At 38.3% G+C, this 72089-nt stretch overlaps 3 non-coding genes across 3 annotated transcripts; 1 reads left to right on the top strand and 2 right to left on the bottom strand.

Moving 5' to 3' along the window:
* Positions 1-28738: 28738 nt before the first annotated feature.
* On the bottom strand, positions 28739-28846 carry LOC148564874 (small nucleolar RNA R71). Its single transcript, XR_015884449.1, has one exon. It is a non-coding gene; the product is annotated as a small nucleolar RNA R71 (small nucleolar RNA).
* Positions 28847-39490: 10644 nt separating this feature from the next.
* LOC148564873 (small nucleolar RNA R71) lies at positions 39491-39597 on the bottom strand. The gene has a single exon (XR_015885140.1). It is a non-coding gene; the product is annotated as a small nucleolar RNA R71 (small nucleolar RNA).
* Positions 39598-55838: 16241 nt separating this feature from the next.
* Positions 55839-55942, top strand: LOC148564872 (small nucleolar RNA R71). Its single transcript, XR_015884629.1, has one exon. It is a non-coding gene; the product is annotated as a small nucleolar RNA R71 (small nucleolar RNA).
* The last annotated feature ends 16147 nt before the right edge of the window (positions 55943-72089 follow it).

Here is a 72089-nt window from a genome sequence, read left to right as displayed (position 1 = left end):
ATGGTGATAAAAAGGATCCAAGGCTTTGAGCATCAGTGGATAGGAGGGCCCACAGGAATAAAATCCTGGCCTAAGCGGCTAAACCAAGCTGTCCCTAACCATGTGCTTGTGGCGTGAAGGTGTCAAGTGAAAACTTGAGACTGAGTGGTTAAAGTCGAGGTCCAAAGAAAAATGAAGAGTGTGCTTAAGAACCCTAGACACCTCTAATTGGGGACTCTAGCAAAGCCGAGTCACAATCTGAAAAGGTTCACCCAGTTATGTGTCTGTAGCATTTATGTATCCGGTGGTAATACTGTTAAACAAACTGCTTAGGGCCACGACCAAGACTCATAAAGTAGTTGTGTTCAAAAATCAACATACTTAACTAGGAGAGTCAATAACACTATCTGGATTCTGAGTTCCTATAGATGCCAATCATTCTGAACTTCAAGGGATAAAGTGAGATGCCAAAACTGTTCAGAAGCAAAAAGCTAAAAGCCCCGCTCATCTAATTAATACTGATCTTCATAGATGTTTTTGGAATTCATTGTATATTCTCTTCTTTTTATCCTATTTAATTTTTAGTTGCTTGGGGACAAGCAACAATTTAAGTTTGGTGTTGTGATGAGCGGATAATTTATACGCTTTTTGGCATTGTTTTTAGTATGTTTTTAGTATATTTTAGTTAGTTTTTATTATATTTTTATTAGTTTTTAAATAAAAATCACTCTTCTGGACTTTACTATGAATTTGTGTGTTTTTCTATGATTTCAGGTATTTTCTGGCTGAAATTGAGGGATCTAAGCAAAAATCTGATTCAGAGGCTGAAAAAGGACTGCAGATGCTGTTGGATTCTGACCTCCCTGCACTCAAAGTAGATTTTCTGGAGCTACAGAAGCCCAATTGGTGCGCTCTCAATTGCGTTGGAAAGTAGACATCCTGGGCTTTCCAGCAATATATAATAGTCCATACTTTTCCCGAGATTTGATGGCCCAAACAGGCGTTCCAAATCAGCTCAAGAATTCTGGCGTTTAACTCCAAAACTGGCACAAAAGCTTGAGTTAAACGCCCAAACTAGCACAAAAGCTGCCGTTTAACTCTAAGAAAAGTCTCTACACATGGAAGCTTCAATGCTCAGCCCAAGCACACACCAAGTGGGCCCGGAAGAAGATTTCTGCATTAATTACTGATTTCTGTAAACCCTAGGCTACTAGTTTTCTATAAATAGGACCTTTTGCCATTGTATTTTCAGACCATCTATCTTTTACTCATACTTTGATAGACCTTTTCACGTTTGGGGGCTGGCCATTCGGCCATGACTAGACCTTGTTCTTATGTATTTTCAACGGTGAAGTTTCTACACACCATAGATTAAGGTGTGGAGCTCTGCTGTTCTTCATGAATTAATACAATTACTATTATTTTTCTATTCAACTCAAGTCTATTTCTTCTCCAAGATATTCATTCATTCTTCAACTTGATGAATGTGATGATCCGTGACACTCATCATCATTCTCACCTATGAACGCGTGACTGACAACCACTTCCGTTCTACATGCAAACAAGCTTGAATGCGTATCTCTTGGGTTTCTAATCTAAGATTGGAACCTTCGTGGTATAGGCTAGAATTATTGGCAGCCATTCTTGAGATCCGGAAAGTCTAAACCTTGTCTGTGGTATTCCGAGTAGGATCTGGGAAGGGATGACTGTGACGAGCTTCAAACTCGCGATTGTGGGGCGTGTGACAGATGTAAAAGGATCAATGGATTCTATTCCGACATGATTGAGAACCGACAGCTGATTAGCCGATGTTGTGACAGAGCATCAGGACCATTTTCACTGAGAGGACAGGATGTAGCCATTGACAACGGTGATGCCCAACATAAAGCTTGCCATGGAAAGAAGTATGAATGATTGGAAGAAGGCAATAGGAAAGCAGAGGTTCAATGGGAACAAAGCATCTTCATACGCTTATCTGAAATCCACCAATGAATTACATAAGTATCTATATCTTTATTTTATGTTTATTTTCATCACCTTAAACTTCATAACCATTGAATCCACCTGACTGAGATTTACAAGATGACCATAGCTTGCTTCAAGCTGACAATCTCCGTGGGATCGACCGTTACTCACGTAAGGTATTACTTGGACGACCCAGTGCACTTGTTGGTTAGTTGTGCAGAATTGTGACAAAGTGTGATTCATGTTTGAGAGCTCCAAGTCTTTGGCGCCATTGTTGATGATCACAATTTTGTGCACCACCCTCCTTACCACCTTCCATTTCACACAACATAACCACTTAAAACCCCCTTGGCCGAATTTACTACTCCCCTCTATCTCCTCTATTTCTTCTTCTTCTACTCCTTTCTTTCTTCTTTTGCTCGAGGACGAGCAAACCTTTTAAGTTTGGTGTGGGAAAAAGCTCTGCTTTTTTGTTTTCCCATAAACATTAATGGCACCTAAGGCCAGAGAAACCTCTAGAAAGAGGAAAGGGAATGCAATTGCTTCCACCTCCGAGTCATGGGAGATGGAGAGATTCATCTCAAAGGTCCATCAAGACCACTTCTATGAAGTTATAGCCAAGAAAAGGGTGATTCCCGAAGTCCCCTTTATGCTAAAAATGGGTGAATATCCGGAGATCCGACGTTAGGTTCGGAGAAGAGGTTGGGAAGCTCTCACCAACCCCATCCAACAAGTCAAAATCTTAATGGTTCAAGAGTTCTATGCTAATGCATGGATCACTGAGAACCATTATCAAAGTGTGAACCCGAACCCAAAGAATTGGCTCACAATGGTTCGGGGGAATTACTTGGATTTCAGTCCAGAAAATGTGAGGTTGGCATTCAACTTGCCAATAATGCAAGGAGATCCTCACCCTTTCACTAGAAGGATCAACTTTGATCAAAGGTTGGACCAAGTCCTCATGGACATCTGTGTGGAAGGAGCTCAATGGAAGAGAGACTCCAAAGGCAAGCTGGTTCAACTGAGAAGGCTTGACCTCAAGCCCGTGGCTAGGGGATGGTTGGAGTTTATCCAACGCACTATCATTCCTACTAGTAACCGGTCTAAAGTTACAATAGACCGGGCTATCATGATCCATAGTATCATGAATAGAGAGGAAGTAGAAGTTCATGAGATCATACCTCCACTTTGGCAAGGTTAGCCTTTCCTCATCTCATCTATCACCTATGCAATTCAGCTGGAGTTGTCATAGAGGAAGACATCCTCATTGAAGAGGACAAACCCATCACTAAGAAGAAGATGGATCAAACAAGAAAGCCCACTCATGGACCTCAACAAGAGCATGAGGAAATTCCTCATCAAGAAATCCCCGAGATGCCTCAAGGGATGCATTTCCATCCACACAACTATTGGGAGCAACTCAACACTTCTTTAGGAGATTTGAGTTCTAACATGGAACAACTAAGGATGGAGCACCAAGAGCACTCCATTATCCTCCATAAAATCATAGAGGACCAAAAGGCCATGAGAGAGTAGCAACAAAGGCAAGGAAGAGACATAGAGGAGCTCAAGCACTCCATAGGATCTTCAAGAGGAAGAACTAGCCACCGTCACTAAGGTGGACCCGTTCTTTAATTTCCTTGTTCTTATTTATCTGTTTTTCGGTTTATATGCTTTATGTTTTGTCTATGTTTTTTGTCTTTATTACATGATCATTAGTGTTTAGTGTCAATGCCTTAAAGCTATTAATGTCCTATGAATCCTTCACCGTTCTTAAATGAAAAATGTTTTTTGAAAAAGAAAAAGACGTACATGAATTTCGAATTCTATCTTGAAAATAGTATAATTATTTTGATGTGGTGGCAATACTTTTTGTTTTCTGAATGAATGCTTGAACAGTGCATATTTTTTATAGTGAAGTTTATGAATGTTAAAATTGTTGGCTCTTGAAAGAATAATGAAAAAAGAGAAATGTTGTTGATAATCTAAAAAATCATAAAATTGATTCTTGAAACAAGAAAAAGCAGTGAAAAGCAAAAGCTTGCGGAAAAAAATGGCAAAAAATAAAGAAAAAAAGAAAGAAAAAGAAAAAGCAAGCAGAAAAAGCCAATAACCCTTTAAACCAAAAGGCAAGGGTAAAAAGGATCCAAGGCTTTGAGCATTAATGGATAGGAGGGCCCAAAGGAATAAAATCCTGGCCTAAGTGGCTAAATCAAGCTGTCCCTAACCATGTGCTTGTGGCGTGAAGGTGTCAAGTGAAAAGCTTGAGACTGAGCGGTTAAAGTCATAGTCCAAAGCAAAAAGAGTGTGCTTAAGAGCTCTGGGTACCTCTAACTGGGGACTCTAGTAAAGCTGAGTCAATCTGAAAAGGTTCACCCAGTTATGTGTCTGTGGCATTTATGTATCCAGTGCTAATACTGGAAAACAAAATGCTTAGGGTCACGGCCAAGACTCATAAAGTAGCTGTGTTCAAGAATCAACATACTAAACTAAGAGAATCAATAACATTATCTGAATTCTGAGTTCCTATGGATGCTAATCATTCTGAACTTCAAAGGATAAAGTGAGATGCCAAAACTGTTCAGAAGCAAAAAGCTACTAGCCCCACTCATCTGATTGAAACTAATCTTTATTGATATTTTTGGAATTTATTGTATTTACTCTTCTTTTTATCCTATTTTATTTTTAGTTGCTTGGGGACAAGCAACAATTTAAATTTGGTGTTGTGATGAGCGGATAATTTATACCCTTTTTGGCATTGTTTTTACATAGTTTTTAGTATGTTTTAGTTACTTTTTATTATATTTTTATTAGTTTTTATGAAAAAATCACATTTTTGGACTTTACTATGAGTTTGTGTATTTTTCTGTAATTTCAGGTATTTTTTGGCTGAAATTGAGGGACCTGAGCAAAAATCTGATTCAGAGGCTGAAAAAGGACTGCAGATGCTGTTGGATTCTGAGCCTCCTGCACTCGAAGTGGCTTTTCTGGAGCTACATAAGCCCAATTGGCGGTCTCTCAATTGCTTTGAAAAGTAGACATCTTGGGCTTTCTAGCAATGTATAATAGCCCATAGTTTGCCCGAGATTTGAAGGCCCAAACTCACGTTCAAACGCCCACCAAAGACCCTTTTCTGGAGTAAAACGCCAGAACTGGAACCAGAACTGGAGCTCTGCTGTTCTTCATGAATTAATGCAAGTACTATTATTTCTCTTTCAATTCATGCCTACTTCTTCTCCAAGATATACTCTCGTACTTAATTCAGTTAAGTCAGAATGAAGGGGTGAACCGTGACAATCACCCAATATCTTCGTTACTCGCTTAGCCAAGATCCGCGTGCCTGACAACCACAAGCGGTCTACATGATGATCAATGTAGTCATTGGATGACATCCAGAGTATATTCTCTTAGGTCTCTGATCCACGATTTGCATCGTCTCTCCTGACAACAGAGCATCCAAATCTGAGATTAGAACCTTCGTGGTATAGGCTAGAACCAATTGGTAGCATTCTTGAGATACCAAAAGTCTAAACCTTTTCTGTGGTATTCCGAGTAGGATATGGGAAGGGATGACTGTGATGAGCTTCAAACTTGCGAATGTTGGGCGCAGTGACAGTGTGCAAAAGGATAGAGAGATCCTATTCCGACGCTAGTGAGAACCGACAGATGATTAGCCGTGCGGTAGCTGTGCCTGGTATTTTTGATCCGAGACGAGAAATCCGACAGTTGATTAGCCATGCAGAGATCGTACCTGGTATTTTTCATCCGAGAGGATCATACAGCTTGCCATGGAAGGTAGCACGCATGATTGGAAGAAGACAATAGGAAAGCAGAGGTTCAGAAGCAACAAAGCATCTCCAAACGCTTATCTGAAATTCCCACCAATGAATTACATAAGTATCTTGATTTTATTTTATGTTTTATTTATCTTCTAATTATCAAAACTCATAACCAATTAAATCTGCCTGACTGAGATTTACAACATGACCATAGCTTGCTTCAAGCCGACAACCTCCGTGTCATGTAAGGTATTACTTGGACGACCCAGTGCACTTGCTGGTTAGTTGTGCGGAGTTGTGAAAAGTGTGAATCAGAATTTTGTGCACCATCTATATATGCACATAGAAATAAATAATAAATTCACTGGATCCGTAAAATTAAATTCGATCTAGAGAGCAACAACGCAAACATATTTTGATCCATTAAAATAAAAACTTCATATTTTCAATGACTCAATTATGGATGGCTCTTATATCACTCGTTAGAATAAATTATTTTATTAATTTAAGTCATCCATATTGAATCTCCAAAAATGTATATATCATAGTGCGAAAACATACTTTTACTAATAGAAAATAGAAATTAGAAATTAATGAAAGAGTTGTCTTAGTCTTCCTCAACCAAAACCTGCTGTATTCTTAATAGGATGACTGAATTGCAACTTCTCTAATAAGGAAAGAGTTGTTGAGGCGGCTTTGGTATGTTAGAGACTAAAACTCTGAAGTCACTATTTATATTTGAGTATGGCACCCATTAAATCCTAAATCTAAAATCCAAAAGATAATATCTGATTTTATTCTCGTTTAATTCCAAGTTAAAAGTAATTATGACTTATTCAATTTAATATTTATAACAATAAATGATATCACTGTTATATAGGTCATTTAATTTAAAATAGCATAATTTGTGATTATAATCAATATATATATTTTTCCCAAACAAATTACGAAATTAAACCATTTTATGCTGGCCGTTTGAGTATACATTTACCACTAAAGTGACCTAAATTCACTAAGATCAAAGACTTTAATTGAGTAACACTATTTTGTGGATACAAACTCATCCACATTAGTCTCTCACATGTAAATGTTACTATATCAAGAGTATTGTCATTAATTTGGCATTTTGATATATGGTGGTGCACGATTGGAATTAGCTACTCATTTTCCCATACATTTTGTAATTAATCATTGCGAATTTTATATCACACAAAACTTGCTCCCAACTATTTCGCTATGCCTCAATGCAAAATCAACCAAGAAAAGGAATGGTGGAAATCTCATCCCCTGTAAGGAATTTTGCAAAAATAAATAAATAAATTGAAATCGCTATCCTCTATCCTCTATCGCCAAATATGACTAGAAAATAAATTCCATGCATTTTGCCAAAATCTCTTGCAAAATGTTTCAATTTACCTAACGCAATATATTGTTGCATAATATACTAAGAAACTCATGCGTATTTACATAAAAAATATAATTTTGCAAATATTTCAGAATTAATTATGTATTTTTTATTTATATAAAAAATCTAAAAATTATTTTAATTTAAACACGTCATTGATAAGAAAATCTTGTATGCTAGTTTGACCCACGTATTAATTATTGACAGGGAATGAATGATTGAATTAGTTTTGTAAAACAACCTTACATTTCTAAATGCTAACCACACATAATTTTTATTGTAAATATTATATTTGGGGACTCATCCATAAGAGACAATCACTTTGGGTGCAAATTATGAGGGCAAAGTATGGTTGCAGAGAGCATATTATCCCGAAGGTTCATATCAAAGCAAATAATTCAAATGCTTGGAGTGGAATTATTAAAATCTGGAAGAATTTCAGTAAGAATATCATCTAGAGGATCGATAATGATCATAGGGTCTTGTTTTGGAAAGATCATTGGGTATCAGAAATAAGTAAGTTGGAAGACCTAACTATACCACACCCAGATGGGAAAGACTTAATGAGAATGTTGCTGCCTATCTCACGGAGCACGGAACCTGGGATTGAGACACTATTCAACAATATCTTCCTGAAAAAATTATTGACCATTTGCGTATTCTTAAAACGCCGAATGCCTGCATTGGGAAAGACAAAGTTGGGTGGCTGCCTACCCCAAGTGGGGAGTTTACTATTAAGTCAGCCTATGAGACATACTTTAACAGAGGTGGAGAAACTAACTATATTCACAAACAGGTATGGAAGATTAAAATTTCTTAGAGACTAAAAGCTTTCACCTGGCTTTTAAGTCATGAAGCTCTCCTAACAAATTCTAATAGAAGGAGAAGAGGGCTTACAGATGACGATAGATGTCCGAGGTACAATGAGGGGGAGGAAACCATGCTCCATGTTTTGCGGGATTGCCCTTACGCTTGCAATACCTAGACCAGCATGGTAACTAAAACCAATTAGACTAGATTTTCTAATCAGCTTTACCAAGAATGGTTAAAGAATAACTTGTACAATAGCTCTCACCACGAAAATGGTCAGTCTTGGACCATTATTTCATAACAGCTTGTAACACCCTTTGGAGGTGTAGAAATAATTTGATTTTCAACAACCTAAATCTGCAGTACAACCAGGTTCCATTCTTAGTTAATAGACTTGCAGAAAACTACAGTTCAACTTTTTCAATTATTGAAAGGAGTAGCAGGGTTTTGAGACATACCAGAGATGAGCAAGTGGGTTGGGAAATGCCAGAGGAGAATTGGGTGAAGCTCAGTGTCGATGGCTCGGTTATTCAACCGGGTAGTCAAGGTTCTTGTGGCAGCATCTTGAGGAACATTGAAGGAGACCACATTGCAGGGTTTAGCATGAACATTGGATGGTGTAGCATAACAATGGCAGAATTTTGGGGCATATATGTGGGGGTTAAGCTTGCTGTGGATTTGGAGACCACCAATCTGATGGTAGAATCAGACTCTACGTGTGCATGAACCTCATAGGAAAGCCCTCAATTGATTACCATGATAGCTCTTCACTTATTAGATCAATTAAGGAGATTCTCACAAGGTTGGACAAATTTAAAATTAAGCATATCTTCAAAAAAAGAAATTTTTGTGCAGATACTCTTGCAAAGATGGGTCATGAGAAACAACCAGGAATCACGGGTTATGTTCATCCCCCTTCCTGGTTGGAACAACATCTTTTGGCTGACATTAGAAGAATGAATTTCACGAGGATAGTGACTGTTTAGTGTTTTTTTTATTTCTTTATTTTAAAAAAGAAATATCAACTTGGCTATTAATTACCAAGTTAATTTTACCTTTTTGTCATGTGGCAGACTATTATACTATACATATTGAAAAAATAATTTACATTTTGATTTTATGAACTACATGTATCAAATGTATTATCACCATTACCATTTGAATTTTTCCATTATGTGGTTATCAAAATAATATGTGCTCTTATACAATTCGATGCTACACCTATATTGGGCTTTGCTTATTATATGTATTACGTGTGAAATGACTATTACGATTTGAATGTATTTTAATTTACTAAATTCTCTCTATTTTAAAAGCTAAATTATCTTTGTTATATGTCATAGTATTATTGATTAAAATTGTAACACCTCGTTATCCTAGGCTTTACCTCTAGCCGTAAAGCAAAGAATAACAAAGTGTTACAACAGTTATAAAGCTTATAACATAATAAATATCCAAGAATTTATATAACCAGAAGCCTGATGAAGGAATAAAACTCAAACTCGCATAAAGCGGAATTACAATACGCGAAAAATTCACACACGATACTAAACACGTAGGCACGGATAGAACAAGACATAATATATATAAAACCTTGTAGATAGCTCCAGGATACACAAGGTAATAATTAAAGTAAATAAGATATATATATATATATATATATATATATATATATATATAAGTATGATATACAAAAGAGGACTAGTCACAGCCTGCGGAGTTTAGGCTGGCTAGTCAAGCTGAATACACCAGAGTTTCGAAGTTTAAAATAGCAACAACCTATCTCTCAAAGTTTTCAGAAATAAATCCTCTAAGGCAACAACGTTAAATACACAAAAGGTGAGAGAATACTACAACAAAAGTATAGTGAAATAAAACATGAGAAAGATCATCATCTGCTTTGTCACCATATCTGCAAACTCACCGTGGTGGGTTACGACCTGCATCTGAAAAACAACATCAATATATGGTATGAGAACCGGGGGTTCTCAGTATGGTAACAATGCCCAATATGTAAGCTATAAGGTTTCGGAATGCCAAAGGCAATCCTAGAACTTCACATCGATACAGATATTCAAGCTTAACATAATTAAATAACTTAAACCATAACCATAAACAGGGTTATCTAACTTAGGAGATTTCTAACTAATACCAAATTACACCGCTGTCCCACAACCTTCACCAACCTACCCTCCATACGATCCCATCGCCACCGTCTACCTAACCTCCTCAACACCAGAAAATCACAGATAATGCAAGCAAGTAATACACAGGTAATATTCATATATAGCAAGTAATTCAAGAAGGAAGTAGGCATATTATACATTTAGGCAAACTGCAAGTAATAAAAGCAAACAAGCACATAAGTGATGCATGTGATGAATGCATGTCCTATTGGCTCCTGATATCACTTGTCGGTCCATGAATGCCAACCCGACATATCCTTTTGATGTCGCCTTTCTGCCACGTCCGAGGATATAGCGCTTGGCACGCTTTTGTATCGTTTCGAGGATATAGTGTCTGGCACAATTGCATGCTCCAAGGATATAATGTCTGGCACACTCTTGTGGTAGAGAAGGAAAACAACAATAACATATGGTTCATCATAAATCGTTCCAGGTATATAGTGCCCGACACACTATCATTCCAAGGATATAGTGCCTGGCACATTTTTAACATCCACCAAGTCCATCAATCTCAAATCATCGCCACTCACCACCATTTTCTCCTCTCAATCCATTATCAACTCACAAGTCTCAATATTCAGGGATATAGTGTCCAGCACACTATTGTTCCAAGGATATAGTGCCTGGCACACTACCTTGCAATATCCATCAAGCTCATCATAACCATCATCAGTTTTTAACTTTATAAGTTACCATCCACTCACAAATTCTCAAGCCATTGCCAATAAAACTCTTCGCTAGTTCAGCCACAACTTCAGAAACCTAAGTCTCCGTCTTCTAAACTCATATAGAAAATTACCAATTTTGGCTCACTAACCCATCTCTATTAGTATCAAGGTTTAATTAATAGTTAGCAATCTTAAACAATAGATAAATAAGCTTGGAAAGTTAGAGAACCCTTGCAAAGTGAAAAAAACTATTTTTCAACAAAATAGGGAGTGTGCGTACGCACACCCCTACCATGCGTACGCATAGGATTAAAAAAGTACGTCCGCATACGCTTACAAGAAAATTGGACCATTTCGCGTATGCATACCATAAGTTTGCATACGTATGTGTGCTGGACAGAGGGCACCATCCACGTATGGGGGTGCCCGCGTACGCATACACCTCAGGTTGCAGAAAAATGTCAAGTTGCAGAATTTTCAATTATAAATACCAAAGTTTAAATGTTCATAAATTCCTCTACAAAAATCCAATTTCATCAAACTTCATATCAATTTAAATATCTTTAAATCATCTTTAATTTAAAACAATTTTCAACCAATTTCAAGAAAACCGAAGATCAGGTTATGATCCGCCAAAGTTCACCAAAAACAGATATTTACCAAAAGTGACAATTCTCTAGTTTTCCAAAACTTCCAAAACTAAAACAACTCAAAACATACCCAAACATCATAAAACACTACCTCCTACATCCATTCACCATTTAATAGCATTTCCATTAATTTCAACACGTATTCCACTCATTCTCTTCCAACTCATCCCACCACAAATCTAACACAATTCACAACTTCCAAATCAAAATATCAATATTAACTAATTTGCACAATTCAACTATCCATAAACCTCATCCCTTCTGTGACATCTTTAATCCTCATAAGTTATATCATTCGACACCAATATCATTCTTTAACATCATTCATTAACAATAACATCATAATATCATCAAAATCATCACATTTATCAAAATCATCATACATCATCAATCCACAATTTTCAACAACCAATTCAATCCTATCCTAAGGTCCACTAGCCTAAGAGTCCAAAAACATTACATATTACATAAAGAAAACTGAAACCATACCTTGGCCGATTCTCACGCAACTCAAAACACCAATCTCAAACTCAAAGCTCCAAAACCATCAAGCCCACTCCAACAAACACCAAACCTCAATCTAACATCATATAACATACAAAACATCACTAGGGCTAACCCAAAACATCAAACCACAAAATATAAAAGAGACTTACCTTACCCAATGAGATTAGGGACAAAACCCAACAATATTTCAATGCTAGATCACCCCTAAACAACAAAAACACAAAGAAACTCAAAAATCCAAAGCCATTTTCGAGTTTTGGACTAGGGCGGAAAACTGGAGTTAGAGAAAGAGTTTGTTACCAACAAAACTTAGAGAGAAACAAAGAACTCGACAAGAGCTTCACGTGGCTGCAAATGGCTCATCAATTGAAACACTGTAGCTCAAGTTATGGCTAGAACAAAGAGAAGGTGAATATTGTCATCCCTCTTCTCTTCTCTTTACCATTAGCACCCCCTCCCACCCTCCCTCCACTCTCTCTTTAGGTCAAAATGAGCTCAATTCTCATTAAATGGCCTTATATATGTTGGGCCTTGGGCCCGGTCTAACCCGTTAGCGTTTTTGGACCGTTTGGCCCACTTTGGGCCAAAGCCTTTAAGATTAGCGCCTGGTTTTACATTCTAAATTATTTTTGTCCTTTCAAAATAATAAATCAAATTTCAAAATCTTATTTTTCTCAAAACACGGTACTCGATAGACTAGAGTCGGTACTGTTGGCTTAAGCACCGGTACATGATGAGCGGATATTTTATACGCTTTTTGACATCATTTTTATATAGTTTTTAGTATGTTTTGTTTATGTTTTATTATGTTTTCGTAGGTTTTAGTGTAAAATTCACATTTTTAGATTCTACTATGAGTTTTTGTGTTTTATGGTGATTTCAGGTATTTTCTGGCTGAAATCTGAGAGTTTTGACAAAGTCTGATTCAGAAGCAAGGAAAGCATAGCAAATGCTGTCAGGATCTGACCTCCGTACATTCAAATAAGCATTTCTGGAGCTACGGATATCCAAATGGAGCATTCTTAACGGATATGGAAAGCTAACATCTAGGGCTTCCCAGCAATATATTATAGTCCATACTTATTTTTGGAGATGAAGGCCCAAAACTGGTGTTCAACACCAGCCATCTACCCCCTTTCTGGCGTTAGATGCCCAAAAGGGAGCAGCAGGCGTTCAACTCCCATGGAGCCTACTAGCACATGGGGACACCCTTAGCTCAACCCAAACACTCAACAAGTGGGCCCAGAAGTGGATTTTTGCACTACAAGCCTAAGCCTATTGATGAGCGGATATTTTCTACGCTTTTTGACATCATTTTCATATAGTTTTTAGTAGTTTTTGTTTAGTTTTTATTGAGTTTTTATAGGTTTTAGTTTTAAAATCACATTTTTGGATTCTACTATGAGTTTTTTGTATTTTTAGGCAATTTCAGGTATTTTCTGGCTGAAATTAATGAGCTGGAGCAGAAGTCTGATTCAAAGACAGAAAGTATTGCAGATGCTGACCTACTTGCATTCGAAAGAGCTTTTCTAGAGCTACAGAAGTCCAAACGGAGCGCCCTTTACGGCTATGGAAAGCTGACTTCTAGAGATTTCCAGCAATATATAATAGTTCATACTTTGCTTCGGATTAGTAGGACAAAAACTGGCATCCAACGCCAGCTTCCTGTCCCCTTCGAGGCGTCCAAAGAGTAGAGCCCAACATCCAAGGAGCCCCTAGCTAGCATTCCATGCCCAAGGAGCCTCATAGCACGTAGACCTCATTAAAGATCAGCCCAAACACTCACCAAGTGGGCCTCAGAAGTGGATTTTAGCACTAAATAGACTATTTTACCCTTACTAGTCATCTGTTTAGTATTTAAGGGATTTTATTTATGTAATTCGGGCACACTTGGAGACTTTAGAACCTTTTACACCGCCCGCTGAGGGAAGTCTGCCATATTCATGTTTCTCCATTGTTTTTACCTTTAGTATGAGTTTCTAAACCTCCTAGGTTGAGGGGAGGAGCCCTGTTGGGTCCTATGAATTAATAAAAGTACTATTGTTTCTTCTTCGATCCGTGTTTGATCTATCTCTAAGATGTATATTCCGATCATCATCGTGGTGAGCAGGATGATCTGACAAATTAGCTCTATTCATCACATTAAAACAAATGTGCCTGAAAAACACCCATGTCTACTTGGGTTCGTGTGAGTATCTGAAAGAAAAGCACGAGCCAACAGCTATGTTTATACATCTCTCAGACGGTTAATCCACGACTTCGTTGGGGACTTCTCGAGACACTAGTTCATCCAATTTCCGGGGAGATTATGGTCTTCGTAGTATAGGCTAGAATCCTAAGAAGCAGCGTTCTCTGATCTGGAAGATTCGACCTTGTCTGTGGCATTTTGAGTAAGATCATCAAGAGAATGCATTGTTATGCGGTTCTCCCTTCGTCAGATTGAGTAACCACGGCCAATGGCCATGGCTGTGTTCAACTTGTAGCAGAGGAGATCAATGACCACGGGCAATGGCTTTGATCACTTACAGCCTGCCATAGAAGAAGATCACTCACAAGAAAGGAAGACCGTAGTACTAGAGTTACTTCAGAAAGACAAAGCAACTCCGATTCTCAACTCTATTCCTATCCCTAAAAACACTTGTTTATCAAATACAAATTTTGAATAGTTTGCTCTAATCCAAAGACCTTCTAATTCTGCCTGACTAAGACCTGCAAGACAACCACAGCTTGCTTCAAGCCACAATCCTCGTAGGATTGACCCTGACTCGCTCAGGTCTTACTTGGATGACCCAATGCACTTGCTGGTACTGCTGTTGTACGAAATAGTGTGGGTTTTGCGTACACGCGCACCAAGTTTTTGGTGTCATTGCCGGGGATTTTTGAGGTTGGACAAACTGCCAGATTGTCTTGTATAACGACCCAATTTTCAATATGTCTAGATCATACCAGAAACTGAGCACTACCAATTTGTCTTCCTAATTATTATCTATTATTTATCATGTGAGCCTGATTCGTTGTTAAAAACGTAGTTAATTTGCGGGGTATTTTTTTTTTGAAAACGTTTGGATTAATAGACGGAATCATTCATAATCAATTCAAAACTGATAACAGATAAAACAGTTATAAACAACCACACATAAATACATCACAAGCAGTTAATAACATTCCGTGATCCAGCTTTTATTTAAGTATAAGCTTTTAGTAAGAACACCCCTAGATATAACTAGATAATAACTATATACATATATATACATACAACATCCCAGGCCCTGACCTGTTCAAGAAGTCCCTAAGCTGGTGCCCAGCTGATGGGATATTTTCGTAGAGAAACGAATTTCTCCAAAACACCCAAATCTAACCGGCAAGTGCACCGGGTCGCATCAAGTAATAATAACTCACGGGGGTGAGGTCGATCCCACAGGGATTGAAGGATTGAGCAATTTTAGTTTAGTGGTTGATTTAGTCAAGCGAATCAAGATTTGGTTGAGAGATTTGTGATTTGCAGAATTTAAATTGCAAAGAAAGTAAAGGGAATGGGTAATTGGCATGAAATTAAAGAGAACAGGAATTAAAGTGCTGAATCTTAAAGAACAAGAAATTAAATGGCAGAAACTTAGAACGCAAGAAATATAAATTGCAAAATCTTAAAGTGCAAGAAATGTAAATGGCTTGAATTGTAAAGGGAATTGGGAGTTGGATTTGCAGAAATTAAACAAGGAAAAGTAAATTGCAACGAACAGAGAAGTAAAAGATGTCTTGAATCAAACCGGATCTTAAAACAGAAATGTAAATAAGCATGAAAACAGTAAACAGGGAATGGGAAATGGGAAATCAGGATCTCAGGACCCAAGAGACTAGAAAACCAAGTCTAGATCTCAATGCCTTCCTAGATCCAACAAGAACAATTGCAAAGGAAATTGTAGATTGCAAAGAAAGTAGATGAAGAAGCAAGTAATCGAAACTTAAATTCAATTAAGCAGAAAATTAAACAAGATCCCAAGGTGAGATTGAAACAGAATTTCTTCAACTCTCCACCCAAAATCCAAGACAAGAAAAATAAAGAGTGCTGGGCAAGAACAAGGAAGAAGAGAGATCAATTCTCCTCCCAAATTCTCTTGAATTAAAACAACAATGCTAAGAAAAATAAAAGTGAGCTCCAAGCAAAACCGAAAAGAAAGCTATTCTGCCAAACTAAAAAGGAAGCTCCCTTTAAAACTTAAATTCTAATCTATTTATACACTTTCTTCAAATGGTCTTCAAGCCTTCAATTGGGCTTTTGCTCTTGGTGGAATTGGGTTGAGAGAGGCCTTGGTTGATTGCTCTTGGAGTTTGGAGAAGAACCGAATTGAACCGGGTTGGAATCATGAAAGCTTGAGTAAAAGTTGGAGTAAAAGTTAGGGGTCTAACTTTTGCTCCAACTTTTCACATCAGCACCCTTGTTTTGCTGATACCAACGTTGGGGCAAAAGTTAAGGGTCTAACTTTTGCTCCAACGTTGGCCTCCCCTTGGTTATTCATGGCGCCAACGTTAGCCAAAAAGTTAGGGGCTAACGTTGGCGCAAACTTTTGCTAGTCCAGGGAGTATTTTTCATGCGCAAAAGTTAGCCAAAAAGTTAGGGGTCTAACTTTTGCTCCAGCTTTTGCCCAAAAGTTAGCCAAAAAGTTAGGGGCTAACTTTTGCTCCAGCTTTTGCCCAAAAGTTAGCCAAAAAGTTAGGGGCTAACTTTTGCTCCAGCTTTTGCCCAAAAGTTAGCCAAAAAGTTAGGGGCTAACTTTTGGTCTAGCTTTTGCTTCCTGGTTCATTTTCAATTAATCCAAAAGTTTGAGCTAAAGTTTGAGGCAAACTTTTGCTCAAACTTTTTGTTCTCTCTTCCTCCTAGCCATTCCTTCTTGCATCAACCTTTCTCCAAGCTTTCTTCACCTATCATTAATCAACTAAACACATCAAAGCTATGCTCTAAATCATGAGATATTCATTCTTTCATAATATGTGACAATTATAGCATAAAACCTCATGAAATAGCATGAATTCATACATGGTTGATTAAATCAAAGGAAACATGAAAATCTACCCAATTGGCTTGCTTATGGCTCAAGAAAGTGCATAATTCAATTGAAAACAAAAGAAAAAGGCTAGTGAAACTAGGCTAAGATGACTTGTCATCACAACACCAAACTTAAATCTTGCTTGTCCCCAAGCAAGCAGTAAAACATAAGAAAAATTACTAGAAGCAGAGAAGTGTATAAGCCTTTTATTGGAAGACATTGAATACTGGTAAATGGAGTTTTTATGCATGGTATCTTAGGGATTTTTATTCTGGGGCTGAGACATCAACATTCCTTTGGATCCTTACTTGAATTACAAAAAAAAATGAGACTTGTTATTAGCTTGGTCCTTAGCTTTTCTTGTTCTTTTCTTGGCTGAGGCTTAATGCTATATGGTAAGGCAACTTTTTAGAGTAAGCTTTCAGCCAGCATTCCCGCCCCAGTTGGTTCAAGATGCTAGGTGTTGAAACACCCCTATGGACTTACTTGCTCAAGCCTCTCCTTAGCACACACACATCACAGGCATTTAGCTTGTTTTGTTCATCTCTGTTAGTTCTTTGGAAATTGATACCCAGCACCTCTTTGGGTTACTAAATGCTTTGTCTCAAAGTAGCTCTTGATGGTGGACTTTCGGTTGGCAATCCCGGGTTAGTTAACCCAAGTTGCCGGGTGATGAAGCACCCCTTAGAACCTAGTTATCCAAGCTTATCTTTGTACAAAAAGCATCACAGGCATATATCCAAATCTCAAGCTATTGATGCCCAGCCTTGTTTATTTCTTTTTGCTTCTTTTTCTTGCATTTTCTTTCTTTTATTTTGGACCTTTTTCTTTTGTCAAGTCTCATGAAATGTAACTCAAGTTCATATCACAAAGTCATGCTAACATTCAGCCTTATTTCATAAATCAACCAATGAACCAGCACATACCACCACATAACCTCATTTTGTCTCATATCATGCTAGACTTTTACTCTTTCTCTATTTCACAGTTATTTTTCTTTTATTCAAGCATGAGGAACAAAGCATATAATTCAAGTAAGATGAAAGTGAATCAAGCACTTAGACTAGTAAGCCATAATAGCATGAAACCAAACAAACTCGCAGACAGTAAATGAATCTAAGAAGACACTAATCAACAGGGGACATTTACACTTTCAATTAACATACTTGAACTAGAATCAGTCAGAGAACAATACAACCTCTTGGAGTCTATTTGTTTCCTCTGTGTCATTATCATTGTTGGGTTCTATATCCTTCCTCTGTCCATGATGATGTACTTTTTCCTCCAAGAGATTGAATGACTTCCTACAAAAGATATTGAAAGTTGCTTGTTCCCCAAGCACTTGAGAGGCAGTTAGCATGCATGTATGCTTGTGATTCTGTGAACCTAAGTTGGTGTGGGAACACCAAACTTAGTTCCTTGCCTACTTCTATATGTAGCAAAATAAATACATCCATGAAACATCAAGTACTTTTATTAAGGAAATAAACTATGAACTAAGAAACAAACTATGAACCAGAAAACAACCAAAAACTAAAAACATGACAATTGTTAAGCAGTTTCTCTGATGGTTTGGAGCCGATACTAATCATGCTGAGGGTGCAATGTGTTCTTAATGAAATTTTTGGTGGAACACCAAACTTAGCGTCCAACATTCACCCCTTAACTATTTTGGTGTGCAACACCAAACTTAGCTCTTTGCAATACAGAGAAATCTACTCAACTCTTTTATTAAATTAGCTATGAAGAGAAAATTACCTCAAGTTGGGTTGCCTCCCAACAAGCGCTTCTTTATTGTCACTAGCTTGACATGTTGTTCTTCACTTTCTTCCTCTTCTTCCAGTTGGTTAAGAGGAATGACCTCAAGGGGAGGAAAGTTTCAGCTGTTGTCCCCTTTCTTAGTCTCTTCTCAGCAAGCCTCCTTCTGTATACAGCTTGATTGAGCTTACTTGCTAGTTCAGGGGAAGGATTGTTTGCAGTTGACCTTCTCTTGAATGTTGTCCTTTGTAACCTGGTCACAATCCTCTTCTCGGTGTTTTTGTTAATTGCCTTCACTTTCTTGAATCCAAGTCTTGGTGGTTGTGTGATTGTTAGAGTCTTCTTTTCATCAAGAGCCTCTTGCAATGGTGGTTCTGTGAGCTCTTCCTCTGTGTACTTCTCTGCTTCACTTGAGTTTGGAATTCTTTGGTTGTCTTTCTCACTTTCTTGCTCTTCCACTTCCTCTTTTACACTCAACATTTGTTTTAATAGCTCTTTCATGGAGGAGGTTTGTTGATCCTCCCAACATTTCTTCATCTCCTCTTCATATCTTTCAATCATGGATCCAATTGTTGAGCCATTTTGTTTTTCATGTTCCCTTGTCATCTCAAGTGGCTTCTGTGAATATGCAAGGTCAGGTTCAAGTGTTTCCTCTACCTCATTTTTCATTGAAATTTCTCTTGACACAGAGGCTTCCTCATCTTTCTTTTCCATTCCTCACCCACAGATTTGTCTTCATCCTTACTGTTTGATGGTTCTAAGTTCCTCTTTGTTTGCTCTAAGGGCCCATTCATCTTCTTGAGGATGGTTTCTTTCCAAGATGGGGATTTTGTGTATCTTTCCACTAGTTTTCTCTGTATTTCAATGGCTTCAAGGTATTCCTCATCTATTAATTCAAGAGATGAAGGTTGAGTTTTTTTGGTAACGTGAATGTGTTGTGGTGAAGTTGTGTTGAGGGGTGTGGAATGAGTTGTGTGATTGATGGGATGACTGGTATGGATTTTGGAGGAAACTTTGTGTTGAGGCATAATCAAGTGATGAAGAACTTTTAAGTGAGAAACTGGGACGTGAGGGTGGATGCTCTTTCATTCTTTGGTGATACTCCCATCTACCATGAGGATAATAATTTGAATTATTTTGTAGTGGTGGTTGGTATCCCATATGATTCTCCTGCTCATCTTGTGTCTCTGAAGCAAATCTCCATGGATTGGAGTGCTTAGAATTCGTATTTTCTTGGTGATATTTCCAGCCACCATTAGAGATTGGTGATGGTGGGTAATATCCCATAAAATTTGTTTGATCATAAGATGAGTTGAACTCTATTTGAATTTTGCAAAGCACAACACCATTGAAAATTGAAATTACTCATATCAAAGATGAGAATTTCTTAGTGAGGCATAAACTCAAACACCTTGGTTTCAATCTAAAACAAAGAACAAAAATAAAGAAAATGCTTGATCTAGACCACCACCTCACTTAATCATTGTCAATCTAATCAATCCCCAGCAACGGCGCCAAAAACTTGATGGGATATTTTCGTAGAGAAACGAATTTCTCCAAAACACCCAAATCTAACCGGCAAGTGCACCGGGTCGCATCAAGTAATAATAACTCACGGGGGTGAGGTCGATCCCACAGGGATTGAAGGATTGAGCAATTTTAGTTTAGTGGTTGATTTAGTCAAGCGAATCAAGATTTGGTTGAGAGATTTGTGATTTGCAGAATTTAAATTGCATAGAAAGTAAAGGGAATGGGTAATTGGCATGAAATTAAAGAGAACAGGAATTAAAGTGCTGAATCTTAAAGAACAAGAAATTAAATGGCAGAAACTTAGAACGCAAGAAATGTAAATTGCAAAATCTTAAAGTGCAAGAAATGTAAATGGCTTGAATTGTAAAGGGAATTGGGAGTTGAATTTGCAGAAATTAAACAAGGAAAAGTAAATTGCAACGAACAGAGAAGTAAAGGATGTCTTAAATCAAACCGGATCTTAAAACAGAAATGTAAATAAGCATGAAAACAGTAAACAGGGAATGGGAAATGGGAAATCCGGATCTCAGGACCCAAGAGACTAGAAAACCAAGTCTAGATCTCAATGCCTTCCTAGATCCAACAAGAACAATTGCAAAGGAAATTGTAGATTGCAAAGAAAGTAGATGAAGAAGCAAGTAACCGAAACTGAAATTCAATTAAGCAGAAAATTAAACAAGATCCCAAGGTGAGATTGAAACAGAATTTCTTTAACTCTCCACCCAAAATCCAAGACAAGAAAAATAAAGAGTGCTGGGCAAGAACAAGGAAGAAGAGAGATCAATTCTCCTCCCAAATTCTCTTGAATTAAAACAACAATGCTAAGAAAAATAAAAGTGAGCTCCAAGCAAAACCGAAAAGAAAGCTATTCTGCCAAACTAAAAAGGAAGCTCCCTTTAAAACTTAAATTCTAATCTATTTATACACTTTCTTCAAATGGTCTTCAAGCCTTCAATTGGGCTTTTGCTCTTGGTGGAATTGGGTTGAGAGAGGCCTTGGTTGATTGCTCTTGGAGTTTGGAGAAGAACCGAATTGAACCGGGTTAGAATCATGAAAGCTTGAGTAAAAGTTGGAGTAAAAGTTAGGGGTCTAACTTTTGCTCCAACTTTTCACATCAGCACCCTTGTTTTGCTGATACCAACGTTGGGGCAAAAGTTAGGGGTCTAACTTTTGCTCCAACGTTGGCCTCCCCTTGGTTATTCATGGCGCCAACGTTAGCCAAAAAGTTAGGGGCTAACGTTGGCGCAAACTTTTGCTAGTCCAGGGAGTATTTTTCATGCGCAAAAGTTAGCCAAAAAGTTAGGGGTCTAACTTTTCCTCCAGATTTTGCCCAAAAGTTAGCCAAAAAGTTAGGGGCTAACTTTTGCTCCAGCTTTTGCCCAAAAGTTAGCCAAAAAGTTAGGGGCTAACTTTTGGTCCAGCTTTTGCTTCCTGGTTCATTTTCAATTAATCCAAAAGTTTGAGCTAAAGTTTGAGGCAAACTTTTGCTCAAACTTTTTGTTCTCTCTTCCTCCTAGCCATTCCTTCTTGCATCAACCTTTCTCCAAGCTTTCTTCACCTATCATTAATCAACCAAACACATTAAAGCTATGCTCAAAATCATGAGATATTCATTCTTTCATAATATGTGACAATTATAGCATAAAACCTCATGAAATAGCATGAATTCATACATGGTTGATTAAATCAAAGGAAACATGAAAATCTACCCAATTATTAAAGGGAGAGAGAAGGGGTAAGAACTGGGGAGTTCTTAGTAGGGCCGGGGTTATTAGTTACGTTCATTTATTTGGGGTCGATTAGTAATAACATAATATAGCGAAGCAGTAAACAGAAGATAAGGATAGAAAGAGAAAGTAGAGTGAACAGAAAGCATAACACAAACAAAAGAATACAAGAAAATAAAGCACAGAAATAGCATACGAGCAGACAAACATAAAGAAGTAGATCACACACAGAAAGGAATGCAATAGAGAATGATGCGCAGACAAGAATGATGCATGTCTAGCCCTAGCGCAGGCCATGAGCTCATGTGTCAGTTGGCTGCCCGCAATCCCGACATTTATCCGGTCACGAGTAATCCCGATTTCCCGAATACGATTTTCCATTCCTAAATAAATGCGCATATAATAATAGCCGCTCATTTGAGACAGCCTCTGCTTACTGCAGGAAAATATATATATATACTCTGCTCTGCTCTGGGGAAGCGGAAAATAGCTGTAGGTAACTTAGTTTCCCTACAGAAGCTCTGGGTTGCATTAAGCAACTAATATATATTAAATATAGCTCTGGGTTGCATCAAGCAACTAATATATATATAAATATAGCTCTGGGTTGCATCAAACAACTAATATATATATATATAAGTATAGCTCTGGGTTGCATCAAGCAACTAATATATATAAATATAGCTCTGGGTTGCATCAAGCAACTAATATATATATATATAAGTATAGCTCTGGGTTGCATCAAGAAACTAATATATATAAATATCTCTTTATTATATTACTCTTCTCTTTATATCTCTTTACTCTGTTCTGGTTTCTCTTTTCTCTGTATCTCTTTACTCTGTTTTAATTACTCTGTTCTCTGTATCTCTTTTCTCTTCTCTGATTACTCTTTTTATCTGTATCTATATTACTCTTTTTCTCTTTATCTCTTTACTTTGCTCTGGTTACTCAGTTTTCTGTGTTTCTCTACTCTGCTCTGATTTCTCTGCTTAACGTATGTATTTAAAGTTTATGTAAATTTCGGTATGAATAGTTCGCCTGTCCCAAGTATAGGTTCATTAAGTCTATACTGAAACAGTTTAACTTTCCATATAATACCTAACCCTGGTCGCAACTCAAGGACAAACTATGTTGCCCTAGTTCGTTCACTAATTTCTGTCTATTTTTCTGTTATTAAAACCTTACAGACTTTTCTTTAGTTTTTATCTTTTCTTCAACTTTTTATCTTTCTTTTATCTTTGCCTCACTAATATGTTAACCACTCCCTAAGTGTTTTATGAAGGTAATTATGAGATTCTGCGCTTAAAGTTGTCTTTCTAAAGCTTTTACAAAAAACTGCCTTTTCCGCATTATTTTATTATTTTTATTAAAATATTATTTTTAATTAAATATTATTATTTAATATTTTATTATTATTTATTATTTTATTATTAAATTTTCGAAAATTAACTTTACTTTAACCTTTAACCTTTAAAATTCACTTTTTACCACCCGTAACTTTTAATATTTCTACTTTTACCATCCTAACTTTTGGAAATTACAAATAACCCCCCAAACACCAAAATATTTACTTCCTTGCCCTTTTATGGATCAAAAAGGTGTTCTTCATTGTTCTTCACCACACTCAAAGTGTTCTTCGTGTTCTTCGTAAATTCTTCAGATTCTTTCTTTGTTTTTACCCGTTTTTCAGTCTTTGCAGCACCCGATTTTTACCATAATTCAAAATAAATTTCCAGCCACTAAAACCCCATCCTTTCTACATGATTTTAACACAAATTGAACCTCAATTTAAACTTATGGTTTCGTTTTCCAGCAGCCACAAGAACACACATTCATAGCTTGAATTTCATCAAATTTCATCAAATTTTCACCAAAATTTCAACAAGAATTACTCATACAAACAATCAATTTCAAGCACAGCCAAACCATATCATAATCACACAACTCAAACACAATCAATCAAGATTAAATTCATCAATCCCTACCTTGATTTGCTGCTCCAAATCCGGTTAAACTTTCAGGTGGTCCTTAAGCACTTTTTCCTCCTAAATCACATCAAGAACAACTTTAAATCCAAAAACTCTCAACTGACCAAATCTCACTCAGTATGTTAGGAAGAGATATCTCACCTTAGACTTGCTGGAAGTTCACGTTTCTTGGCCCTCAAGTCAAGTTAAGCATGATTCCTAAGGAAGAACATCAAGAAAACACATGTTTTGCATGGTTTTCCTTGAAAACCGAATTGAAATGGGAGGGAGACAGCCATATCACCTTATTTCCATCCTTGATAAGTTACATGGTTATGTAGAGGAAGAAGAGAGGATCATTTTGGTGAAATCGGAGTTTTGATTTGAGTTTTGGTTCAGAAGAAATCAAGTTTTGAAGATTAAGTGTTCATGAAGTTTTCTCTCTTTTCTCTCCTTTCAATTTCGGCCAAAGGGAGTAAATGACCAGCCTTGGAGTTTCTTGGGGGTGTAAGGTGAGTTGTGATTGGTTGGCTTGGAGGTGGGTTAAAATAATATTAAAATATCTCTGGTGTACAACTACTAAAACTAGGTGTATCGGAACACTCGTAAAAACATCTCTAAAAATTATTTTCTGAGCTACTAGGTGCTAAGCTAGGTAACCTTATAATATCATTCAAGAAGCTTCTAATACTAATATAATGATAATATTATACTATTATCTCTCTCCTCTCATGAATCGAGTCCGGTTCGTCAAACAGAGACTATTTACGAAAATCAGAATCAAAACTGCCAACCGATACGGTTCAAAAACTAGGTTCTTCGTGACCGCATTATCGAGCTTGCCTCAAAAAGTTCTAGCTTAAAGAAGACGTAACGACAATGAGGATCGAGATACTTGATGATATAGAAGTGGTTCTCCCCTTACTGATCTTCTGGAGAAATCAGTACTTTCAGAAAAGATCTCACGTACTCGAAAATCAGGGTTGTTACATATTGCTCCCTGATGAGCGGATAATTTATACACTTTTTGGCATTGTTTTTAGTATATTTTTAGTATATTTTAGTTAGTTTTTATTATGTTTTTATTAGTTTTTAAATAAAAATCACAATTCTGGAATTTACTATGAGTTTGTGTGTTTTTCTGTGTTTTCAGGTATTTTCTGGCCGAAATTGAGGGACCTGAGCAAAAATCTTATTCAGAGGCTGAAAAAGGACTGCAGATGCTGTTGGATTCTGACCTCTCTACACTCAAAGTAGATTTCCGGGAGCTGTAGAAGCCCAATTGGCACGCTCTCAATTGCATTGGAAATTAGACATCCTGGGCTTTCCAGCAATATATAATAGTCCATACTTTGCTCGAGATTTGGTGGCCCAACCAAGCGTTTTAAATCAGCTCAAGAATTCTGGCGTTTAACTCCAAAACTGGCACAAAAGCTGGAGTTAAACGCCCAAACTGGCACAAAAACTGGCGTTTAACTCCAAGAAAAGTCTCTACACATGGAAGCTTCAATGCTCAGCCCAAGCACACACCAAGTGGGCCCGAAAAAAGATTTCTGCATTAATTACTGATTTCTGTAAACCCTAGGCTACTAGTTCTCTATAAATAAGACCTTTTACTATTGTATTTTCATCTTTGGACGTTTAGTCCCTAGACCTTGGAGGCTAGCCATTCGGCCATGCTTACACCATTATCACTTTTGTATTTTCCACGGTGGAGTTTCTACACACCATAGATTAAGGTGTGGAGCTCTGCTGTTCTTCATGAATTAATACAAAGTACTATTGTTTTCCTATTCAACTCAAGTCTATTTCTTCTCCAAGATATTCATTCGTTCTTCAACTTGATGAATGTGATGATCCGTGACACTCATCATCATTCTCACCTATGAACATGTGCCTGACAACCACCTCTGTTCTACTAGCAATGGCTTGAATGCGTATCTCTTGGGTTTCTAATCTAAGATTGGAATCTTCGTGGTATAGGCTAGAATTATTGGCAGCCATTCCTGAGATCCGGAACGTCTAAACCTTGTCTGTGGTATTCTGAGTAGGATCTGGGAAGGGATGACTGTGACGAGCTTCAAACTCGCGATTGTGGGGTGTGTGACAGATGCAAAAGGATCAATGGATCCTATTCCGACATGATCGAGAACCGACAGCTGATTAGCCGTGCGGTGACAGCTGCATTTGGAACGTTTTCACTGAGAGAACAGAAAGTAGCCATTGACAACGGTGATGCCCAACATAAAGCTTGCCATGGAAAGGAGTATGGATGATTGGAAGAAGGTAATAGAAAAGCAGAGGTTCAGGGGGAACAAAGCATCTTCATACGCTTATCTGAAATTCCAACCAAAGAATTACATAAGTATCTCTATCTTTATTTTATGTTTTATTTATTTTTTAATTATCAATTCTCCATCACCATTTGAATTCGCCTGACTGAGATTTACAAGGTGACCATAGCTTGCTTCAAGCCGACAATCTCCGTGGGATCGACCCTTACTCACGTAAGGTATTACTTGGACGACCCAGTGCACTTGTTGGTTAGTTTTACGGAATTGTTGACAAAGTGTGATTCACGTTTGAGAGCTCCAAGTCTTTGGTGCCATTGTTGATGATCACAATTTCGTGCACCAAGTTTTTGGCGCCGTTGCCGGGGATTGTTCGAGTTTGGACAACTGACGGTTCATATTGTTTCTTAGATTAGGTACTTTTCAGAATTTTTAAGAATGGATTCTAGAGTTTCAAGGTGATGTTCTTATCATCACAAAAGCTGATTGATTCTCATCAATTTAGCTGCTGAATGTAACGTCCTGCTGAAGCTTGGCCAAACATGTCTAATCTTTTAAGACTGAAGCTTTAGACTAACATTGCATGATTCCTGGAATTCTTATTAAAAGTTTTGATTCTCTTTATTTTCTTTTCCATATAAGTTTTGAAAATCAAAAAAAAATTTATAAAACCATAAAAATCAAAAATATTTTATGTTTCTTGTTTGAGTCTAGTATCAATTTTTAAGTTTGGTGTTAATTGCATGTTTTTATTCTTCTTGCATTTTTCGAATATATGCATTATGTTCTTCATTGATCTTCAAGTTGTTCTTGATGATTTCAGTGCTCTGATCTTTAAATTCTCTTGTTTTGTGTATTTTGTTGTTTTTCTTATGCATTCTCAATTTGTTAAAGCCTCTAATACAAAATTTCTAAGTTTGGTGTCTTGCATGCATTGTTCATTTGATCTTAGTTGCATTTTTTGTTATTTCTCATCATTGAAAAATTCAAAAAATTTTCAAAATTGTGTCTTTTCAAGTCAATAATACAGAGAATTGAAGATTCAGAACATTCAGCAGAGGAATCAAACAGAAAAAGCTGGGTGTTCAAAACGCCCAGTGAAGAAGGAAAACTGGCGTTTAAACGCCAACCAGGGTACCTGGCTGGGCGTTTAACACCCAAAAAGGTAGCATTTTGGGCGTTAAACGCCAGAATGGATGCCATTCTGGGCGTTTAACGCCAGGATGACACTAGAGGGAAGATTTTGTTTTTAACTCAAATTTTTTTCAAATCTTCATAATTTTTCAAAATCAAATCTTTTTCAAATCATATCTTTTCAATCATATCTCTTCAAAATCAATTTCTTTCCATTTTTTTTACTATTTTCGAAAATCCTTGCTAAAATTAATGATTTACTTCAAAATTTTCAAATTGTTACTTGCCTATTAAGAAAGGATCAAATTTTAAATTTTAAGAATCATATCTTTTAATTTCTTGTTAGTCAAGTAATCAACTTTAATTTTAAAACTTTCTCTTTTTAATTTGATCTTCAATCATATCTTTTCAATCATATCTTTTCAATTACATCTTTTTCAAAATTAACTCTCAATCATATCTTTTTAATTTCTAATTTCAAAATCTTTTCAAAAAATCACTTAATTTCTTTCCTAATCTTAATTTTCGAAAATCTCAATCAAATTTTCAAATTTCTTTTTAATTATTTCAAAATCTTTTTAATTTATTTTCGAAAATTCTTCCCCTCTTCTCACATCCTTCTATTTAAAGGACTAACACTCTTCCTCAAGGTGCAATTCGAACTTCCTCCTTCTTTATATGTTCGAATTCTCTTCTATCTACCTCCTCCTTTTATTCTTCTTTTCCTCTGACACCTCAAGAAATCTTTATACTGTGACATAGAGGATTACCTACTTTCTTGTTCTCTTCTCTTTCATATGGCAGGAACAAAGATAAAGGCATACTTGTTCAAGCTGATCTTGAACCTGAAAGGACCTTGAAGAGAAAACTAAGAAGCTAAAGCACAATTCTCTTTAGAGGGCCTAACAGAGCTCTTCAAGGAAGAATAAACCATGGCAGCCGAAAACAACAATGCCAACAATGCAAGGAAGGTGCTTGGTGACTTTACTGCATCTACTCCCGACTTCTATGGGAGAAGCATCTCAATCCCTGCCATTGGAGAAAACAACTTTGAGCTTAAGCCTCAATTAGTTTCTCTAATACAACAGAATTGCAAGTTTCATGGACTTCCATTGGAAGATCCTCATCAGTTCTTAGCTGAATTCTTGCAAATCTGTGACACTGTCAAGACCAATGAGGTTGACCCTGAAGTTTACAGATTTATGCTTTTTCCTTTTGCTATAAGAGACAGAGTTAGAACATGGTTGGATTCACAACCTAAAGAAAGCCTGAACTCTTGGGAAAAGCTAGTTAATGCCTTCTTGGCAAAGTTCTTTCCACCTCAAAAATTGAGCAAGCTTAGAGTGGAAGTCCAAACCTTCAGACAAAAGGAAGGTGAATCCCTCTATGAAGCTTGGGAAAGATACAAGCAATTGATCAGAAGATGTCCTTCTGACATGCTTTCTAAATGGAGCATCATAGGTATTTTCTATGATGGTCTGCCTGAACTATCCAAGATGTCATTGGATAGCTCTGCTGGAGGATCTCTTCATCTGAAGAAGATGCCTGCAGAAGCTCAGGAACTCATTGAAATGGTTGCAAATAACCAATTCATGTACACTTCTGAAAGGAATCTTGTGAATAATGGGATAGCTCAGAATAAAGGAGTTATTGAGATTGATACTCTGAATGCCATATTGGCTCAGAATAAAATATTGAACCAACAAGTCAATATGATTTCTCAGAGTCTATCTGGAATGAAAGCAGTAAAAGGCAGTACTAAGGAAGCTTCCTCTGAAGAAGAAGCTTATGATCCTGAGAACCCAGCAATGGAAGAGGTGAATTACATGGGAGAACCCTATGGAAACACCTATAATCCTTCATGGAGAAATCATCCAAATCTCTCATGGAAGGATCAACAGAGACCTCAACAAGGTTTCAACAACAATAATGGTGGAAGAAACAGGTTTAGCAATAGCAAGCCTTTTCCATCATCTTCTCAGCAACAGACAGAGAATTCTAAGCAAAGCCACTCTAACTTAGCAACAATAGTCTCTGATCTAATCAAAACCACTCAAAGTTTCATGACTGAAACAAGGTCTTCCATTAGAAATTTGGAGGCACAAGTGGGTCAGCTAAGTAAGGAAATTACTGAACTCCCTCCTAGTACTCTCCCAAGCAATACAGAAGAGAATCCAAAGAGAGAGTGCAAGGCCATAAACACGTCTCACATGGCCGAACCTGGAGAGGAGGAAGAGGCAGTGATCCCCACTGAGGAAGACCTCAATGGACATCCACTGACCTCCATGGAGTTCCCTAATGAGGAACCATGGGAATCTGAGGCTCAGACTGAGACCATAGAGATTCCATTAAATTTACTTTTGCCATTCATGAGCTCTGATGAGTATTCTTCCTCTGAAGACGATGAAGATGTTACTGAAGAGCTAGTTGCTAAGTACCTTGGAGCAATCATGAAGCTAAATGCCAGGTTATTTGGTAATGAGACTTGGGAGGATGAACCTCCATTGCTCATCAAAGAACTGGATGACTTGACTAGGCAGAAATTACCTCTGAAGAGACAAGACCCTGGAAAATTCTCAATCCCTTGTACCATAGGCACCATGACCTTTGAGAAGGCTCTGTGTGACCTAGGGTCAAGCATAAACCTCATGCCTCTCTCTATAATGGAGAAGCTAGGGATCATTGAGGTACAAGCTACAAGAATCTCACTGAAGATGGCAGACAATTCAAAGATATAGGCTTATGGACATGTAGAGGATGTCTTGGTAAAAGTTAAAGGCCATTACATCCCTGCTGATTTCATAATCCTAGAGACTGGGAAGTGTATGGATGAATCCATCATCCTTGGCAGACCCTTCCTAGCCACAGCAAAAGCTATGATTGATGTTGATAGAGGAGAATTGATCATTCAAGTGAATGATGAATGAAGACTCCCTTATGTTTAAAGCTCAAGGATATCCCTCTGTCACCATGGAGAGGAAGCATGAAGAGCTTCTCTCAATACAGAGTCAAACAGAGCCCCCACAGTCAAACTATAAGTATGGTGTTGGGAGGCCACAACCAAACCTTAAGTTAGGTGTTGAACCCCCACATTCAAACTCTAAGTTTGGTGTTGGGAGGTTCCAACATTGCTCTAAATATCTGTAAAGCTCCATGAGAGCCACTGTCAAGCTATTGACATTAAAGAAGCGCTTGTTGGGAGGCAACCCAATTTTTACTTATCTATATTAAATTTCTATTTTCTTTTGTTATTTTATGTTTTCTATAGGTTGATGATCATGTGAAGTCACAAAAACAATTGAAAAAGTATAAACAGAAGGAAAAACAGAATGAAAAACAGAACACCCTGGTGGAAAAACTTACTGGCGTAGCAGAATGGGCGTTAAACGCCCAGTCTGGCATCATTTTGGGTGTTTAACGCCAGAAATGGGCACCAGACTGGCGTTTAATGCCAGTAATGGGCAAGAAGCTGGCGTTAAACGCCAGAAATAGGCAGCAACCTGGTGTTTAACGCCAGGATTGGCAACAATAGGTGTTTTACACGCCACATGGTGCAGGGATGAGAAATCCTTGACACCTCAGGATTGTGGACCCCACAGGATCCCCACCTACCCCACCTCTCTCTCTCTTCTTCACCCATTCACCAATCACCTCAATACCTCTTCCTCAAAAACCCTCACCTATCAAATCCCACCATTCTCTTCACCACTCACATCCATCCTTCATAAAACCCCACCTACCTCACCATTCAAATTCAAACCACTTTCCCACCCAAACCCACCCATAATGGCCGAACCATACCCCCCTCTCCATTCCTATATAAACCCATCTTCACTCCTTCATTTTCACACAACATACACACTACCTATCCTCCTTGGCCGAAACACAAAGCCCACTCCATCTCCTCTATTTCTTCTTCTTCTACTCTCTTTTTTCTTCTTTTGCTCGAAGACGAGCAAACCTTCTAAGTTTGGTGTGGTAAAAGCTAAAGCTTTTTGGTTTTCCATAACCATTTATGGCACCAAAGGCCGGAGAAACCTCTAGAAAGAGGAAAGGGAAGGCAAAAGCTTCCACTTTCGAGTCATGGGAGATGGAGAGATTCCTCTCAAGGGTGCATTAAGACCACTTCTATGAAGTTGTGGCCAAGAAGAAGGTGATCCCCGAGGTCCCTTTTAAGCTCAAAAAGGGCGAATATCCGGAGATCCGACATGAGATTCGAAGAAGAGGTTGGGAAGTTCTCACCAACCCCACTCAACAAGTCGAAATCTTAATGGTTCAAGAGTTCTATGCCAATGCATGGATCACCAAGAACCATGATCAAAGTCTGAACCCGAACCCTAAGAATTGGCTTACAATGGTCCGGGGGAAATACTTAGATTTTAGTCTGAAAAATGTAAGGTTGGCATTCAATTTGCCTATGATAAGGAGATGCACACCGATACACTAGAAGGGTCAACTTTGATCAAAGGTTGGACTAAGTTCTCATGGACATCTGTGAGGAGGGTGCTCAATGGAAGAGTGATTCAAGAGGAAAGCCGGTTCAACTAAGAAGGCATGACCTCAAGCCCGTGGCTAGGGGATGGTTAGAATTCATCCAACGCTTAATCATTCCTACTAGCAACTGACGATGCACAACCAAGGGATGTTATATTGGTAAGATTTTTCTCTTTAATATCACCTCGTTGTGAGTATAGCCTACCAACAACAATCCTCGGGGGTCAAATTTAGAAGAAGGATTTGGTTGTCACAAGTTTAACCCCAATAGAAATAACCGAAGTATTCAAACCTCGGGTCATCTCACGAAGAATGGGCAAACATGTGCTTCGACATTGGTTAGAAATCCGGGGTTGAGAGTTATGAGCATGAAAATAAATGGAAAACTCAACAAGCAGGTAATCTTAAATTGCAATAAACGAATTCAACTACATAAGCAAAAATTAAGCAATTCCAATGGACAAGCAATATTCTACTTAATTCTCCCTTAAGTTAAGCGAATAACTATGACTAAGACACTTGAAATTGGAAATCGGTTTTCAATTATGAATGGTAAAAAAAACTCTTGGCTAGACATGGGAATTGGGGTCACAATCCTTGTCCAACACTCCATCTTGACAATTATGAGGAACCAAGCTCATTAAGTCTACTCTCAAGTCTTAAGTACGTGATGTTTACTCCTAGACTTGGAGTACGTCAAATGGCCCTGGCCACATCAACCCATAAGTCCCAACCTACCTACTAATTAGATTAGTAGTGGGTTGGCATCAATGAGTATAAATTGACCACCTAGGGCTCTCAAATCATCAAATCCATTAGACCCAATGACTCAAGTTTACCCAATTCCCTTGACCTAGGCCAAGAGTGAGAAGGAACTACTCCATAATCAAAGTAAACAATTCATTAAACACTTGGTAAGCGCTAACAAAAGACATGTTCAAAATAGTAATTAAATTGAATTCTACAAATACCCACTAACAATGATCAACATACAATCAAACAATCAACAAGATTAAACATAGAAATCATCAATGTAACATCAACAAAACAAGATTCACAACATTCATGAAATGGGTAAAATAACAATTGACAAGAATCATAAAACTATCACTAGATGTAAGCAAGATTGTAGCAAGGAAATTAAATTGAACAATTAAAACTGTAATCAACAAAATCCAATTCACAAATCAACAAGGAAAAATCAAAATGGAAACTAGATCTAGAGAGGAACAAGGGTTTCTCTCTCTAGAATCACCAAAAAAACCTCAAAACTCTAAAATTATCTCCTAGTCTCCAAATGAGTCATCCCCCTTTTCCCCCTAAGCATCCTTGGGTGTTTTCCATGCAGAAACAGCTTGAAATTGGGCCTCCTTGGCCTCAGAAATTGCCAGGCACGATTTCTCTTAATGAGGTCACGTGCAGCTTCCCACGCGTGCGCGCCATGCGTGCGCGCGCGCCGATTACTTTTGTGATCCACGCGTGCGCGCCAGTTGCGCGTGTGCATCGATAGAAATCTTCCAATCTGCGCGGATGCGTCCATCCTTGCGCGCCGCTTCTATCCAGTCCCATCCACGCAAGCACGTGGAGTGCGCGGGCGTGCCGATGCTGCTGCTCGTAAGACTTCAATTCTTCATGTTCCTCCCTTTTTGTACATGCTTTCTCCCTCTCTTCTGAGTCATTCCTAACCTATAATTCCTGAAATTACTCAACACAGATATCACGGCATCGAATGACAATAGAATAGGATTGAAATATGGCAAATTTAAGGTAAAACAAGCATGTTCTTCATCATAGAGCAATATTGGGAAGTGAACACAAAACCATGCATTTCTTGTGAATAAGTGTGAGAAATATTGATAAAATCCCCCAAAATAAGCACAAGATAAACCACGAAATCGGGGTTTATCAGCAACCAATCTGAAGTTACTATAGACCGGGCTATCATGATTCATAGCATCATGATTAGAGAGGAAGTAGAAGTTCATGAGGTTATATCCCAAGAACTCTACAAGGTGGCGGACAAGTCCTCCACTGTGGCAAGGTTAGCCTTCCCTCATCTCATTTGTCACCTCTGTAATTCAGCTGGAATTGACATAGAGGAAGACATCCTCATTGATGAGGACAAGCCCATCACTAAAAAAAGGATGGAGCAAGTGAGAGAACCTCACCAAGAGCATGAGGAAACTCCTCATCATGAAATCCCTGAGATGCCTCAAGGGTTGCATTTTCCTCCACAAAACAATTGGGAGCAAATCAACACCTCCCTAGGAGAATTAAGTTCCAACATGAAATAAGAGGAGACCAAAGAACCATGAGAGAGGAGCAACAAAGACAAGGAAGAGACATTGAGGAGCTCAAGCACTCCATAAGATCTTCAAGAGGAAGAACAAGCCGCCATCACTAAGGTGGACCCGTTCTTTAATTTTTTATGCTTATGTTTATTTATGTTTGTGTCTTTATTACATGATAACTAGTGTCTAAGTGTCTATGCCTTAAAGCTATGAAAATGAATCCATCACCTTTCTTAAATGAAAAATGTTTTTAATTGAAAAAGAAAAAGAAGTGCATGCATTTCAAATTTTAAAACAGTTTAATTATTTTGATGTGGTAGCAATAATATTATTTTTCTGAATGAATGCTTGAACAGTGCATATTTTTTAATTTGATTGTTTATGAATGTTAAAATTGTTGGCTCTTGAAGGAATGATGGGAAAAGGAGAAATGTTATTTGATAATCTGAAAAATCATAAAATTGATTCTTGAAGCAAGAAAAAGCAGTGAAAAGCTTGCAGAAAAAGGATATATGCAAAAAAAAAAGAAGAAAGAAAAAGAAAAGGAAGCAGAAAAAGCCAATACCCCTTTAAACCAAAAGGCAGGGGTGACAAAAAGGATCCAAGGCTTTGAGCATCAGTGGATAGGAGGGCCCACAGGAATAAAATCCTGGCCTAAGCGGCTCAACCAAGCTGTCCCTAACCATGTGCTTGTGGCGTGAAGGTGTCAAGTGAAAACTTGAGACTGAGCGGTTAAAGTCGAGGTCCAAAGCAAAAAGAAGAGTGTGCTTAAGAACCCTAGACACCTCTAATTGGGGACTCTAGCAAAGCTGAGTCACAATCTGAAAAGGTTCACCCAGTTATGTGTCTGTGGCATTTATGTATCCGGTGGTAATACTGGAAAACAAAGTGCTTAGGGCCACGACCAAGACTCATAAAGTAGCTGTGTTCAAGAATCAACATACTTACTAGGAGAATCAATAACACTATCTGGATTCTGAGTTCCTATAGATGCCAATCATTTTGAACTTCAAGGAATAAAGTGAGATGCCAAAACTGTTCAGAAGAAAAAAGATAAAAGCCCCGCTCATCTAATTAATACTGATCTTCATAGATGTTTTTGGAAGTCATTGTATATTCTCTTCTTTTTATCCTATTTGATTTCAGTTACTTGGGGACAAGCAACAATTTAAGTTTGGTGTTGTGTTGAGCGGATAATTTATACGCTTTTTGGCATTATTTTTAGTATATTTTAGTTAGTTTTTATTATGTTTTTATTAGTTTTTAAATAAAAATCACAATTCTGGACTTTACTATGAGTTTGTGTGTTTTTCTGTGATTTCAGGTATTTTCTGGCCGAAATTGAGGGACCTGAGCAAATATCTGATTCAGAGGCTAAAAAAGGACTACAGATGCTGTTGGATTCTGACCTCCATGCACTCAAAGTGGATTTTCTGGAGCTACAGAAGCCCAATTGGCGCGCTCTCAATTGCTTTGGAAAGTAGACATCCTGGGATTTCCAGCAATATATAATAGTGCATAATTAATTTGCCCGCGATTTGGTGGCCCAAACAGGCGTTCCAAGTTAGCTCAAGAATTCTGGCGTTTAACTCCAAAACTGGCACAAAAGCTGGAGTTAAACGCCCAAACTGGCACAAAAGCTGGCGTTTAACTACAAGAAAAGTCTCTACACATGGAAGCTTCAATGCTCAGCCCAAGCACACACCAAGTGGGCCCGGAAGAAGATTTCTGCATTATTTTCTGATTTCTGTAAACCCTAGGCTACTAGTTCTCTATAAATTGGACCTTTTACTATTGTATTTTCATCTTTGGACGTTTAGTCCCTAGACCTTGGAGGATGGCCATTCTACCATGCTTACACCATTATCACTTTTGTATTTTCCACGGTGGAGTTTCTATACAGCATAGATTAAGGTGTGGAGCTCTGCTGTTCTTCATGAATTAATACAAAGTACTATTGTTTTTCTATTCAACTCAAGTCTATTTCTTCTCCAAGATATTCATTCGTTCTTCAACTTGATGAATGTGATGATCCATGACACTCATCATCATTCTCACCTATGAACATGTGTCTGACAACCACCTCTGTTCTACTAGCAATGGCTTGAATGCGTATCTCTTGGGTTTCTAATCTACGATTGGAACCTTCGTGGTATAGGCTAGAATTATTGGCGGCCATTCTTGAGATCCAGAACGTCTAAACCTTGTCTGTGGTATTCTGAGTAGGATCTGGGAAGGGATGACTGTGACGAGCTTCAAACTCGCGATTGTTTGGCGTGTGACAGACGCAAAAGGATCAATGGATCCTATTCCAACATGATCGAGAATCAACAGATAATTAGCCGTGCGGTGACAGCGCATTTGGAACGTTTTCACTGTAAGGACGGGAAGTAGCCGTTGACAACGGTGATGCCCAACATAAAGCTTGCCATGGAAAGGAGTATGAATGATTGAAAGAAGGCAATAGGTAAGCAGAGGTTCAGGGGGAACAAAGCATCTTCATACGCTTATCTGAAATTCCAACCAAAGAATTACATAAGAATCTCTATCTTTATTTTATGTTTTATTTATCTTTTAATTATCAATTCTCCATCACCATCTGAATTCTCCTGACTGAGATTTACAAGGTGACCATAGCTTACTTCAAGCCGACAGTCTCCGTGGGATCGACCCTTACTCACGTAAGGTATTACTTGGACGACCCAGTGCACTTGCTGGTTAGTTGTGCGGAATTGTGACAAAGTGTAATTCATGTTTGAGAGCTCCAAGTTTTTGGCGCCATTGTTGATGATCACAATTTCGTGCACCACTCCCCAGATCAGGTAAATTTTTATTTTTGTTAAGTCCATGATTTTGATTTTCTTCTTCTTCCTGATTTTCGAAAACTTTAAAAACTTTTTCAAAAATATTTTTCTTTTCTTTGTTTAATTTTTGTTCTTGCTATTGAGTCCTTCCTGTTCATGCTTTTCAATTTCAAAAATTTTTAAAGCTTTTTCAAAAACCTTTTTCATATAGTTTATTTTTGACATCCTCTGCATTCTGTTTGAGTCCTTGTGTCTATTTTCTTCTGAATAGTTGTTCCTTTGAGTCTTTCCTTCTAAAAATTTTTAAAAATAATTTTTCTTTGGTTTAATATTGTTTCAATTTTTAAGTTTGGTGTTTTCTTGATATTTTTCTTGTGATTTTCGAAAATTTTGTTTTGGTTTTCTAAAAATTTTAAGTTTATTGTTCTTTTTGTGTTCTTGTGTTCTTTGAGTCTTTAAATTTTTTTCTTCGTGTTCTTGTTCATCTTCAAAGTGTTCTTGAGTCTTGTGTGTGTCTTGATCTTAAAATTTTTCGGTTTGGTGTTCCCATATGTTTCCCTCCAAATTCTCGAAAATTTGGGTGCACTAGATCTAAAAATTTTAAGTCTTGTGTCTTTTTTTTGTGTTTGTCTCTTTCATCATAAAATTCAAAAAAAAAAATCTTTTCTAACTTAATTTCAACCATAATTTTCAAAAATCATAAATAAAATGCAGATTTTCAATTTCAAATTTTTATCTTATCATATCTTAGTTGTGAAGTTTTCAAAAGTTAAATTTTTCAAAATTAAAAATCATATCGTTTTCAAAAAATCTTATCTTTTTCAAAACTTATCATATCTTTTTCAAATTTTAAAAATCTTATCTTATCATTTTCAAATTTTTAAAAATTAAATCTTTTTCAAAATCAATTTTCAAAATCTTTTTAAATCATATATTTTTCAAACTCAAAATTCAAAATTTTATCTTTTTCTAATTTCAATTTTCAATTTTAAATCTTTTCTTATCTTATCTTTTATTTTTATCTTTTTTATTTTTATCTTTTCTTAATTAATATCTTATCTTCTCTCTCTTATTTTTCAAAATCACCTAACTAACTTTTCCCTCTCTCAATTTTCAAAAACCATATCCCCTTTTTCACTCTCTTCTTTTTCAAAACCTCCTAACTAACTCTTCTCTTTCTTAATTTTCGAAAATCATTTCTCTTTCTTCTCTCTCATCTTTTTCAAAACTAGCTAACTAACTCTCTCTTCTTAATTTTTGAAAACTACTTCTCTTTTTCTCTCTCTTCTTTTTCAAAACCTCCTAACTAACTCTTCTTTTCCTTAATTTTCAAAGATATCTCACTTCTTCTCTCTCATCTTTTTCAAAACCTCCTAACTAACTCTTCCCTCCTTAATTTCGAAAATAATATCTTCTTCTCTCTCTCTTCTTTTTCAAAACTACCTAACTAACTCTCTTCTCTCTTAAATTTTTTAAAATTTCTCTCTCTTTTCTCTCTTCTATTTTTCGAAATTTACATTTGAAATTTAAATTCTTTTTAAATTATTAATATAATTTTTGAAAACTTAAATTAATTAATTAATTAGATAAAAAAATAAAAATATTTTAATTCTTATTTACTTTTTCTATTTATGCCACTTCTCTTCTCATCTTTATTCATTCAACTCTACTTCCTTCGACTCTTTGCCTACAATTCTTTATCTTCTTTCCTTTTTTCTTCACATCTCACTTGGAGATTCTTGCAAATTGGCACAGAAAGCTCTCTTGTGATTTTCTTTCCATTTTCTTAACTTTCATCCTCTCTTATTTACTCTTATCTACTATATTCAAGGTATTTTTCCTTTACTTATTTTATTTATTTTTATTTTCTATCTTCTTCTTCTTTCTCTACTTTTGACTTTAAGGAGGAGCTTCTTGTCTATTGGCAGTCTCTTTCTTTTCTTTCTTTTTTTGGTTTCTAGTTTATGACCAGGAACAGGGATAAAGAACCCTTCTTGACTCTTGATCCTAAACCTGAAAAGACTCTGAGGAGGCATTTACAACAAGCTAAATCACAACACTCCGAAAGAAACCTTTCATGAAGTTTTGAACAAAAAAAGGAGGATATGGCCGAACCACAAGAGGAGCCCAGAAAGGTCCTTGGTGACTTCACCATGCCTACCTCTGACTTTTATGGCAGAAGCATTGTTGTACCTGCCATTGGAGATAACAATTTTAAGCTTAAGCCTCAGTTAGTCTCTCTTCTACAGTAGAACTGCAAATTTCATGGACTTCCACTAGAAGATCCACATCAGCTCTTGGCATAATTTTTATAGATCTGTGATACTGTAAAAACCAATGGAGTAAATCCTGAGGTTTATAAACTGATGCTCTTTCCCTTTGCCTTAAGGGATAGAGCTAAAAACTGGTTGGATGACCAGCCTAAAGAGAGTATTGACTCTTGGAAAAAGCTAGTTAATACTTTTCTGGCTAAGTTCTTTCCTCCTCAAAGGATGATAAGATTAGAGTGGAAGTTTAAACCTTTAGACAAAGAGAAGGTGAATCCCTCTATGAAGCTTGGGAAAGATACAAGCAGCTGATCAGGAGATGTCCTCCTGACATGCTATCAGAATGGTCCCTCAGAGGCATGTTCCATGATGGCTTATCTGAGATATCCAAGATTTCCTTGGGTAGATCTACAGGTGGATCCCTCCACTTGAAGAAAATACCTATAGAAGCAAGAAAACTCATTGAAATGGTTGCTAACAACCAGTTCATGTACACTTCTGAAAGAAATCCTGTAAACCATGGAACCTCTCAGAAGAAAAGAGTTCATGAAGTTGAGACTCTGAATGCCATCCTGGCTCAGAATAAGATCTTGACCCAACAGGTCAACATGATCTATCAACATCTCACCGGGATGCAAACTGCACTTGGCAGTAATCAGGAAGCTTCTCTTGAAGAAGAAGCTTATGATCCTGATCAACCCACCATGGAGGAGGTGAATTACATGGGAGAAGCCTATAGAAACACTTACAACCCCTGATGGAGGAATCATCCTAACCTCTTATGGAAGAATCAACAGAAACCTCAGCAAGGTTTCAATCAAGGTGGTAGGAACCAGAATAGGTTCAACAACAGACAACCATTCCCATCTTCTTAAGGGAATATGGAGACTTCTAAGCAGAGCCTTTCTGACTTAGCCATTCTAGTCTCCAGCCTCACTAAGAACACCCACAGTTTCATTAATGAAACAAGGTCCTCCATTAGAAACTTAGAGGTAAAAGTTGGTCAACTGATGTCAATCCTAGAGAAGAGTGCAAGGCCATAACCATGGAGGCAAAGGCCAAATTGGAGGAGATTGGGAAGGCATTGAACGCCAGTAAAGAAGCCTTCACCGAGTGTTCAACACCCACCAGCCCAGGGAAGCTGGCATTGAACGCAAGCAAGGACATCCCTTCTGGGCATTCAATGCCTAGAATACTAGAGGGACTGGCATTTAACGCTAGTCAGGATGGTCAGCAAGGGTGTTCAACTTCCAATAAGCTAACAGTGTTGGCATTGAACGCCAATCAAAGCACACCCTTTGAGTGCCTGCATCCCACTCAAGAACCCTCTAGCCCAGAACCAAATGAAACCACAAAGACAATTGAGGTTCCTTTGAATGCACTTCTGCAGTGCATAGGTTCTGATGACTATTCATCCTTAAGTGAGGATGAAGACACTAGGGAAGAGCAAGTTGCTCGTTTCCTAGGAGATCTAATAAAGCTGAACGCCAAACTATTTGGTACAAAGCCTCTAGAGGGAGAACCTCCACTGCTTACTAAAGAACTCCATACTTTGGTTCAGCAAGAGCTACCTCAGAAGATTCCTGACACTGGACACTTTCTGATTCTTTGCACCATAGGTACTATGACCTTTAAAAAGGCTTTGTGTGACCTAGGGTCAAGTATTAACCTCATGCCACTCTCAATAATGGAGAATTTGGGAATCCTTGAGGTACAAGCTGCACACGTCTCTTTTACAAGACCATGAAAAAGCTATATGGCTTAGTGGAGGATGTCTTGGTTAAAGTTGAAAACCATTACATCCCTGCAAACTTCATTGTCTTGGACAGAGGAGATGCTGGGGATGACTGTGTCATCCTTGGAAGACCTTTCCTAGCCACAGCTAATGCTATCATTGATGTGGCTAAGGGAGAACTAACCCTAAAGTTAGGGGAGGATCACATCTTATTCAAGATGCCTCATCCCAAGTCTCCCTCTAAAAGAGAGATAACAGTGCAACACCTAGTGTGCAAACCCTCTCTTTCTAAGCAGAGCTTTGCAGAGCCCCCAGACATCAATTTTAGGTTTGGTGTTGGACAGCCCTCAACAAGCTCTAAGCACAAAGGTACTAAAGAGAAAGTACCTAAAGGCTGGAAGGACAAGAAAGTCCCAACTGAAGGCCTCTCACCTGGCGTGAAAGATGTCTTCACTAAGAATCCAGTCCTACCACATACAGTAAGTCGTGTCCTATCTCTAGAGCATGTAGAGCTCATTCATGAGGGGATAGGAAGAAAATTTACTGTCGGGGGCAAAAATCTGAGCCCATACTCACCTCCGTAAGGAGCTAAAGGTCAAGCTAGTGACTTTAAAAGAACGCTTGTTGGGAGGCAACCCAACTTTACTCAACCATTTATTTTCTTTTTGATTTTTCCTTTAGTTGTCAGAGTCATGATCATGTGCATCAGTCCAGAGACAGATTTCATAGCAGTAAAAATAGAACACTCAAAGTGGAGTGTTAAAATTGAACACCAGCCAGGGAGCAGCCCCTGGGCGTTCAAACGCCAATGCAGAGAAGTAGGAAATCTGGAATTCCATAGCCTCTCAAGACCAAGAGGTCCCACAGAAGCTCCACCTACCCCACCTTCTTCTTCCCCATTGATCATATTTGATTGAGGATGAGCAAAACTCTTAAGTTTGGGGTTGCAAAAGCTTTGCTTTGTAATTTCTACCACTCTTAATTATAGAAAAGGATGGAGCAAACTAGATAGCATGCACATGAACCTGTGCAGCCGCCTCAACAAAGACAAAGGAGTGACATAGAAGAGATCAAGCACTACACGGGATCCTCAAGGAGGAGCACTGGCCACCATCATTCAGGTGGATTCGTTCTCTTTTACTCCTTTCCTATTATTTTTCTGTTTTCTGTCTGTTTATCTATTTTCTTGTCCTAGTTGCATGATCATTTGCATTGGTGTCTTAAAGTTGTAAAATGTTCCATATATCTCTCACCGTACTTAAATGAAAAAATTTTTTATTTGAAAAGAATTAAGAGTTGCATGAATTTCAAGTTTAAAATAAGATTATTTTAATTAGTTTGATGTGGTGTCATTTGCTTTTGTTTTCTGAATGTATGATTAAACAGTGCATATTTGAAGTTAAAATTTTAGAATGTTGGCTCTTGAAAGAATAAGGAAAAAGGAAAAGTACTATTGATAATCTGAAAAATTAATAAAATTGATTCTTGAAGCAAGAAAAAGCAGCAAAAAGAAAAAGCATGTTGCAAAAAAGAAAAAAAAGAAAAGTAAAAGCATGCAAAAAAAATGTGGTAAAAAGAAAAAAAAATAGAAACCAGAAAAATCCATTACTGCCTAAAAATGCAGGAAAATGAGGGCAGATTGAAAAATCCAGTAACCCTTTAAACCAAAAGGCAAGGGTAAAAGGACCCAAGGCTTTGAGCATCAGGGGTTAGGAGGGTCCAAAGGAATAAAATCCTGGGCTAAGCGGCTAAACCAAGTCGTCCCTAACCATGTGCTTGTGGCGTGAAGGTGTCAAGTGAAAAAGCCTAAGACTGAGCGGTTAAAGTCGTGGTCCAAAGCAAAAAGAGTGTGCTTAAGAACTCTGGACACCTCTATCTGGGGACTCTAACAAAGCTGAGTCACAATCTGAAAAGGTTCACCCAGTTAAAGTGTCTGTGGCATGAATGTATTTGGTGGTAATACTGGAAAACAGAGTGCTTAGGGTCACGGCCAAGACTCAGAAAGCTGTGTTCAAGAATCAAAATAAGCTTAACTAGGAGATTCAATAATATCATCTGGATTCTAAGTTCCTAAAGATGCCAACATCTCTGAGTTTCAATGGATAGTGAGATGCCAAAACTATTCAGAAGCAAAAAGCTACTAAGTCCCGCTCATTTGAGTTTAACTAAGCTTCATTTGAAACTTAAAAATTTATTGTATCTTAATTTTCTTTTTCATCCTACTGTGTTTTTAGTTTCTTGGGGACAAGCAACGGTTTAAGTTTGGTGTTGTGATGAGCGGATATTTTATACGCTTTTTTGACATCATTTTCATATAGTTTTTAGTAGTTTTTGTTTAATTTCTTTTGAGTTTTTATAGGTTTTAGTGTTAAAATCATATTTTTGGACTCTACTATGAGTTTTTGTGTTTTTGGGCAATTTCAGGTATTTTCTGATTGAAATTAAGGAGCTGGAGCAGAAGTCTGATTCAGAGACAGAGAAAGCATTGCAGATGCTGTCCAGATCTGACCTGCTTGCATTTGGAAGAGATTTTCTGGAGCTACAAAAGTCCAAATGGAGCGCCCTTAACGGATACGGAAAGTTGAGTTCTAGATCTTTCCAGCAATATATAATAGTTTATACTTTGCTTCGAATTAGAGAGCCCAAAACTGGTGTCCACTGCCAACTTCTTGCCCCCTTCCAAGCGTCCAAAGAGCAAAGCCCAGCGTCCAAAGGCCCAGAGAGGATTCTAACACTAAATAGACTATTTTACCCTTACTAGTCATCTGTTTAGTATTTAAGGGATTTTATTTATGTGATTCGGACACACTTGGGGACTTTAGAACCTTTTACACCTCCCGCTAAGGGAGGTCTACCATATTCATGTTTCTCCATTGTTTTTACCTTCAGTATGAGTTTCTAAACCTCCTAGGTTGAGGGGAGGAGTCTTACTGAATCCTATGAATTAATAAAAGTACTATTGTTTCTTCTTCGATCCGTGTTTGATCTATCTCTAAGAAGTATATTCCGATCGTCATCATGGTGAGCAGGATGATCTGACAAATTAGCTCTGTTCATCACACTAAGATGAACGTGCCTGACAAACACCCGCGTCTACTTGGGTTCGTGTGAGTACCTGGAAGAAAAGCACGAGCCAACAGCTATGTTTATACATCTCTCAGACGGTTAATCCACGGCTTCATTGGGGACTTCTCGAGACACCAGTTCAGCCGATTTTCGGGGAGATTTGGGTCTCCATGGTATATGCTAGAATCCTAAGAAGCAGTATTCTCTGATCTGAAAGATTCGACCCTGTCTGTGGCATTTTGAGTAGGATCGTCAAGAGAATGGACTGTTATGCGCTTCACCCTTCGTCAAATTGAGTAACCACGGCCAATTTCCACGGCCGTGTTCAACCTATAGCAGAGGAGATCAATGACCACAGGCAATGGCTTTGATCACTTATAGCCTGCCATAGAAGAAGATCACTCACAAGCAAGGAAGACAGTAGTACCAAAGTTACTTCAGAAAGACAAAGCAACTTCGACTCTCAACTCTATTCCTATCCCTGAAAACACTTGTTTTACAAATACAAATTATGAATAGTTTCCTCTAATCCAAAGACCTTCTGATTCCGCCTGACTAAGACCTGCAAGACAACCGTAGCTTGCTTCAAGCCACAATCCTCGTGGGATCGACCCTGGCTCGCTCAGGTATTCTTGGACGATCCAATGCACTTGCTGGTACTGCTGTTGTACGAAATAGTGTGGCTTTTGCGTACACGCGCACCACCTATCATATTTCTGTAGTCCTTAGTATATATAGGAGAAGATCACCCTTGTTTTAGGATCTTCTACCACCATAGAATGTTATTTCATATTTTTGAGTTTCATTGTACAGTGTGAGCCACTAAACCTTCTAGGTTAAGGTTAGGAGCTCTGTTGAGTTTTATCGATTAATAAAGCACTACTATTCTATTTCCATTCGTGTTTGATTCTATTCTAAGATCTATCTTCGTTCTTCAACCTTATGAATGAGTTGAACCGTCACAAGTTATCTCTATTTCTACATGGGTTCAGCAAGCCTCTTTCATCGGATATCAATGAACCACTAGCTTGAGGATACATCTCTTAGACGGCTGGGTGTTCAATGCCCAAAAGAAGCAGAAGATATGGCATTGAACGCCAGGAAGGAGGCCCCTCCTGGGCGTTCAACGCCCTAAGTGGAGCAGCAAGCTGGCATTGAACGCCAGCTATGGAGCATGAGCTGGGCGTTCAACACCCATAAGGGGGGCAGGAAATTTGAATTCCCTAGCCTCTCAGGACCAGTGGATCCCACAGCATCTTCACCTACCCCATCTTCTTCTCTCTTTTTTTCACACTTCCCCACACACTTTCCTATAAATCCACAACCAATCACATCCATACCTCTTTCCCAAACCATCATAACTCCCACCAATCCCCACTCACTAAAATTCAAATTTTCCCACCCATATTTCCCCACATTCATTCGAAACCCTAATCATTACCTCCCTATAAATACCCCCTCATACCACTTATCCCACACACTACTCATACAACTTTAGCCCTCACTTGGCCGATTACTCTTCTCCCTTCATCTCCATCTATTTTCTTTTTCTTCTACTCCATTCTTCTCTTTTGTTCATTGTAATTACTCGAGGATGAGCAAAGTTTTAAGTTTGGTGTGAAAAAGCTTTGCTTTTTGCTTTCCATTCCCACTTATTGCACCCAAGGTCGGAGAACCCTCTAGAAAGAGGAAACGAAAGGCCGTAGCCACTACCTCTGAATCTTGGGAGATGGAGAGATTCATCACGAAAGCCCACCAAGACCACTTCTATGAAGTAGTGGCAACGAAAAAGGTGATCCCTGAGGTCCCTTTTAAGCTTAGAAGAATGAGTAACCAGAGATCCGACATGAAATTCGGAGAAGAGGTTGAAAAGTCCTAACCAATCTCATACAAGATGTTGGGATCTCAATGGTGCAAGAATTCTATGCTAATGCATGGGTCACGAAAAATCATAATACAAGTGTGAACCCACATCCTAAAAATTGGAGCACCATAGTCCGAGGGAGAATCTTGTACTTTAGTCCAGAAAGTGTGAGGTTGGCGTTCAACTTGTCTTTGATGCAAGGAGACCCACATCCCTACACTAGAAGAGTCAATTTTGATCAAAGGCTGGATCAAGTGCTCTCATACATCTGTGTGGAAGGAGTACAATGAAAAAGAGATTCCCAACGCAAGCCTATCCATCTAAGAAGCCCTGACCTCAAGCCCATAGCTAGAGGATGGTTGGAATTTATCCAATGTTCTATCATTCCTACTAGCAACCGGTCCGAAGTGACCATAGACTGAGCCATCATTATCCATTGCATCATGCTTAGAACTGAAGTGGAAGTACATAAGGTGATACCTCAAGAGTTGTACAAAGTGGCGGACAAGCCCTCCACCCAAGCAGGGTTAGCTTTCCCTCATCTTATCTGTCACCTATGCAATTCAATTGGAATTGTCATTGAAGGTGACATCCCAATTGAGGAAGACAAGCCCATCACTAAAAGAAGGATGTAGCATACTAGAGAGCCGGCACATGAGATCCCTGAGATGCCTCAAGGGATGTATTTTCCTCCCCAAAGGTATTGGGATCAATGGCATACTTCTATGGGAGAATTAAGCTCTAACATGAATCAGCTCAGGATGGAGGATCAAGAGCATTCTACCACCCTCAATGAAAATAGAGAAGATCAAAGAGTTTTGAGGGACGAACAACAGAGACAATGGCATAACATTAAAGACATCAAGCACTCTATTGGATTCTCCAGAGGAAGTGGTAGCCGTCGTCACTAAGGTGGTCCCGTACCATCACCCCTTTCTTTTATGTCATTTTTCTGTTTTCCATTATATTTTGTTGTCTGTTCTCGTGTTCTTACTGCATGATCATTTCTATCTATGTCTTAATGTTATGAAATGTTCTATATATCTCTCACCTTATAGTGCACGGAATTGTGATCACACTTTTCACAACTCCGGTACAACTAACCAGCAAGTGCACTGGGTCGTCCAAGTAATAAAACCTTACGTGAGTAAGGGTCGATCCCATAGAGATTGTCGGCTTGAAGCAAGCTATGGTCATCTTGTAAATCTTAGTCAGGCGGATTCAATGGGTTATGAGTTTTGATAATTAAAAGATAAATAAAACATAAAATAAAATAAGATACTTATGTATTTCATTAGTGGGAATTTCAGATAAGCGTTTGGAGATGCTTTGTTGCTTCTGAACCTCTGCTTTCCTATTGTCTTCATCCAATCATGCGTGCTCCCTTCAATGGCAAGCTGTAGGATCCTCTCAGTGAAAATGGTCCAAGTACGGTTTCTGCACGGCTAATTGGTACGCGAAGTGTTTATTCCCCAATAACGGCGCCAAAAACTTGGTGTGCGTAACGTGATCTCAACACTTCTTCACAACTCCGCGTAACTAACCAGCAAGTGCACTGGGTTGTCCAAGTAATAAACCTTACGTGAGTAAGGGTCGATCCCACGGAGATTGTCGGCTTGAAGCAAGCTATGGTCATCCTTGTAAATCTCAGTCAGGTAGATTCAAATGGTTATGAGGTTTTAATAATTAAAATATAAATGAAATGTAAAATAAGATAGAGATATTTATGTAATTTATTGGTGGGAATTTCAGATAAGCGTCTGGAGATGCTTTGTTGCTTCTAAACCTCTGCTTTCCTACTGCCTTCTTCCAACCATGCGTTACCTCCTTCCGTGTCACCGCACGGCTAATCATCTGTCGGTTTCTGGTAGCGTCGGAATAGGACCATTGTCCTTTTGCACACTATCACTGTGCCCAACATTCGCAAGTTTAAAGCTCGTCACAGTCATCCCTTCCCAGATCCTACTCGGAATACCACAAACAAGGTTTTAGACTTTTCGGATCTCAGGAATGCTGCTAATGGTTCTATCCTATACAACGAAGGTTCTAATCTCAGATCCAGATGCTCTATTGTCAGGAGAGACGATGTGAATCGTTGATTAGAGACCCAAGAGAATATACTCCGGCTGTCGTCCAATGACTACGTTGAACATCATGTAGACCGCTTTGTGGTTGTCAGGCAAGCGATCTTGGCTAAGCGAGTAACGAAGATTGGGTGATTGTCACGGGTCACCCCTTCATTCTGACATAACTGAATTAAGTACGAGAGTATATCTTGGAGAATAAGTAGGCGTGAATTGAATAGAAAAATAGTAGTAATTGCATTAATTCATGAAGAACAGCAGAGCTCCACACCTTAATATATGGGGTGTAGAAACTCCACCGTAGAAAATACATAAGTGAAAAAGGTCTAGGCATGGCCATGAGGCCAGCCTCCAAAACATGTACAATGGTCTAAAGATATTCCAAAAGATAAAAAGCTTTAAATTAAATCTCTAAAATTAGTTTTTATACTAAACTAGCAACGTAGGTTTACAGAAAATGATTAACTAAGTGCAGATAGTGCAGAAATCCACTTCCAGGACCCACTTGGTGTGTGCTTGGGCTGAGCCTTGAGCTTTACACGTACATAGCCTGTTTCTGGAGTTAGAAGCTAGCTTTGGTGCCAGTTTGGGCGTTTAACTCCAATTCTGGTGCCAGTTTGGGCATTTTACGCCAAGATACTTTAGGCTGACTTTGAACGCCAGTTTGGGCCATCAAATCTCGGACAAAGTATGGAAAGCCCAGGAAAGCCCATGATGTCTACTTTCCAATGCAATTGAGAGCGTGCCAATTGGGCTTCTGTAGCTCCAGAAAATCCACTTCGAGTGCAGGAGGGTCTGAATCCAACAGCATATGCAGTCCTTTTTCAGCCTCTGAATTAGATTTTTGCTCAAGTACCTTAATTTCAGCTAGAAAATACCTGAAATCACAGAAAAACACATAAACTCATAGTAAAGTCCAGAAATGTGATTTTTGCATAAAAACTAATAAAAATATAATAAAAAGTAGCTAAAACATACTAAGAACTATGTTAAAAATAATGCCAAAAAGGGTATAAATTATCCACTCATCACAACACCAAACTTAAATTGTTGCTTGTCCCCAAGCAACTGAAAATAAAATAGGATAAAAAAAGAGAATATACAATGAATTCCAAACTTATCAATGAACATAGCTCCAATTAGATGAGCGGGGCTTGTAGCCTTTTTGCTTCTGAACAGTTTTGGCATCTCACTTTATTCTTTGAAGTTCAGAATGATTGGCATCTATTGGAACTTAGAATTCGGATAGTGTTATTGATTCTCTTAGTTCAGTATGTTGATTCTTGAACACAGCTACTTTATGAGTCTTGGCCGGGACCCTAAGCATTTTTTTTCCAGTATTACCACCAGATACATAAATGCCACAGACACATAACTGGGTGAACCTTTTCAGATTGTGACTCAGCTTTGCTAGAGTCCCCAGTTAGAGTTGCCCAGAGCTCTTAAGCACACTCTTTTTGCTTTGGACCACGACTTTAACCGCTCAGTCTCAAGCTTTTCACTTGACACCTTCACGCCACAAGCACATGGTTAGGGACAGCTTGGTTTAGCCGCTTAGGTTAGTATTTTATTCCTTTGGGCCCTCCTATCCATTAATGCTTAAAGCCTTGGATCCTTTTTACCATTGCCTTTTGGTTTAAAGGGCTATTGGCTTTTTCTACTTGCTTTTTCTTTTTCTTTCTTTTTTTCTTTATTTTTTTCTTTATTTTTTTCTTTTTTTCTCTTTTTTTTTCGTAAGCTTTGTCTATTCACTGCTTTTTCTTACTTCAAGAATCAATTTTATGATTTTTCATATTATCAATAACATTTTTCTTTTTCCACTATTCTTTCAAGAGCCAACAATTTTAACATTCATAAACAACAAATTCCAAAATATGCACTGTTCAAGCATTCATTTAGAAAACAAAAGGTATTGCCACCGCATCAAAATAATTAAACTAATTTCAAGATAGAATTCGAAATCATGCACTTCTTGTTCATTTGCAAATAAAAGCATTTTTCATTTAAGAAAGGTGAAGGATTCATAGGACATTCAAAGCTTTAAGATATAGACACTAGACACTAATGATCACGTAATAAAGACATAAACATAGATAAAACATAAAGTATATATTTCAGAAAACAGAAAAATAAGAACAAGGAAATTAAAGAACGGGTCCACCTTAGTGATGGTGGCTAGTTCTTCCTCTCGAAGATCTTATGGAGTGCTTGAGCTCCTCTATGTCTCTTCCTTTTCTTTGTTGCTCATTTCTCATGGCCCTTTGGTCTTCTCTAATTTCATGGAGGACGATAGAATGCTCTTGGTGCTCGATCCTTAGTTGTCCCATGTTGGAACTCAATTCTCCTAGGGAGGTGTTAATTCGCTCCCAATAGTTTTGTGGAGGAAAATGCATCCCTTGAGGCATCTCAGGGATTTCATGATGAGGAACTTCCTCATGCTCTTGTTGAGGTCCATGGGTGGGCTCTCTTGTTTGCTCCATCTTCTTCTTAGTGATGGGTTTGTCCTCTTCAATGAGGATGTCTTCCTCTATGACAATTCTGGCTAAATTGCATAAGTTACAGATGAAATGAATCTCTCTATCTCTCATGACTCAGACGTGGAAGCAATTGCCTTCCTTTTCCTCTTTCTAGAGGTTTCTCTGGTCTTAGGTGCCATTAATGGTTATGAAAAAAAAAACAATGCTTTTTCCACACCAAACTTAGAATGTTTGCTCGTCCTCGAGCAAAAGAAGGAAGAAATGAGTACAAGAAGAAAAAATGAAGGAGATGGAGGTGAGGAGAGGGTTCGACCAAGTGGGGTGTAATGTGTATGATGTGTGAAATTGAAGGTGGTAAGGAGGGTATTTATAGGGTAAGGGAGAGAGGGTAGCCGTGTATGAGGGGTTGGGTTTGGGAGAGAAATAGTTTGAATTTGAATGGTGAGGTAGGTGGGGTTTTATGATGGATGGAAGTGAGTGGTGAAGAGATTATGGAGAAGAGGGTAAGATTTGATAGGTGAGGGGTATTTAGGGAAGAGTTATTAATGGGATTTGTCAAGGGTGTTTGGGAAAGAGTGTTATGGAAAGGTGTAAAGAGGAGAGAAGAAGAGGTGGGGTAGGTGGGGATCCTGTGGGGTCCACAGATCCTGGGGTGTCAAGGAATTTGAGTCCCTGCACCATTCTGGCGTTCAAACGCCCATTTTGTGCCAAATTTTGCGTTTAACGCCAGCTCTGCTACCTTTCCTGGCGTTAAACGCCAGTCTGCTACCCATTTCTGGCATTAAACGCCAGCCAGATGCCCATTCTGGCGGTTAACGCCCAGAATGCTGCCAGGCTGGGCGTTAAACGCCCATTCTGCTATCCTTACTGGCGTTTAAACGCCAGTAAGCCTGTTGATGCCAGGGCATAATGGCCTGTTTTTCTGTGCTTTTTCAGTAGATTTTAATTCAGTTTTCATACAATTTCTGTTGATAAAGGAGCAAAAGCATGAAAAATCTCTGCATGAAACAAAATCTCAAGCATAGGTGAATTTTAGTTAATATACATGGTAAATATGATGAAATAGATCACACTAAGTGAAGTTTTGATTTTGAGTATTATTAGCATACTTAGTATATAAAGATCATCTTGTATGTTACCTTGATGCACTTTGTGTGTTTGATCTCAGGCCAAAAGAAGCAGAGAAGAGCCACGTTAGTGCCCACGTTAGTGTAGGAAGGAAAGTTGGAACGTTAGTGGGAACGTTAATGGCATCAACTTTGAAGAAGGAGCAGCGTTAGTGGAAAAAGTGAGTGCCAATAACGCTAGCGAAGGTGCAAGAAGACCCTCGTTAGTCTCCACGTTAGTTACATTAACGTGGGAACTAACGTGGAAGGAAAGGGAAACGCCAACGTTAGTGGAAAAAGTGAGTGTCACTAACGTTTGCGAAGCAAAAAGACCCACGTTTGCTTCCACGTTAACTACATTAACGTGGGAACTAACGTGGAAGGAAAGGGAGATGCCAACGTTAGTGGAAAAGGTGATCTCCACTAACATTTGCGAAGCAAAAAGACCCACGTTAGCTTCCACATTAACTACATTAACGTGGTAGTTAACGTGGCCAAAAGTCTCACCTGGCAGCCTGACCATGCCTTCTTCAAACAAGAATAACTTGAGCCACAAAAATTCAAATGAGGTGATTCCAGTGGCATTGGAAAGTAGGATTCCAGAGCTTTCCAAGCATATATGGCACTACATGGTAAACACTGAATTTGAGGGAGAAAACCTGCCTTGAAAGTGCAACGATGAACATGGTATCAACCTGTAGTAAGGCCAGCTGACCTCTTCACCTTCCAAGAAGTGTAACTCGAGCTGTAGAGCTCCAAATGATGCGCTTCTAAAGATGTTGGAAAGTAGACATCCAGGACTTTCCAACAATATATAATAGTATGGGGTGGACATTAAGTTTGAACTCCATAACCTGGCAATAATGAAGCCCTAATCGCTAGCGTTATTGTGACTCACTTTTTCCAGTAACGCTAGCGACTATGCCAGCGATCATGTCCACTTCAAAGGAGCATAACTTGAGTTATAGATGTCCAATTGAGGTGATTCCAGTTGCGTTAGAAAGCTGCCATTCATAGCTTTCTAACGATATATAATAGTCTATAGTGGGCATGAAATTAGAGCACAAACAAGAGGCATCTTTTAAGCCCCAAAAACACCAACTGGGTAGCAAGTGTAACGTTAGCCACAATAACTTCAGCACTAACGCCACACTTGTAGCATTAGTGTGGCTAAACACCTGGACCTCAACTTGACTCACTTCTCTCTCAAGTCCACTTCAAATCTCAAGCAAGCAAGCCCACAATTGTCAACCAATCAAGGCCACAAGAAGCATCTAGAGTAGGAATTTTTATTTAATTATAATTTACTTTTAATTTCATTTTGTAATTTAGGAGAGCCTACATAAAGGCCTTAGTTTTTACATTGAAAGCATTCTAGAAAGTGGGAAATTGAAGGAAGGGGGAGAGAGTGAAGACCAATTCGAACTTCTGTGAATTGGCACACTCCAAGGGGAGTGGGTCTTCGGACCCCTCCCCTCCTACACTTTTCTCCTTTTTTTTCTTTTCTTCCTTAGGAGTAGTTTCGTTTTAGTTGTAATTTTCATTTATGAACTTTGAAGTTTTATTTTCAGTTTTAATCTTTATCTTTATTTTTCTGCACTTTCTTTCTTTTCTATTTTGGTAGAGCAATGAACAACTAACTCTTTTCATTGGGTTAGAGAGCTCTATTGTGATTCAATGGATCAATTGTAGTTCACATTCTTCTTCTTCTTTCTTTTCTCTTGATTTTACTAGAGAGCTTTCGATCTTCATCCAATTGGGTAATTGTCTCGGAAGAGAAATTGCTCATACTTGGATTTCCTCTGAACCTTGGAAGAAGAATGAGGAAATTATGCTAGAATTGCTCTCTCACATTAGATTAGGTTGGGGGTTGGATGGATATTGTGACATTTAATCCTACCAATACTTTGATCTATGAATGTGTGTGGTATAATCAGTGACCAAACTTCATCTCTTCTCATGAGCAATTAGACCAAGGAATTGGCTATTGATCAAGTTTAGAGAGATTGAATTACCAAGGAATTGGGATCCAATCACTTAAGATTGCCAAGGAGATCAATGAATGCATTGATTGAGGAAGAGATGAGAATGAACTTGATCCGGAGGATTGCAATATCTCTTGATCCCAATGTTCATTTTATTTTTAGTTCTTACATTTACTTTTCTTTCCATTTTACTTTTATGCACTTTATTGCTTTCTTTACTTTTATGCCAATTACATTTCCTTTAATACTTATCACTCCAATATGATTTGTCTAACTAGGATAATTAATCAACTATTGATTGCTTAATCCGTTAATCTCTGTGGGATTCGACCTCACTCTTTTGTGAGTTATTACTTGACGACAATTAGGTATACTTGCCGAGGGAAATTGTTGAGAGACAAGTTTCTGTGCATCACCTGTCCTCTAGGGTGTGCTGTTTTTTATGCTGTTTTTTCATTCTATTTTTTATTTTTCATTTGTTTTTGTGATTTCACATGATCATCAACCTAAAGAAAACATAAAATAAAAATGGAAAATAAATAAATATAATTAAATAATATTGGGTTGCCTCCCAACAAGCGCTTCTTTCATATCAATAGCTTGAGAGTGAAGCTCTTAGAGAGCTTCACAGAGAGTCAGAGCTTAATGGTGGCCTCCCAACACCAAACTTAGAAGTTGAGTGTGGGGGCTTTGTTTGACTCTGTATTGAGAGAAGCTTTTCATGCTTCCTCTCCACGGTTGTAGAAGAAGATCCTTGAGCCTTAAACACAAGGTCGTCCTCATTCAATTGAAGGACTAGCTCTCCTCTGTCCACATCAATCACAGCTTTTGCTGTGACTAGGAACAGTCTTCCAACGATGATGGATTCATCTTCATCCTTCCCAGTGTCTAGGATTATGAAGTCACCAGGGATGTAATAGCCTTCGACCTTCACTACGACATCCTCTACAAGTCCATAAGCCTATTTCCTTGAATTGTCTGCCATCTCCAGTGAGATTTTAGCAGCTTGTACCTCAAAGATCCCTAGTTTCTCCATTACAGAGAGGGGCATGAGGTTTATCCCTGACCCCAGGTCACACAGAGCCTTCTCAAAGGTCATAGTGCCTATGGTACAAGGTATTAAGAAATTTCCAGGATCCTGTTTCTTCTGAGGTAATTTCAGTTGAACCAGATCATTTAGTTCATTGATGAGCAATGGGGGTTCATCCTCCCAAGTCTCGTTACCAAATAACTTGGCATTCAGCTTCATGATTTCTCCTAGATATTGAGCAACTTGCTCTTCAACAATATCTTCATCCTCTTCAGAGGAAGAATACTCATCAGAGATCATGAATGGCAACAGTAAGTTTAGTGGAATCTCTATCGTCTCTATATGAGCCTCAGATTCCTTTGGTTCCTCAATGGGGAACTCCTTATTGGCCAGTGGACGTCCCTTGAGGTCTTCCTCACTGGAAATCACTGCCTTTTCTTCCTCTCCAGGTTCGGCCATTTTGGTTATAGTTATGGCCTTGCACTCTCTTTTTGGATTCTCTTCTGTATTGCTTGGGAGAGTACTAGGAGGGATTTCAGCAACTCTTTTACTCAGTTGACCCACTTGTGCCTCCAAATTTCTAATGGAGGACCTTGTTTCAGTCATGAAACAGAGAGTGGTCTTAGATAGATCAGAGACTATAGTTGCTAAGTCAGAGTGGTTCTGCTTAGAATTCTCTGTCTGTTGCTGAGAAGATGATGGAAAAGGTTTGTTATTGCCAAACTGTGCTATTCCACTATTATTATTATTGAAGCCTTGATTAGGCTTCTGTTGATCCTTCCATGAGAGATTAGGATGATTCCTCCATGAAGGATTGTAGGTGTTTCCATAGGATTCTCCCATGTAATTCACCTCTTCCATTCCAGGATTCTCAGGATCATAAGCTTCTTCTTCAGAGGAAGCTTCTTTAGTACTGCAGGAAACAGCTTGTATTCCAGTCAGACTCTGAGAAATCATATTGATTTGCTGAGTCAATATTTTGTTCTGAGCCAATATGACATTCATAATATCAATCTCCAGAAATCCTTTCTTCTGAGTTGTCCTATTATTGAAGGGATTCCTTTTAGAAGTGTACATGAACTGGTTATTTGCAACTATTTCAATGAGTTCCTGGGCTTTTGCAGGCATCTTCTTCAGATGAAGAGATCCTTCAGCAGGGTGGTCCAATGACATCTTGGACAATTCAGACAGACCATCATAGAATATACATATAATGCTCCATTCTGAAAACATGCCAGAAGGACACCTTCTGATCAATTACTTGTATCTTTTCCAAGCTTCATAGAGGGATTCACCTTCCTTCTGTCTGAAGGTTTGGACTTCCACTCTAAGCTTACTCAACTTTTGAGGTGGAAAGAATTTGGCCAAGAAATCATTGACCAACTTCTCCCAAGAGTTCAGGCTATCTTTAGGTTGTGAGTCCAACCATGTCCTAGCTCTGTCTCTTACAGCAAAGGGGAAAAGCATAAGTCTGTAGACCTCAGGATTAACCCCATTGGTCTTAATAGTGTCACAAATTTGCAAGAATTCAGCTAAGAACTGATGAGGATCTTCCAATGGAAGTTCGTGAAACTTGCAGTTCTGTTGCATTAGAGAAACTAATTGAGGCTTAAGTCAAAGTTGTTTGCTCCAATTGCAGGGATTGAGATGCTCCTTCCACAGAAGTTAGAAGAGGGTGCAATAAAGTCACCAAGCATCTTCTTTGCATCTCCACCATTGTTATTAGGTTCGGCCATCTCTTCTTCTCTTTCGAAAAATTTTGTCAGGTCCTCTCCAGAGTGTTGTGCTTTAGCTTCTCTTAGCTTCCTCTTTAGAGTTCTTTCAGGTTCCGGATCAGTTTCAACAAGAATGTTCTTATCCTTGCTCCCGCTCATATGAAAAAGAAGAGAACAGAAAAGAAGAGGAATCCTCTTGAAGATCTTATGGAGTGCTTTAGCTCCTCTATGTCTCTTCCTTGCCTTTGTTGCTCCTCTCTCATGGCTCTTTGGTCTTCTCTAATTTCATGGAGGAGGATGGAATGCTCTTGGTGTTCCATCCTTAGTTGTCCCATGTTGGAACTCGATTCTCCTAAGGAGGTGTTGATTTGCTCCCAATAGTTTTGTGGAGGAAAATGCATCCCTTGAGGCATCTCAGGGATTTCATGATGAGGAATGTCCTCATACTCTTGTTGAGGTCCATGAGTGGGCTCTCTTGTTTGCTCCATCCTTTTCTTAGTGATGGGCTTTGATAAACCACTATTTTATGGTTTATCTTGAGCTCAATTGAGTGATTTTTATCAACTCTTTACCCACTTATTCATACTATTTGCATGGTTTTACGTTTTCCTTCCTAATTTTGTGCTATTATTGAAAACATGTTTCCTGGGCCTTTAAATTGCTAATATTAATCCTCTCTTATTATCATTAGATGCCTTGATATGTGTGTTAAGTGATTTCAGAGTTTATAGGGTAGGAATGGCTTGGAGGATGGAAAGGAAGCATGCAAAAGTGGAAGGAATACAAGAAGTTGAAGGAACTGCAAAGCTGTCCAACCTGACCTCTTCGCACTAAAACAGTCATAACTTGAGCTACAGAGGTCCAAGCGACGCAGTTTCAAATGCGTTGGAAAGCTAACGTCCGGGACTTCAATTTGATATATAATTTGTTATAGTTGCCCTGACGCTATATGATGCGAACGCGTGCTCTACGCGGACACGTCGCAGTGACGAAAATCAGCGTGGTAGATTTCTTCTCCAGCGATTTCTGGGCAGTTTTCGAACCTGTTTTCGGCCCAGAAAACACAGATTAGAGGCTATAAAGTGGGGGAGTCCATTCATTCATAATAATCGGCTCATAATTCATAATTTTTAGTTTTAGATGTAATTTTTAGAGAGAGAGGTTCTTTCCTCTCTCTTAGGATTTAGGATTAGGATTCCTCTTAAAGGATTTAGGATTTCAACTTCTTCTCAGGTTCACGGTTCCTTTTATTTATTTTCCCAATTTACTTTATGAACTTTTCCATGTTAGATTTGAATTTATGTTTAAACGTAATTTGATGTGTTTCAGATTTATGATTGCTTTATTCTATTTATGATGTCTTCAATTTAATTTAGAATTTTCCCTTTTGGCTTTGGTTAAATAATTGGTGACGCTTGAGTTATCAAACTTGAGGTGTTGACTGAAAATTGGAATTCTTCAAGAATTAATTCGAGTTCTAATAACTCTATCCTTTCCCAAGGAAAGACTAGGACTTGAGGATTCAAATTAATTCATCCATTTAACTAACCTTCATAGTTAGAGGTTAACAAAGTGGGAGAATAATCCAATTCTCATCAAAATTGATAAGGATAACTAGGATAGGACTTCCAGTTCTTATACTTTGCCAAGAGTTTTATTATTTATTTAAATTAATTCCTTACAATTTACTTTCTTGCCATTTACTATTCTTGCTTTCTATCTTATACATTAAAAACCCAAAAATATATCTTTTTCCATAACCAATAATAAATCATACCTCCCTGCAATTCTTTAAGAAGACAACCCGAGGTTTAAATACTTCGGTTATTACTTTTTATTGGGTTTTGTTACTTGTGACAACCAAAACGTTTGTAAGAAAGGATGATTGCTTGGTTTAGAAACTATACTTGTAACGGAAATTTATTCTGAATTCTAAACCGTCAATCATCCGTTCTTCAGGCTTGTCTTCATCAATGAAGGTGTCTTCCTCTATGACAATTCCAGCTGAATTGCAGAGGTGACAAATGAGATGAGGGAAGGCTAACCTTGCCAAAGTAGAGGACTTGTCCACCACCTTGTAGAGTTCAAAGGATATGATCTCATGAACTTCTACTTCCTCTCCATTCATGATGCTATGGATCATGATAGCCCGGTCTCTTGTAACTTCAGAGACCGGTTGCTAGTAGGAATGATAGAGCGTTGGATGAACTCCAACCATCCCCTAGCCACGGGTTTGAGGTTAAGCCTTCTCAGTTGAACCGGCTTGCCTCTTGAATCTCTCTTCCATTGAGGGTCTTCCACACAAATGTCCCTAAGGACTTGGTCCAACCTTTGATCAAAGTTGACCCTTCTAGTGAAAGGGTAAGGGTCTCCTTGCATCACTGGCAAGTTGAATGCTAACCTCACATTTTTCGGACTGAAATCTAAGTAATCCCCATAACCATTGTGAGCCAATTCTTTGAGTTCGGGTTCACACCTTGGTCATGGTTCTTAGTGATCCATGCATTAGCATAGAACTCTTGAACCATTAAGATCCCGAATTGTTGAATGGGGTTGGTGAGGATTTTCCAATCTCTTCTTTGAACTTCATGTAGGATCTCCGAATATTCACTCTTTTTGAGCTTAAAGGGTACCACGGGGATCACCTTTTTCTTGGCCACAACTTCATAGAAGTGGTCTTGATGGACCTTTGAGATGAATCTCTCCATCTCCCATGAGTCGGAGGTGGAAGCAATTGTCTTCCCTTTCCTCTTTCTAGAGGTTTCTCCGGCCTTAAGTGCCATTAGTGGTTATGGAAAAACAAAAAGCTTTAGCTTTTTCCACACCAAACTTAGAATATTTGCTCGTCCTCGAGCAAAAGAAGAAAGAAAGGAGTAGAAGAAGAAGAAATGGAGAAGATGCAGGGTAGTGAAGGGTTCGGCCAAGGAGGAGAGAATTGTGTATGTTGTGTGAAAATGAAGGTGGTGAGGAGGGGTATTTATAGGGTAAGAGAGAGGGGGTTTTCGGCCATGTGTGGTGGGTTTGGGAGGGACATGGTTTGAATTTGAATGGTGAGATAGGTGGGGTTTAATGATGGATGGATGTGAGTGGTGAATAGGATATGGAAAAGAGGGTAGGATTTGATAGGTGAATGGTGTTTGGGGAAGAGGTATTGAGGTGATTGGTCAAGGGTGTATGGGGAAGAGTGTTATGGAAAGGTGTGAAGAGGAGAAAAGAAGAAGTGGGGTAGGTGGGGATCCTGTGGGGTCCACAGATCCTAAGGTGTCAAGGAATTTAAGTGCTTGCACCGTTCTGGCATTCAAACGCTCATTCTATGCCAAATCTGGCATTTAAAGCCAGCTCTGCTACCTTTCCTGGCGTTAAATGCCAGTCTCCTGCCCATTTCTGGCGTTAAACGCCAGCCAGATGTCCATTTCTGGCGTTTAATGCCAGCCAGATGCCAGACAGCCCTTTCTGGCGTTAAACGCCCAGAGTGCTGCCTATTCTGGCGTTTAACGCCCAGAATGCTGCCAGGCTGGGCATTAAACGCCCATTCTGCTATCCTTACTGGCGTTTGAACGCCAGTATGCCTGTCCTCCAGGGTGTGCTATTTTTAATGCTATTTTTCATTATATTTTTTATTTTTTTGTTGTTTTTGTGACTTCACATGATCATCAACCTAAAGAAAACATAAAATAGCAATGGAAAATAAATAAATATAATTAAATAACATTGGGTTTTCTCCCAATAAGTGCTTCTTTAATGTCAATAGCTTGACAGTGAGCTCTTAGAGAGCTTCACAGAGAATCAGAGCTTGATGTTGGCCTCCCAACACTAAACTTATAAGTTGAGTGTGGGGGCTCTGTTTGACTCTGTATTGAGAGAAGCTTTTCATGCTTCCTCTCCATGGTTACAGAAGAAGATCCTTGAGCCTTAAACACAAGGTAGTCCCCATTCAATTGAAGGACTAACTCTCCTCTGTCCACATCAATCACAGCTCTTGCTGTGGCTAGGAAGGGTCTTCCAAGGATGATGGATTCATCCTCTTCCTTCCCAGTATATAGGATTATGAAATCAGCAGGGATGTACAAGCCTTCAACCTTCACCAAGATATCCTCTACAAGTCCATAAGCCTGTTTCCTTGAATTGTCTACCATCTCTAGTGAGATTCTTGCATCTTGCACCTCAAAGATCCCTAGTTTCTCCTTTACAGAAAGGGGCATGATGTTTATACTTGACCCAAGGTCACACAGAGCCTTCTCAAAGGTCATGGTGCCTATGGTACAAGGAATCAAGAACTTTCCAGGATCCTGTTTCTTCTGAGGTAATTTTAGTTGAACCAGATCATTCAGTTCATTAACGAGCAATGGGGGTTCATCCTCCCAAGTCTCATTACCATATAACTTGGCATTCAGCTTCATGATTGCTCCCAGATATTGAGCAACTTGCTCTTCAGCGATATCTTCATCATCTTCAGAGGAAGAATACTCATCAGAGCTCATGAACGGCAACAGTAAGTTCAATGGAATCTCTATGGTCTCTGTATGAGCCTCAGATTCCTTTGGTTCCTCAATGGGGAACTCCTTAGTGGCCAGTGGACGTCCATTGAGGTCTTCCTCATTAGAAATCACTGCCTTTTCTTTCTCTCTAGGTTCGGCCATGTTGGTTATAGTTATGGCCTTGCACTCTCTTTTTGGATTCTCTTCTGTATTGCTTGGGAGAGTACTAGGAGGGAGTTCAGTAACTCTTCTACTCAGCTGACCCACTTGTGCCTCCAAATTTCTAACGGAGGACCTTGCTTCAGTCATAAAATTGAGAGTGGTCTTAGATAGATCAGAGACTACAGTTGCTAAGTCAGAGTGGCTCTTCTTAGAATTCTCTGTCTGTTGCTGAGAAGATGATGGAAAAGGTTTGCTATTGCCAAACCGACTCTCCCACTATTATTATTATTAAAGCCATGATTAGGCTTCTGTTGATCCTTCCATGAGAGATTAGGATGATTCCTCTATGAAGGATTGTAGGTGTTTCCATAGGATTCTCCCATGTAATTCACCTCTTCCATTCTAGGATTCTCAGGATCATAAGCTTCTTCTTCAGAGGAAGCTTCTTTAGTACTGCAGGAAGCAGCTTGCATTCCAGTCAGACTCTGAGAAATCATATTGACTTGTTGACTCAATATTTTGTTCTAAGCCAATATGGCATTCAGAGTATCAATCTCCAGAACTCCTTTCTTCTGAGTTGTCCCATTATTCATAGGATTCCTTTCAGAAGTGTATATGAACTGGTTATTTGCAACCATTTCAATGAGTTCCTGGACTTCTGCAGGGGTCTTTTTCAGATGAAGAGATCCTCCAGCAGAGTGGTCCAACGACATCTTGGACAATTCAGACAGACCATCATAGAATATACATATGATGCTCCATTATGAAAACATGTCAGAAGGACACCTTCTGATCAATTGCTTGTATCTTTCCCAAGCTCATAGAGGGATTCACCTTTCTTCTGTCTGAAGGTTTGGACTTCTACTCTAAGCTTGCTCAACTTTTGAGGTGGAAAGAATTTGGCCAAGAAAGCGTTGACCAACTTTTCCAAAGAGTTCAGGCTATCCTTAGGTTGTGAGTCCAACCATGTCCTAGCTCTGTCTCTTACAGCAAAAGGAAAAAAGTATAAGTCTGTAGACCTCAGGATTAACCCCATTGGTCTTAACAGTGTCACAGATTTGCAAGAATTCAGCTAAAAACTTATGAGGATCTTCCAATGGAAGTCCATGAAACTTGCAATTCTACTGCATCAGAGAAACTAATTGAGGCTTAAGCTCAAAGTTGTTTTCTCCAATTGCAGGAATTGAGATGCTCCTTCCACAGAAGTCAGAAGAGGGTGCAATAAAGTCACCAAGCATCTTCCTTGCATCTCCACCATTGTTGTTGGGTTCGGCTATCTCTTCTTCTTTTTCGAAAAATTCTGTCAGGTCTTCTCCAGAGTGTTGTGCTTTAGCTTTTCTTAGCTTCCTCTTTAGAGTCCTTTCAGGTTCCGAATCAGCTTCAACAAGAATGTTCTTATCCTTGCTCCTGCTCATATGAAAAAGAAGAGAACAGAAAAGAATATGAATCCTTTATATCACAGTATAGAGATTCCTTTATGTGAGTAGAAGAAGAGAAGAGTAGAAGAATGAGAAGAGAGAAATTCGAACACAGAGAGGGAGAGAGGGTTCGAATTATAAGAAGAAGAGAAGTGTTAGTAAATAAATAAATAAATAGAAAGAGATGAGAGAGAGAGAGAGAGAATTCGAATTTTAAATTAAAATAAAAGGAAAATATTTTTGTTTTTATTTTAATTATTGGTTAGTATTCGAAAATTAAGGGAAGAAATAAAATAAATTTTGAAAAAAGATAAGAAATAGTAATTAATTTATTTAGTTTTCAAATTTTTAGAGAAAAGATATGATTGAAATAGAAAACTTTTTAAAATCAAACAAAAAGTCAAGTAGTTAATTGAAAAAGATTTGAAAATCAATTTTCGAAAAGATAAGAGGTTAGAAAAAGATTTTGAAATTAATTTTGAAAAAAAAAAGATATGATTGAAATCTATTTTAAAAAATTTTTGAAAAGGAAATTAAAAAGATTTGATTTTTGAAATTAAAGTTGATTACTTGACTAACAAGAAACTAAAAGATATGATTTTAGAATTTAAAGATTGATCCTTTCTTAATAGGCAAGTAACAACTTGAAATTTTTTGAATCAAAACATTAAATGTTAGCATTAATTTCGAAAATATAAAATAAAAATAAGAAAAAGATTTTTGAAAATCATTTTTAAAATTTTCGAAAATAATGAAAAAAAATGAAAAAGATTTAATTTTTGAAAAAGATTTGAAAAAGATAGAAATTTTAAATTGAAATTTTGACTTGACTAACAAAATACAACTAAATTTTAAAACTGTTTGACTAAATCAATTCAAAATTCCAAAAATTATGAGCAAAACGAGGAAAAGATATTTTTTTGATTTTTTAATTTTAATGAGGAAAGAGAAAAACATAAAAATGACTCAAAACATAAAAATTTAAGATAAAAAATAATAATGCATGCAAGAACACTTTGAATGTCAAGATGAATACCAAGAACACTTTGAAGATCATGATGAACATCAAGAACATATTTTTGAAAATTTTTTAAGAAAAGAAAGGCATGCCAGACACCAAACTTAAAAATTTTTATTCTATAGACATTAATAATCCAAGAATGCATATGAAAAACAAGAAAAGACACTAAACAAGAAAAATTTAAAGATCAAACAAGGAAATTCATCAAGAATAACTTGAAGATCATGAAGAACATATGCATGGATTTTCGAAAATTTTTAAGATAAATTAAAAAAAATGCAATTGACACCAAACTTAAAACTTGACACAAGACTCAAACAAGAATCACAAAAATTTTGGTTTTTATGATTTTATGAATTTTTTTGTATTTTTCAAAAATTCATTTGAAAAAGAAAATAAAGAAATTCAAAATTTTTAATACGAATTCCAAGAATCATGCAATGTTAGTCTAAAGCTTCAGTCTAAAAATATTAAACATGGCTAGCCAAGCTTTAGCAGGACATGACATACAACAGCCAAATTGATGGGAATCAACTAGCTCCTGTGATGATAAAAGTATCATCTGAAACTCTAGAATTAATTCTTAAAAATTCTGAAGAACAAAATAATTTTTTTTTGTTTTTGTATATTTATTTTTTTTTTGAAAGTTTTTTCGAAAATAAAAAGAATAAAAACAAAAAGCTTAAAATTAAAATAAAATTACCTAATCTGAGCAACAAGATGAACCGTCAGTTGTCCAAACTCGAACAATCCCCGGCAACCGTGCCAAAAATTTGGTGCACGAAATTGTGATCTCAACTGCGACAACGACCTGGTATGCACGATCGTATTGTTGCTTCTGAACCTCTGCTTTCCTATTGTCTTCTTCCAACCATGCGTTACCTCCTTCCATGGCAAGCTGTATGATCCTCTCGGATGAAAACAAATCCATATGTGCTGTCACCGCACGGCTAATCATCTGTTGGTTCCCGCTAGCGTCAGAATAAGACCATTGTCTTTTTGCACACTGTCACTTGTGCCCCACATTCGCAGGTTTGAAGCTCGTCACAGTTATCCCTGCCCAGATCCTACTCGGAATACCACAGACAAGGTTTAGACTTTCCGGATCCTGGATCCTACTCAGAATACCACAGACAAGGTTTAGACTTTCCGGATTCCAGGAATGCTGCCAATGGTTCTAGCCTATACCACGAAGGTTTCTAATCTTAGATTTAAAATCCAAGAGAATATGCTCCAGCTGTCGTCCAATGACTACGTTGAACATCGTGTAGATCGCTTTGTGGTTGTCAGGCACGCGACCTTGGCTAAGCGAGTAACAAAGATTGGGTGATCGTCATGGGTCACCCCTTTCATTCTGACTTAACTGAATTAAGTACGAGAGTATATCTTGGAGAAGAAGTAAGCCTGAATTGAATAGAAAACAGTAGTAATTGGATTAATTCATGAAGAATAGTAGAGCTCCACACCTTAATCTATGGGGTGTAGAAACTCCACCGTTGAAAATACATAAGTGAAAGGTCTAGGCATGGCCGTGAGGCCAGCCTCCAAACATGTACAATGATCTATAATAGCATAAGATCAACCAAAGACTGGTAAAAAGACGAGCTAAAAGTAGTTTTTATACTAAACTAGTAGCCTAGGGTTACAAAAAATGAGTAACTAAGTGCAGATATTGCTGAAATACACTTTCGGGGCTCACTTGGTGTGTGCTTGGGCTGAGCGTTGAAGCTTTTTCATGCTTAGGCTATTCCTGGAGTTAAACGCCAGCTTTGGTGCCAGTTTGGGCATTTAACTCCAATTCTGTTGCCAGTTTGGGCGTTTTACACAAGAATTTTTAGGCTGACTTTGAACGACAGTTTGGGCCATCAAATCTCGAGTAAAGTATGGACTATTATATATTGCTGGAAAGCCCAGAATGTCTACCTTTCAACGCAATTTAGTGCATGCCAATTGGGCTTCTGTAGCGCCAGAAAATCCACTTCGAGTGCAGGGAGGTCAGAATCCAACAGCATCTGCAGTCCTTTTTCAGCCTCTGAATCAGATATGTGCTCAGGTCCCTCAATTTCAGCCAGAAAATACCTGAAATCACAGAAAAATACACAAACTCATAGTAAAGTCTAGAAATGTGATTTTTGAATAAAAACTAATGAGAATATAATAAAAAGTAATTAAAATATACTAAAAATTATGTAAAAACAATGCTAAAAAGGGTATAAATTATCTGCTCATCAGACGACATGCTCCAGAGTCAGTCAAATTCATGGTCTATAAATTAATAGAAATTTAGAAGAAGTTTGGGACTTCAATCAGGAATACTAAATCATCACACAAACTCATAAAATTTCCAGTCTCCGTGATGCAACGAAAGAACATGTAGTGCAAGTGCATGTGAGTGTCAGAAGTTGATCTTTAATTTATTTTCTTTTTCTTTTTATTGCATTTATTGTTATTTTCTTATTTTTGTTTTGTTATCATTTTGTTTTAATCAAATTTTTATGCTTTCATCTTCTTGTTTATTTTACTTTTTTGACATTGTCATAAGGTTACTATTAGCAGTATCAAGATACACTGTCTCAACACCAATTAAGTCACAACTAGAAAATGGATTAATACAGATAGATTTACAGACAGATTTAGTCTTTATTATAGACGGATTTTTGGTTACCGACTAGTGCACGAATTGTAAATCACACTTTTTACAACTCGTACCACTAACCAGCAAGTGCACTGGGTCGTCCAAGTAATACCTTACGTGAGTAAGGGTCGATCCCACGGAGATTGTTGGCTTGAAGCAATCTATGGTTATCTTGTAACTCTTAGTCAGGAAAACAATAAAATAATTCACTTATCAAATTTGATTGCAAGGAAAAAAAGGGCAGAACACAAATTATACTTGTATGCAATGATGGAGAATATGTTTGAGTTTTGGAGATGCTTTGTCTTCTGAAATTCTGCTTTCCTCTGTTTTCTGATTCACGCACGCACGTCCTCCTATGGCAAGCTGTGTGTTGGTGGATCACCGTTGTCAATGGCTACCATCCATCCTTCCAGTGAAAAGGGTCCAGATGCGCTGTCACCGCACGGCTAATCATCTGCAGGTTCTCAATCGTACCGGAATAGGATTTACTATCCTTTTACGTCTGTCACTACGCCCAGCACTCGCGAGTTTGAAGTTCGTCACAGTCATTCAATCCCTGAATCCTACTCGGAATACCACAGACAAGGTTTAGACTTTCCGGATTCTCTTGAATGCTGCCATCAATCTAGCTTATACCACGAAGATTCTGATTAAGAGATCTAAGAGATATTCATTCATTCTACGGTGGAACGTAAGTGGTTGTCAAGCACGCGTTCGTGGAGGAATGATGATGATTGTCACGTTCATCACATTCATATTGAAGTGCGAATGGATATCTTAGATAGGAACACGCATGTTTGAATGGAAAACAGAAATACTTGCATTAATTCATCGAGACACAGCAGAGCTCCTCACCCCCAACAATGGAGTTTAGAGACTCATGCCGTCAAAAGGTACAAAGTTCAGATCTAAAATGTCATGAGATACAAAACAAGTCTCTAAAAGTTGTTTAAATACTAGACTAGTAAACTTGGTTTACAGAAAATGAGTAAACTAAGATGGATAGTGCAGAAATCCACTTCTGGGGCCCACTTGGTGTGTGCTGGGGCTGAGACTTAAGCTAATCACGTGCATAGGGCTGTTTTGGGCGTTCAACGCCAGCTTTGGATCCTTTTCTGGCGTTGAACTCCAACTTGCAACTTGTTTCTGACGCTGGACGCCAGACAGCAACATAGAACTGGCGTTGAACGCCAATTTACGTTGTCTATACTTGAGCAAAGTATGGACTATTATGTATTGCTGGAAATCCTTGGATGTCTACTTTCCAACGCAATTGGAAGCGCGCCATTTGGAGTTCTGTAGCTCCAGAAAATCCACTTTGAGTGCAGGGAGGTCAGAATCCAACAGCATCAGCAGTCCTTTTTCAGCCTGAATCAAATTTTTGCTCAGCTCCCTCAATTTCAGCCAGAAAATACCTGAAATCACAGAAAAACACACAAACTCATAGTAAAGTCCAGAAATATGAATTTTGCCTAGAAACTAATGAAAATAAACTAAAAACTAACTAAAACACACTAGAAACTATATGAAATTAACCCCAAAAAGCGTATAAAATATCCGCTCATCACAACACCAAACTTAAACTGTTGCTTGTCCTCAAGCAACTAGATAAATAAAATAGAATACAAATAATTTAAGAAGCAATAATATCTCAGAGTTTTTGAGTGAAACTCAGATTCTAATTAGATGAGCGGGACTAGTAGCTTTTTGCTTCTGAACAGTTTTGGCATCTCACTTTATCCATTGAAGCTCAGAGTGATTGGCATCTATAGGAACTCAGAATTCAGATAGTGATATTGATTCTCCTAGTTCAGTATGTTGATTCTTGAACACAGCTACTTTATGAGTCTTGGCCGTAGCCCTAAGCACTTTGTTTTCCAGTATTACCACCGGATACATAAATGCCACAGACACATAATTGGGTGAACCTTTTCAGATTGTGACTCAGCTTTGCTAAAGTCCCCAATTAGAGGTGTCCAGGGTTCTTAAGCACACTCTTCTTTTTGCTTTGGACCTTGACTTTAACCGCTCAGTCTCAAGTTTTCACTCGACACCTTCACGCCACAAGCACATGGTTAGGGACAGCTTGGTTTAGCCGCTTTGGCCAAGATTTTATTCCTTTAGGCCCTCCTATCCACTGATGCTCAAAGCCTTGGGGTCCTTTTTATTACCCTTGCCTTTTGGTTTTAAGGGCTATTGGCTTTTTGCTCTTGCCTTTTGGTTTTAAGAGCTTTGGCTTTTTCTGCTTGCTTTTTCTTTTTCTTTCTCTATTTTTTTTTCTGCAAGCTTTTGTATTCACTGCTTTTTCTTGCTTCAAGAATCATTTTTATGATTTTTCAGATTATCAATAACATGTCTCATGTTCATCATTCTTTCAAGAGCCAACATATTTAACAGTCTTAAACATCAAATTCAAAAGACATATGCACTGTTCAAGCATTCATTCAGAAGACAGAAAGTATTGCCACCACATATAAATAATTAGAATTTATCTTGTTAAAAACTCGAAAAAAATATTGCCTCTTATTCTAAAGAAATTCTTCTATTTTATTCATGTTTAATGATGATGATAAAATTAAATTATAGCTTAATTGGGGATAAAATAAAAAATATAGATACTAATTACTACTATATGACTCCTAAGGTAAAACTAAAATAAAAACAGTTATCACAGAGTTAAGGCTAAGATTGGAATTTAACAACCTTTGTTCTGGGAAGTGGATGTTCCTCTAATCTGCGGGGTGCTTGGTCCTTCAAGAGATGATTTCTGGCGCTTCAATTCCCTTAAGTCACGCCCTTGCTCCTCCTGTTCTTTAAGCAAATAGCAAAGAATGCTACTTTGTTCCTTCTGTTCTTTCTGTATTTGTTCCATAGCTTCTTGCATCTTGGTAATAGATGTTTCAAGATACTCCCAGTATTCAGATTGAGGGATTTCTGGGAGAATTTCCTGTGTTCTCTTCTTAATGGGGTCATCCTGTGATTGTTGTTTTTCCATTGATGCTTTGGTGATTGGCCGCTCAACTGAGATATACTCAGTTATTCCCATCCTTACTCCAGCGTCCTTGCAGAGCATAGAAATAAAGCTTGGATAAGCCAACCTGGCATCTTTGGAATTTTTGTTTGCAATTTTGTAGAATTCAGTTGAAATCAGTTGATGAACTTCCACTTCTTTTCCCATCATGATGCAATGGATCATCACTGCTTTTCTAATAGTGACTTCAGAACGGTTGCTAGTGGGTAGCAGAGAATGCCCAATGAAGTCCAGCCATCCTCTGGCGACTGGTTTGAGATCTTCTCTTTTGAGTTGATTTGGGACACCCTTCGTGCTGGTGGTCCACCTGGCTCCAGGGATGCATATATCCTCTAGAATCTTATCCAGGCCCTTATCTGTTCTCATCATTCTCCTATTGAAGGAGTCTGGATCATCTTTTAGCTGAGGTAGCTTTAAGATCTCCCTGATCTTGTCAGTGTGGGTATGAACAATCTTTCCTCTGACCAAGGTCCGATAGTCATGGATAGCAGAACCAGATAGTCTTTGCTTGTCTGTATGCCACATATTAGCATAGAACTCCTGGACCATATTCCTTCCCACTTTCGTTTCAGGATTGGCTAGGATCTCCCAGTTCCTGATTCGGATTTGCTCCTGGATCTCCGGATATTCATCTTCTTTCAGATCGAATCTAACTTCCGGGATCACTGATCCTAGACCCATTATTTTGTAATAATGGTCTGAATGTTCTTTAGTTAAGAACTTCCCTTGATTCCAAAGTGGTTTTGGAACACTCTCTTTCTTGCTTCTTGGAGTGGGTTGTTTTCCTTTAGGAGCCATGATCTTAGTGGGTATGGTTTAGTGATCACGGATAAACACACCAAACTTAGAGGTTTGCTTGTCCTCAAGCAAAAGAAAAGAAAGGAGAGGGATAGAAGGAGAGCTATGTGCAATTGTGGATGGGAGGGGAGGGAGGCCAAACCCATATTTAAAGGGAGAGGGGGGGTGGGTTTTTCGAAAATACAAAGCAAGATAAGATAGAAGATATGTTTTGATATTGAAAAGATATGAAAGATATTTCAAAAAGATAGATTTGGATTTTTGAAAAAGATAGTATGGATATTTGAAAAAGATATTGATTAGTTGAAAAGATTTTTGAATGAAAGGAGATAGATTTGTTTTGAAAATTTTGAAAAAGGGTTGAATTGGAAAAAAAAGGATTTGTGCTTATGGATTAAGATACATTTGATATTTTTTTTAAAAAAAATTAGGGATTTTAGAAATCAGGGTTCTTAACATGTTTATGCAAGAAGTCATGAATTGAAACATGAAAATTAAATTTAGAATGAAAAATATGAAGTAAAAACGAATTCACCTCCTCCCCACCATCCTGGCGTCTGAACGCCCAAACGCTGCATGTTTTGGGCGTTCAACGCCCAAATGCTGCCTCTCCTAGGCGTTCAACGCTCAGCTGTTGCTTCTTTCTGGAGTTGAACGCCAGGAACTCCTTTGTCACTGGGCGTTTTTCTGAACGCCCAGGACGCTGTAAATCTGGCATTAAACGCCCAGAAGGAGCTTCTTTCTGGCGTTCAACGCCCAGAAGATGCTTCTGTCTGGCGTTTAACGCCCAGATGGCTATCCTTACTGGCATTCAACGCCCAAAACAGACTCTTACTGGCGTTTTCTTGCCAGTGAGCTCTTTTTCTCTGTTTTGTGTGCAGAATCCTTCTGTAACCCTATGAACTTATACAATTGATTCTTTACCTTAGTATCAGTGAACATTATATAAACAAATAAAATCAAGAATAGGGCAAAATGCTTAGAGGAAGTGATGCCCCATGGCTGGGTTGCCTCCCAGCAAGCGCTTCTTTATTGTCTTTAGCTGGACCTTACTGAGCTTTTAATCTAGCTTCAGCCTTGAGCACTCTTGCTCAACATTGCCTTCAAGATAGTGCTTGATTCTCTATCCATTAACTATGAACTTCTTGTTAGAATCAATATCTTGAAGCTCCACATAACCATATGGTGATACACTTGTAATCACATATGGTCCCCTCCACCGGGACTTCAGTTTCCCGGGGAATAGCCTGAGCCTAGAGTTAAACAACAGAACCTTTTGTCCTGGTTCAAAGATTCTAGATGACAGCTTTCTGTCATGCCACTTTTTTTATTTTTCTTTATAAAGCTTGGCATTTTCGAAAGCAGTGAATCTGAATTCCTCTAGCTCATTTAGCTGGAGCAATCTTTTTTCTCCCGCTAATTTGGCATCAAAGTTTAGGAATCTGGTTGCCCAGTAGGCTTTATGTTCCAGTTCCACGGGCAGGTGGCATGCCTTACCATACACAAGTTGGTATGGAGAGGTCCCTATAGGAGTCTTGAATGCTGTTCTGTAAGCCCATAGAGCATCATCCAAGCTTCGTGCCCAATCCTTTCTACGGGTACTTACAGTCCATTCCAGGATTCCTTTTAGTTCTCTGTTAGAGACTTCTGCTTGCCCATTTGTCTGTGGATGATATGGAGTCGCCACCTTATGGCGAATCCCATACCGGACCATGGCAGAGTAAAGCTGTTTGTTGCAGAAGTGAGTGCCCCCATCACTGATTAGTACCCTGGGAACACCAAACCTGCTGAATATATGTTTCTGGAGGAACTTCAGCACTGTTTTAGTATCATTGGTGGTTGTGGCAATGGCCTCAACCCATTTTGATACATAGTCAACTGCCACCAGAATATAAGTGTTTGAGTATGATGGTGGGAAAGGCCCCATGAAATCAATACCCCATACATCAAACAACTCAATCTCCAAGATTCCTTGTTGAGGCATGGCGTAACTGTGAGGCAAATTACCAGCTCTCTGGCAACTGTCACAGTTACGTACAAACTCTCGGGAATCTCTGTAGAGTGTAGGCCAGTAGAAGCCACATTGGAGGACCTTGGTGGCTGTTCGCTCACCTCCGAAATGACCTCCATACTGTGACCCATGGAAATGCCATAAGATCCTTTGTGCTTCTTCTTTAGGAACACACCTACGGATTATGCCATCTGCACATCTCTTAAAGAG

The sequence above is a fragment of the Arachis ipaensis genome, chromosome B5 (assembly GCF_059453495.1).
Source record: "Arachis ipaensis isolate K30076 ecotype BB chromosome B5, ASM5945349v1, whole genome shotgun sequence".
NCBI lineage: Eukaryota > Viridiplantae > Streptophyta > Magnoliopsida > Fabales > Fabaceae > Arachis > Arachis ipaensis.
Note: the sequence above shows the minus strand (reverse complement) of the source record. Positions and strands in the feature narration are given on the sequence as shown.